The sequence below is a fragment of the Rhipicephalus sanguineus genome, chromosome 3 (genome assembly GCF_013339695.2).
Source record: "Rhipicephalus sanguineus isolate Rsan-2018 chromosome 3, BIME_Rsan_1.4, whole genome shotgun sequence".
Lineage (NCBI taxonomy): Eukaryota > Metazoa > Arthropoda > Arachnida > Ixodida > Ixodidae > Rhipicephalus > Rhipicephalus sanguineus.
In genome coordinates, this window is record NC_051178.1 from 88,204,867 (window position 1) to 88,276,955 (window position 72,089).

The 72,089-nt window shown below is 47.2% G+C and overlaps 1 protein-coding gene across 1 annotated transcript; it reads left to right on the forward strand.

Annotated features, from left to right (window-relative positions):
* Window positions 1–25,021: 25,021 nt before the first annotated feature.
* On the forward strand, window positions 25,022–54,547 carry LOC119385647 (cholinesterase 1). Its single transcript, XM_049414051.1, has 3 exons — window positions 25,022–25,038; window positions 49,545–49,787; window positions 54,025–54,547. Exons 1-3 carry the CDS (start codon window positions 25,022–25,024, stop codon window positions 54,545–54,547), a joined length of 783 nt encoding a protein of 260 aa, XP_049270008.1.
* The last annotated feature ends 17,542 nt before the right edge of the window (window positions 54,548–72,089 follow it).

Genomic DNA, 72,089 nt, shown 5'->3' on the forward strand with positions numbered 1-72,089 from the left:
CTCCCCTCAGGCGAGTCCGGCCCAAGCGCCAGCAAACGAAGTTTGCTGCGCGCGCAGGACGAACCTGTCATTTCCTCCCCTCAGGCAGAGTCGGCCAAGCGCCAGCAACGAAGTTTGCTGCGCGCGCAGGACGAACTGTCATTTCCTCCTCCCCCTCAGGCAGAGTCGGCCAAGCGCCAGCAAACGAAGTTTGCTGCGCGCGCAGACGAACCTGTCATTTCCTCCCCTCAGGCAGAGTCGGCCAAGCGCCAGCAAACGAAGTTTGCTGCGCGCAGCAGGACGAACCTGTCATTTCCTCCCCTCAGGCAGAGTCGGCCAAGCGCCAGCAAACGAAGTTTGCTGCGCGCGCAGGACGAACCTGTCATTTCCTCCCCTCAGGCAGAGTCGGCCAAGCTCCAGCAAACGAAGTTTGCTGCGCGCGCAGGACGAACCTGTCATTTCCTCCCCTCAGGCAGAAGTCGGCCAAGCGCCAGCAAACGAAGTTTTGCTGCGCGCGCAGGACGAACCTGTCATTTCCTCCTCCTCAGGCAGAGTCGGCCAAGCGCCAGCAAACGAAGTTTGCTGCGCGCGCAGGACGAACCTGTCATTTCCTCCCCTCAGGCAGAGTCGGCCAAGCGCCAGCAAACGAAGTTTGCTGCGCGCGCAGGACGAACCTGTCATTTCCTCCCTCAGGCAGAGTCGGCCAAGCGCCAGCAAAACGAAGTTTGCTGCGCGCGCAGGACGAACCTGTCATTTCCTCCCTCAGGCAGAGTCGGCCAAGCGCCAGCAAACGAAGTTTGCTGCGCGCGCAGGACGAACCTGTCATTTCCTCCCCTCAGGCAGAGTCGGCCAAGCGCCAGCAAACGAAGTTTGCTGCGCGCGCAGGACGAACCTGTCATTTCCTCCCCTCAGGCAGAGTCGGCCAAGCGCCAGCAAACGAAGTTTGCTGCGCGCGCAGGACGAACCTGTCATTTCCTCCCCTCAGGCAGAGTCGGCCAAGCGCCAGCAAACGAAGTTTGCTGCGCGCGCAGGACGAACCTGTCATTTCCTCCCCTCAGGCAGAGCCGGCCAAGCGCCAGCAAACGAAGTTTGCTGCGCGCGCAGGACGAACCTGTCATTTGTTGTTGTTGTTGTTCCATCCATCCATCCATCCATGCGGTGACCTACAACCAATTCGTTCAGAAGTTCCCATTACGCCAACCTGTTCTGGCTGAGCCTAGAAGAACGACAGTGACGCAACAACAACCGCACGCACCTTTTATTAACTTTTCTGTAATATTATGCACGGAAATATGGCACGTTAGCCAGTGTTCTAGCCGGCTGACCCATCCTTGAACATGGTCGTAGTATTAAACAAACAATAACAATGCCACCTAAATAGAATATCGCAATAGAAAATAACCCGAAATAATCACGACACATATGTACATATGCGACGTCCAGCGTGTAAATATTGCGCAGAGTCTAAGGGCATATCCAATGCATACAGGGTGGTCACGCATTCTTTCGCGTAAGCACTCGCTCACGTCGCCGCTGCCTTTAATCGACGCTTCTTCCCCGATCTGAGCGAGTTCTTCGAAGCAGACGCACACCGCAGGAGCCTCTCACGCAATCAACTTGACTTTCGCCGACCTCCAGCCTTCTCCTCTTCACCCTGATTAAGTGCAAAACAAAAACCACACGACCGATTAGTAAACAGACATGCTCAGGTGTGACAAATCTAAGCTTAGTTGAACTTAACGTCCTTGAAAATGTGATTAAAGAATTGAAACCAGCGTTTCTCGTCCACTACCTTCGTCTTTCCTGCTCGGAATATTCACGCAGCACTACTACGTAAGACAAGCTTGCACTGGTATGCGTTCAGAGCTCACACAACGAACGGCTATCATTACGTCCGGCTGCAATTCTGCCGTCGTATGCTCCTAAATGGTCTACTTTGACGCTACGAACCCACGCGTTCTTCGACTTAAAACCCTGTAGTACTATTTTATTTGAACGAATAGTAAAGGTCACGTTGTGATGAATTAGGCGCGAAATACTAATGCAGTCAGACTGGAGTAAGAAGACAGTTCTTTTCGTTGGTATTGTGTTGCCAATTCACCACGACATGGAGCTACACCAACTCACCCTAACGTCTACGCTACTTCCGCACACGTCAAATTCAAGCTGCATATGGTTGGTAACTGCCCAAGCAACGACATTAGTGCTTAAGATATTACGGAACTGAAGGTATAATTTTTGCGCCCAGTATTCTCCTAAGGTGGAAATAGATTGTAGACGGCAGGAATTTTATTCAGTATGCATCATTGATTAAGAGTTTCAATGTGCAAACTAATGAGCACACGCTTTCGCAATTGAACAATTCAAAAGCCGTAACCACACGCAAGCAAATATTGGTCCTCAATAGATAACATACACCTCGGAGAATGTGTTTACGCACCAGCATTTGATAGTCGAACTCAGCTGCTCTTGATCCACCAGTACTGCAATGGTTGAACATCTCGATTGCGGTGAGAACGCAACTCGCTGACATGCACGCTTGGCCGTGAAGAACACTTGATCGACAGAACCCCAAAGTACCAGAAGGAGAAGACGCCAAGTACGCTGGTATCGGTCACCGAGCCGCTGCGAAGCATTGTCGAAACAGCTGAAGGCCTGGGCATCGCAGGACACGACGCGAATTCTGCTACTCTCCGGATCCTGCGAAGGAGACGAGCGCTCATATTTCTACAGAAAAAAGATAAAACCACACCATTGCTTCTGTTAGGAGAAATCATGCTATATGGTGGCCTAATAAAACTTCTTGGAATTGCAAGCCAAAATCCTTGCATTACAGGAGTATTCTTGCGATAACAGAGTCATGTTGAAAATCACTACATTGAGCTCTTTTACAGCACGAAATTCCTAATCGGGAATGGCTAAGTGAACAGGTAACGGAGCTTGAGATGTGTTTGAGCAACACATACTCCTCATACAGGAAACGGTTATGTCAGCAAATGCTCGTAATTGTCATGGGATCTTCCATTCTATGACTACCTGCAATTTGGGAACGGATGTCATTAAACAGAAGGCCCTCGCTTCCTTTACACCCACACCAAATATTTTCGTCCGTTACGTAGACGACTGCTTCAGCATTATACAAGTGTAAGACGCAACACGTCTCCTGAATCTTCTCAACACCACAGAAACAGCCATGCAGTTTACTGCAGAATGCAAGTTGGATAACATCCTTTCCTTGCTCCACGTCTGCGTGAGTGAACAGGAACCGACTCTTGTTCGGCGCCGGAAGGGCTCATACCGGCTATTCATGCCATCGGGCTTGCCAGAAGCCTTCCGCTGTTTTATCTCTCGTTTTATCGAAAGCCATCTCAAAGCAGGCTTTCTAAAGGCGCGCCGGTGTTCCGTCCGTTCCAGGTGTCAGCGAAGCTCAAAACCGCATGTTTACATAAGACATTCGCAATCCACACATCCGTCCAAGAAACGAAAAAGTAAGCTTGCTAACGTCGGGGATCCGATAAACAGCGAGAATTCCCCCTTTTCGACAAATTAGCATGTGCAGACTGCAGCTACATCGGCGAAACTGGCAAGTACACGAGGAGATTGAAGGAGCTTCAGAGAGATATGTGCAACAAGAAAGCATGGAACGTCCTGGCTGAGCATGCAGACATTCATGGTCACCGCATCGATTGGGTTGACTCCAATACAATAGTTAAGGAGAAGAATCTGGCGACTAGAATACTTGTAAATTTTTTTATTCAGTCGACAACACCGCCAACAGGAACAATGGAAATCTACACGCTAACGACACCTCGTTCGCTAAGTCATGTTTTAGTATAAGAGACTTAGGTCTTCTGCCTGCTTTAGCATGATCAAGGAACCCGTACAAGCCCGTAAACGTCCCTCGTGTGCTTTTGCCTTCACTTGGTTAGTGACCGCAACTTCATCATAATGTTACTTGACCAATCCAACTTTCGTCGAACTCTCCACTACATATTCCATCTGTCAGGATTTCGCATAAATAACAATGAATGGAAAAAGTCCATTAGGTCATTCGGAGCGCGCTTTATCAGATGTCGCAGATGTCGTGAAAATAATACGGGGCTTCAACTGGACTCACCGGGGGAATGGATTGCATGTCAACGCAACAAGCAGTGCACGGTTTAGCAATGTCCCTGCAGGATAAGATTGACAATGCATGGTTTGGTATATTGGGCATGTTTAGGCCCACCCAAAAATGACTGGACGAATTTGAATGTTGATAAGTCTAGTTGGAATCGGGTCATAATTGGCTTCGCCCCTGCCTACAATTCAGTGAGGACCTTCTCGACACTACCTTGTACCACTTTCAAAATGGACGTGGCTAACGCCAAACTGACCTTGCACAATTCCAGCATTGAGTAGAACCAATGTACGAAAGTGACTACCCAATTCAAAGGTTGAGTTCACTCATGTTCAAAACAAACTTGGCCCACTCCAGACGTTTCAGTAATGGAATTGTTGGGGTTTTACGTCCCAAAGCCAGCATTTATGAAGGACGCCACAGTGGAGGGCTGCGAAAATTTCGACCTCCTGGGGTTGTTTACCATGCACCTAAATCTAAGTAAGGCGTTAAGAAAAACTGACAGCGGCCGCGATGACCAGACGAATGCAAATGAAAATTAACGTCCAAGCAGGAAGCGGACGCCAGAATTCTGCGTGGTAATCGGGTATTCTACCACAGAGCCACGCCAGATCTAGAAACGGCTTTGGAAAAAGACCCTATGCAGGCGGTGTTGAATTAACTTTATTCTAATTCAGAGAACACGCAGGCGTAATGTCGGTGCAACGTCAATTGTGGTTGTAGTGTTGGTTATCTAATTTTATAACAAAACAACAAACATTACATATGCACTCCTATGATGCAGGCATCATGTCGGGTTAACGTAAGTTGAGGTTCCAGGGATGGCTTCGCTTTTATAGCAGCCTAATAAACATTACATTTGTATCTATGATTCAGCAAGCTACATTCAATCGTTGCCCGACCACAGAGGAATACGCTAAGGAGAGTTACGTATGGCACTGTAATGTGCACTTCGTTTCTATAATACTGACGTATGTGCTACACCGCGAGTGCTGACGTTACGCGCGACTATAAGCTACCCTGTGAACGCCAGTGTACTCGACGTGCGTGGTAAGCCCACGATATGCACACAACTACTGCACTTAAAACGACACATCGGTCCACCTCGTAACACTTGGCTCAAAGCCAAAAAATGCAGCAGACAACTACTCGCTGACTGCTTTGCATGAAACCGATTCCCACAATGCGTGGGATCTGCCGAATTTTTATTAACAATACAGCTAAAGCAGTATTTTTCCTCCTCGAAACAATATTGCTGAAATCGTGCTAATTGACACACAAGTAGAGCGGGTACAATTAACCAAAGCAGTGGAAATATACTCTAGAAACGCGTGGCACGTTCCTAATTAGCCACATCAATTACGTCGCCTCTGCCCACAACTGGGCAAAGGTGGAAAAGACGACACTCCATACATTCATGCGCAAACGCATTAAACAAGTCCTCAGCCTACCCCAAAACACGAGTATCTCCCGTCTCGACCAACTACGCACGCACGACATCGACGAAGCCATCGAAGCCGAAACTACGACCCAAGTGGTCCGCCTCTCCTCCTCCAAGGCAGGCCGTAGACTTAAACGAAGCCGACATGTCCCCCACACCCCTACCTTGAACGCTCAGTAACCCTCCCGAGAGATGTCTGAGATACCTACATGGTAACCCCATTCCCACGAAACGTCCACCAACAACCCAACACTGGCAGACGCCTGGCCCCGGGCTCGCGCGATCCTCGACCGCACCGCCGCGAATCGCGACTCTACCGTACTCGTCGATACGGCGCAAAATGGTAACTCCTCCACCTTTGCACTCGCGGTAGTAGATGGCGACGGAGCCCTACGCTCACCCGCGTCGGTTAGACTAGCAACGAGCGCCATAGCCGAGCATGTCGCCATAGATTTAGTGGTGATCGATCCCTCACACACCAGCGTCTTCACAGACTCCAGAGCCGCCATTCGGGCTTACGAAACCGCAGTATCGCGCGTGAAGCAGCCCACATTTTACAAACACGCAAGCACATGGGCTGGCACTACCTCTCTTGGTTCCCTGCCCACATGAGCAAAGATGTCCACTCATGACCGCGCGCGAGAACTCACCCGCCGTGACGATCAATCAGCCACCGAACAGCTGGGCCCAGACATACAGTTTAGTTTAACGACCCCTTACTCACCTTTCTCGAAATCACCTCTCACTATCGTAACAGAAGCCAATACCCCCTAGGACACACAAAGCTTGAACGCGCGCAAGCGGTAGCCTTTCGCATGCTACAAACGAGATCGTACGCATCACGTTGCCGACTCGGCCATTACAACTCAGACATCACCCCACAATGCCCAGATTGCACAGAAATTTTATTCACACTCGCACATACTCTGGCAATGTCTATCGTTAACTCGGGGACCTCTCACCAGTTAGTCCGACTGGGAAGAGGCACTCAGGAGCTCCGAGCTCGACCATCAACTCAAGGCAGTCCACAGGGCCCAAGAACTGGCGGAACGCCACCACGTTCCCGCCCCGACTCAGACGTCGCCTAAGGTAGCGGCTGCTAGGGTGTCCCTCGGGGATGCCCCGGCGGCTTAAACTCCTCAGGACCTGTCAAAGTTCTTGATGGCTGACGAAATGACCACGAAAATCATAAGATTATTCTGAACTCTAAAAATGCGTCATATTTATTGCAATCGTCCTAAATTATCAGCATGTTTCTTTAAAGATACACTTTTTGCCAGCTAACAGGCTGGCACTATTACGAAAGCACGGCTTTTGTGCAATATACAAAGTGCCATACCTTTTCCATTCCATTGATCTTTTTGTAGAACACAATACTACGCAAGTTAGCCTAATGTGAACATGTAGGACATGACGGAACTACAAGCATGGCCTATATTATAACACTGAATAGCGACAAGCACTAGCCGGACTAAACGCTAACAAGACAAATACTACACGCATAGCTGAAGACTCAATTAAAGGGTGTAACTTTATGTAAAACAAGTGCTACAATTTTCGCTACGGAAGAAAGGAGGGGGAATTTTGCAGGGCTCGTTTTTCTTTGTTAGACACAACGTTGTGTTCAACAAGAAATACGAGCCCTTAAAAATTCCCTTTCTTTCGTTCATTCGTAGCGGATTCTCGTTATGGCAGACTTGATGCCACGTTGTGTCTAACAAACAAAAACGAGCCCTTAAAAAGTCCCCTTCTTTTAGAGGTGCGCGAATACTGAATATTGAAACCAAATCGAATATGAATCGAGTAGTGATGACACCGAATCGAATACTAATCGAATACTCTTGGAATAGTTTTCGAATAGTAAGAACCATTTTCGAAACAGTCCTACACACCACAACATTTTAATTTAAACAAATGTTCACAAATTTTTACCAAAGAACATTACGGTTACTTTTAACCGACTCAAAATACCTCTGTTATGAATACTTAGGTAAGCTCGTATACAGCAGCGACCAGAGCCTTCGAAACATTTCGCAACTGTAGGTTTAAATACAGCAGTGACTACCATAATCATGGTGATACTTAGTCGCTTGCTTCTAAATAAAATTGACATAAAAACTAAAATTTTAACCGAACACCACGCGTACAGCTAAATCTCATAAAACTGATAAATCTGACATTACAACATGAGCCTCTGCACCGAAAGCATCAGTGTTGAAAGCGGCATTTGCAAGAACAATTTACGCAAATAATTTACGCGTCTGTTGTCTATAATGAAGCTGAACGCAGCCGTAGTCCCCAACGTCAGTTATTACAAGACGAAGACAGGAACTGATTAATGCGATGCAGCATAGTAAAAATTGAGTAGGAGTGGAGTTTTAAGAAAAAAAAACAGCCTTTATACGGTAATCAATTTAGCATAGGTAAGTCTCGTAAAATGTTGGGCTGCGTGCATATTGGTCATTCAGTTATTAAAGAAAAAATAACCTTCGGCTGTTCCAGAGTTTTATTGTGTTCGGGTTTTCCCCGTCGGTGCTGATTATTCGAAAACTATGAGAAAAAACAAAATTCGCGAACCTTGCACCAAACCGCGCCAAGCTTGAAACAGCGCAACTGGACATTTCTGAAGACTTGTGGGAAGACGTGAGGCGTTCGCTTTCCCGCATATTTCATTGATGCTTGCTCTCCGATGGGCAATCACAGATGCTTCTTCTTGCGGGCCTCCTCTTCTCTCGCGCTAGGCTCGAACATGCGGAGCAGCTGAGGCGCGCTACTTCGTCGTTTTCTCCGAGACGCTGATGGCTCGCCATAGACTAATCTGGTTGCTTCAGGTTGTTTCTGGGCCTTAGCTAGGTGATGCAGATTGTTTCAAGGTCGTTGCTAGGCTTTGGTTAGGTGATGCTAGGTTATTTCTACGCCGAGTCTCAGCGCAGAGAGTTTCGAGTTAAACCACAGACAGTTACGGACGACATGGATGTCCGATCTCCAGAGACAAACTCGTGCCGAAACCAAGCGTTCGCCCCATTTCACATATATACGGGCACGTCATCGTTGGTGTAAGCCTTCCATCGCTTCGGGTGTCTTCCCGCAGCCGCCGCTGCCTTTCCCGTTATCTAGTATTCTCTCGTACGTACTCAGGATATCGGCTCGCCGCCTTCGCTTCGCAGCCATTTGTTGTTGGGCTAACTGTTGCCTTCTTCATTTTTAGTAGACCAGTGGTGAGTAGTGGAATTTGCCCAATTTCTGCGGCACATACCCGTTCATGGTGACGATAGTTTTTTGGTTCGTCGGACAGAGAACGATTTGCTAAACAGCTTCGCTGTTAAAACATGTGGTATTTCGAGTGTCTGCTATTCGATTCGAGTACCGAATCGAATAGAATGCTATTCAAAATTTTCGGATATTCGCACACCTCTACCTTCTTTCGTTCATTCGTAGCGGGGGTCTCGTTCTGGCAGACTTGATGCCTGCGTGCAGTATACGAGTGATTACTGTCCAGCTGCCAGCTCGTAAAAAGTTCACGCCCTACGTGACGTCAGCAGGTAAAAGATCTCATTCATTATTATACCAACATTTCTACATTAATTGTATTAACATACGAAGTGCCGTGTGCGTATACTGCTTACGTGTATAATACGTACATGTATGTGTCGAAATGTTTGCTACGTAAAATGCACTGTAGTACTTTGTTGTATTCCGGAACATGTTAACCGCAGAGTGCCGTTTCATGCGTATACAGGGTGTTTCAGAAAAAAGCAACAAGTATTAAAAAAAATTCACCATTTCCCACTAAAGGGAACCAGGTGGAGATGCGAAGGAGCGCATGGGTGGACTTAAAGTTCCGTTCATCGCGGGCCCCTTGCCTGGTGTTAACGCGTCCTTGCATGTGGAGCACACCATGAATTAACTGTAGTTGCTGTTGCTGTGACTCGTCCCGAACTCTTGTTGGAGCACGCCACGCGGGTTCATCGCGCGTCTGCAGAATCTCGTTCGCCGACGCCATCACGTGACTGCTGAGAGAGTGTAAGGGGGAGAGGCCACAGCGTCTAACCCAGACGCTTACACAGGCCCGAACGCGCTAGCGCGTGCCAGCACACGTGGTTTTGTCTGAGTTACGCCAAGCTAGGACAGCAGACGCCAGCCCGGGCCCCTAAAGTGATCTGCACGTATCATCATCAAGGCGGTCGAAGAACAAGACGAAGAAGACTTCTCCTTCGCGCGAGCGCGCGCTCAATAGACCCTTTTCGAAAACTGGCGCCCCTAGCGCCGCGCACGCATACTACAGTCTGCCGCCATTGTGAGGGCACCGCAGCAGACGACGCAGGCTTCGGCAACGTGCCAGTGCGGGACATTTCAGCACCGCCGAATCCTGAACTGTCATCAACGTTTTTCGTAGAAACTGCGTGCTGCAATGGTGCAGACGTGCCGCGTTCTCATGTGCCACCATCAAGGATATCGCGAAGAGAACAGCGATAAGGTACGCGATAAAACTTGAACAACAAACGCACGTGCTCTCTCTCCGTACGTGATGTCAAACGGACATGCGGAAGGGCGCCGTTTTGTAAATGCGCTACAGAAACGGACGTGCTTATTTCACAGCGCCATGTGTAGCCTTGGTTTTACGAATGAATAGTCTTCTCCCGAGTGCCTGCCTGCGGTGAATTGCGATAGATTGTGCAGAAATACTGCGAGGGTTCGTAAGGCCAGCCAGAAAAATAAAAATAAAGTTGCGTACCGTTCATTTACTGGCGACAGTACTCGCATATTGTAAGCCACGTGTCAACATTTTTTAGTACAGGCAAACAGGGACGTAGGCAGAAATTTTTTTCGGGGGGGGGGGCACCACCTTGATCTGAAGTGGGGGCCGGGCAGGCAGATGTGGTCGAGTGTCATTTTGTGCTCTGTGTGCCATGGCAAAAAATTTCGGGGGGGGGGGGGGGTGGAAGGCACGGGCCCGGGTGCCCCCCGCCCCCTCCCTTCCGGCTACGCCACTGTGTACAAATACACCCAACGCGTGGAGTCCAGAAAATAGTTGCGTGGTGTGGCTTTAGACAGACAGGATTTTCAACGGTTGCGCTCTCGTAGTTCCGCCACAGTGACGTCCTTCCTTTCCTTCGGTGAGAACTTTGTAGCTTCGGCGAGCCTTTTTTTTTTCCCGGTCCGGGCGCGCACGTGAGTTGGCTGTGGTCACGGTCCCGCAACCGCGGCAGTCGAGCCAAACTGATCGTCCAACCCGTTGAAGGGTACAAAATGTTGCTCATTGTGCAGCGGAAGCACCTCAGAAAGACCAACGGAGAGTACTAAGAGCTCGTTCAAGCACGCAGTGAGATTTCAGCGGATGACACGGAGAACTAGCCGCCAACACAAACATCACAGCACTCACGCATTTGACGGCTCGCTTTCCATGCCCTTACGATGGCGCTGGCTATCCCACGCTCCTTTGCGAAGCGAAACTGATGAAAAGCCCACCGTCAGGTGGCGTATTTATGAAAAGGGTCTATATGTCACAGATGGCTATGGTAGGTTTTGGAAAGCGGACGGTCGCCAATGGTACTACGGACAAAGCCCAGCGCAAAAGCTGCTTCGCATCTAATAAGCTTAGGTGCTACGCGTCTCCAATTAGAGCAGTATTGTTCTGAGCCATGTCCAGGAATTCGGGACAAAGATAACTATCGCCATCTTAACAAGGTGTGGGTTCGAGCTAGTTGGTACTCCATGATCAAGACTTTTTGCGCAAAATTTTCTCAGACAACGGACGAAACAGACACGGACGGGCGCAAACTTCCAACTGATTTTATTATCAACAAGTGACATATATATATACACATAACTGATAATAAAATCAGTTGGAAGTTTGCGCCCGTCCGTGTCTGTTTCGTCCGTTGTCTGAGAAAATTTTGCGCAAAAAGTGTTGATTATCGCCATCTGTTGCGTTGGCTGCTGAGTGGCAGCGTCACTGAATGGGAAATGACCTTTAAACATTTATTGTAGTGCAACGCTTCAATGTACGCTTAAATCACTTCGTCCATATAATCTGGAAGTCATTATCTCACAGGGCGAGAAATTTTTCTTTATTCCCATAAACTTCCTGGGTTCGAGAACCACTTTAATGTGCTATGTGAAACTCCATAGGGGAGAATTTTTAAATTAAAAAAAAAACAATGCGCCCTCACCTGCTTAAATCACTGAAGTGACCCAATCTCGATTATTCAATCTTCGATCCTCTGAAGTTTGGCTGATGTTGCCGAAGTTTGTGAGGTTCGACGGGAAGTTTTCTGAAAAGGTGCATTGCAGCGAAACCACCTTATAGGGGTGCATGCGCTTCATAGTGTCTTCGGTGGCCGCAAAACACGTGAAAATGTCAGTGCTTTTATACAAGTTTGTTTTTCTTGAAGCTGCTCAAGATATTTAGGATATGAATACAGTGGAGGTCTTCAGTTGATAATTAGCAATGAGAAATTGTAAGTTAATTAGAGCAGATCAAAACGAGAATAGCTCCTCGTAATTCAAAGCAAGTAAGAATTAACAAGATACATTGATACGCATGCGAATCTTCCTCTATTGAGTATATGTAATCAAAGGTAGTAATGAATTTAACAACTTATTTAAAACTTATTGGCGAAAGCGGTCAGTATAGAAGGACATGTATATTATATACATTTACAGATAGTGCTGCAATGTGCAAAACTGATACTAGATGGCTATCGCATGTAGCTAGCAGTAGCTACTGTTATAGCTAATTTCGAATAAAAGGTATAAAAGATATGATAATCGTACTCTGGAAATATTAATACTTACACTTAGTGTTAAATAGGAAAGGGGTAATTAAGAATCAACTAATCGGAGGATCGCGCTGTAATGTGTCACATGGAGTGGAGACGAAGAGGATGAAAGATATAAGAATCTTAAGTTGCTAGTTAATGATTAGGGGTCTTTTTAGCTTAATTAGATATAAGAATCTTACGTTGCTAATTCGTAATCGGAGGTCTTTTAGCTTAATTATTACGGATAATCAACAATTCGGCAATTACCCACAAGAAGTCACAATGACTGATGACTCAGCAACATTATGCACGTTTGCACCCTGACGACCCCCGCAGGGGCGTCTGCGCAAGCAGAAGCAAGCGTTTGGTGTGTAGCGACACCACGGACCCGAGCTACCGGGGGGTTTCGACCCCTCCCACGCCTCGCCGTGCGTGGCTTTGCCGTGTTCGTGGAAAAGTGGATCCTGGGGGTTGAGCCGATGCCGAGTGTTTGGACCTTTAAGGCCCGCCGGAAGAGGCAGCACACCCCTTTGGCCTCGGCTTCACGTAGACGGAACCCCTGGGCTGACCCATCCAGGGGAAATCGGCAGTCGCCTTTTCCCGTCTCTCTCTACCCACATCTTCGTCTTCATTTCTCACTTTTAATCATTCCTGTCCTCTCCTCTCTTCCATTTACTTCCACTCTTCCTGGCGGCAAGGGTTAACCTTGTGTGGCTACCCTACCTAGGGTAAACCATATTTGGTTATAATAACGGCGTACTGCTGGCGTAGTGCAGACTTCTCACATGTTCTGCCACGTCCCCTTGTTGGGCTCCGTGGTGGGTGGTAGGCGCGTTCCCGAACAAATCACTTTTTTATAGGGACCTCCGAACCTTTCTCCAACCGATCGTGCCCCGAAAAGGGTACGCACCGACGCAGCCTCTCTCTTTTCGCCTATAAACAAAGAATCTTTCCAGAAATACCATGTCCTTCACTGTGAACATTCTGCGACGAAAGCAAGAGCTATTTCACCTTTCCTTGTGGCCAAGTGCCTAAAAGAGACCATCATGTTACTGCGCTGTTAAGCTAAGAAAACAAAAGAACAGCGCCTTGTGTTGTTTGTTGATTACCCTTCGTCCCGTTTTCGCGCTGTTTTCAACGCAGGCACCAACTGGCCCTTCAAGACAGCCTTCCGCAATCTAAAGGAGTAATTCATTGCGCTGATAGTTATAGGCAAATAATTAAGTGCAGATATATAATAAAAATTATTTGAAGGATATTATTCCAAAGCATCAGATGATATCCTAAAGAGAGAGGGTGAATGCATTCGGAGATTCTTGCTAATAACTCCTTTCAAGCAATCCCAGAACGCCCCACGGGAGCGTGAGGCACTATGGGAAAAGTATGTACATCGATCGAGCCAGCCGTTCGGTCGCCCGCTGCTCGTTGGCGCCGTGGGAGCACGAAACAAACAAACAGAAAAAAACACGTAGCCGCTTGAATATTCTTACATCGTACAAAACACTTCACATATCCGAACGCATCTGCCTGTATCTCTATGCACGAAATGTGAAAGGAATAACGCAGTCGGTGTAGGTATTGCCGAGCGTATGTACGTATATCGGACGTAGCACTTAAACGGCATGTGTGTTATCGCGTGCCGATGCCGTCAAGACGTTCTGTTGTCATCAATATGAGGCAAACACGGAATTAATGTTTAGTGTACGAATACTTGTAATGTACTAATGTAAATGTGACGTACTGAATTGCCACACACACCTTTCCGTTTGAGGATTTGGAGTCATGAACACTTTTGCGCTTGCTCGCTGTGTTTAGTCGCTATAGCCTATTATAAGGGTAATATCAGAGTTGCAGCTCATCTTGCTCACGACTATACATATCTGCGGTATACATTCACCTGCTAGCCAACCCGCGAAAGCAAAACTAGCGTTTCTAAAATGCAACAACTGCAGTTAGTATCAATGAAGGGCGATAAAAGCTTACTGTTTGTTACATATAGGGTGCGAATGACGCGCACGCGGTCTAATCAATGTATACTTTATTTTAGCAAACGCCTACTATACTCTCTCGAGTTCTCTTTAAATATCAGAGCCTTACCTACAGCTCGTCGACAGTGTCGACGGACGTTGATTCCAAATGGATCCGCGAATGGCATAGACCGCTCCTGAACTTCATCTAGGAAGCCGAGTTGTATTGTTTTATTTAATTTATGCTGTAGGGGGCAGGGGACCCGGCCCTATTCGCACGTGACTGACTTCGTGCCATGTTTTTATTAGTCATCTCTAGAACAGACGAAGCCTCATAGCGGTGAAGAGAAAACTGGGCACAGGCAAAAACCAGATGTATGTACTAAGGGACAAGGAAGGCAAAGTCAAAAACAATATGGTTAGTAGCTTAAGTAGCTGAGGAGTTTTGCAGAGATCTGTACAGTAGCCGGGGCAACCAGGACGATAATGTAAGAAGCAATAGTAGCCCAGAGGAATCAGACATCCCGCCAGTAACGACAGAGGAAATAAAGAAAGCCTTGGGGGGAAAAGAGGCAAAGCCGCTGGTGAGGATCAGGTAACATCAGATCTGTTGAAAGACAGTGGACAGAATCTGTTATAAAAACTGGCCATCCTGTATACGAAGTGCCTCTTGACGGTGAGGTACCGGAACCTTAAAAGAATGATAACGCAATCTTAATCATAAGAAAGGGGACGTCAAGGACATGAAAAAATGCAGGCCGATCAGCTTACTGTCCGTTGTCCACAAGCAATTTACAAACACAATAGCTAACAGAATTAGAACAACATTAGAATTCAATTAACCGAAGGACCAAGCAGGATTTCGTACAGGATACTCGACAACAGACCACATTGACACTATCAATCATGTGGTAGAGAAATGCGTGGAATATAACCAACCCCCTTATATATAACATTCATAGATTACGAGAAGGCATTTGATTCGGTCGAGTATCAGCAGTTACGCAGGAACTACGGAATCAGGGCGTCGACGAACCATGTATAAAAATACTGGAATAAATCTTAGATTTAGGTGCACGTTAAAGAACCCCAGGTGGTCAATAATTGCGGAGACCTCCCCCCCCCCTCACCTACGGCGTCCCTCATAATCATATCGTGGTTTCGGGACGTTAAACCTCAACAATTATTATTATTATTATTATTATTATTATTATTATTATTATTATTATATTCTTCATTCTATATCGAAGTTGACGAGGAAACACTACAACGCCTGAATGACCCTTCGATGTGTCCCCTCGGATGCCTCTTCAAGCCATTTCGTGGGGAGCTGCGCGATGACATGCTTCATCCCTCTGAGCTAGTGACTGGAATCGAAAGTGCCGTGTAACGTAGACATAATCTACCAAAATGCTCGGGGTCTACGTACCAAGACACGCGTGTTTTTCTATAATGTTCTTTCCTCTTCTTTTCCTATTATTGCTATTTCTGAAACCGGGCTCGGCACTGAAATTCCCTCATCGGACTTTTTTCCCCCGACCTACACCACCTTTCGCAGTGACCGAGATTTCAGTGAAACCAAACAGAAAAGCGGTGGCGTGCTGATTGCCATTGACAATTCACTGAAATCCGTTAGACGGAAAGACCTAGACACTACCGAAGAATCGATCTGGCTAGAAATCAACCTTGAGCGCCGTGAAAATTTGTTGATTGCCTGTTTCTATTTACCACCCAGCATTTCCCCTGCCTCGTTTCATGATGTCATGTCTTCTATTGAAGATGTGATATCTTCTCATTGTGGGCACAGAATTATTGTTCTTGGGGATTTCAATGCACCTAGAATTGACTGGAGCACGCTTACCTTTTCTCATTACAATCATTTTATAGAGAAAAAGTGCAGCCTGCTCTTGGACTTTCTGGCGTTTATTTCCCTACTGCAACATAACCCAGTCGTCAATTCCAGTAGCAACGTCTTAGACCTGTGTGTGTCAAACGATCAACCCTTGAAGTTTCCCGCTCCAACATCTCTCTTGTACGTCTGCATATTGTAAAAAAGTCAGCGCAAACAAGACGGAACACAAGAAAGGAAGGACACAGTACAAGCGCTGTGTGCTTCGCCAGCACAACAATACTTTAAAAGGAACGCCGACGTCACACCTTTCGGCCCAATTGCAGATCATGCGAATGCAAACAGTTTTTCAGTAACACTGTTATTATGCTGAAACATAAAGACAAAAGGGCGCGTGAGCTCGCTGAAGCGTTCTTTATCAGAAATGAGGGCAATGATTGTATATCTGAACCGTCTGTTTGTCTACTAGATTGCGAGGTACGCAAGCTCAACCATTTCTTTGACGTCACCTAAATTTTCTGCGCAGGCTTGCGTTGGTTTTCGTTGTGTTCTCTTTTTGTTTCATTAAAACTTCAGTTGTTAGACAGCGCTTGTACTGTGTCCTTCCTTACTTGTGTTCCGTCTTGTTTGCGCTGACTTTTTTACAATATGCATCAGTTCCAACTCGCCCACCTCTTTACCTTACTGCAACATCTCTCTTGTACATCCTGACAAATTCCACCCACCGCTTAACGTAAGATTATCTGCATCAGCCGAAACAACGAGCTACAGCAGTTACGTAAACAAATCTCCAAGATTTGCTTTCAAGCGAGGTGATTACACGGGCCTGTATCATTACTTGTCCACCGTTGAGTGGTCACAGGTTACTGACAAACCAAATGTTGATGACCAGGTTGATCGGTTTACGGAGCTTGTACTGAGCGACATGCGTAATTTTATTCCCTAATATACACCTAAACAACGTAAATATCCCCACTGGTTCTCACCTGAACTTATCAGTGCACTGAAGCATAAAGATCGCGCACACAGGAAATCTAAATGTTCTCCATCCAGCGAGTGGAAGGAAGAGTTCAGTTTTTTTCGAACTCTGTCTAGACGCCTATATAAACGGGATCATAGTTCGTATACTGAATTCTTAGAAAAAAGCGCCTCTGACAGGCCGGCTGAGTTTTGGAAGTATGTACGTAAACGGTCTAGCAAAAGCGGAGAGTCCTTCAGACTACTGGACTCAAATGGGGTAGAAGTGCATGCCGTCGCTGACTGTTTGCCACGCATTTCTCATCCGTTTATAAGGCCTCAGACTCTAGCACTGATATCAGGCAACAGCCGAAGGCAGTTAGCTCATCCAGTGCTTTGGCGCTGGATGAAAATCTTATCTGCGAATGCATTATGCGCTTAAAACCATCCTTATCATCCTCTTTGTATCATCTTCTTTCAACCTCTTCTTTGTATAAAGTGGCTAGTGGGGTCCGTCAAGGGTCGGTATTAGGCCGACTCCTATTTTTAATTTACGTTAATGATGTTTCTTTTGCCATTCGTAATTCTTTCCTCTTGTATGCCGATGACATCAAGATATTTAGGGAAATATCTTGTTCAGTTAATCATTCAGTTAATGACTGTCGCTTGCTACAGTCATATTTGTGTTCTTTTTCCGAATGGTGCAACGGCAATAACCTTTCTTTGAATACCTCTAAGACAAAATTCATGTCTATCACTCGCAAAACATCTAGCGTGTCATTTCAATACTCTGTCAATTCTGTGTCGTTATGCAAGGTTTATGAAATCAGTGATCTTGGTGTTGATAGCATGTTAAACTTTTCTGCTCACGTTAAGCGTGCTGCTATGGGCGGCCTTCGTTCTCTCGGATGTCTTTGCAGAATATCTCGAGAATTCAGTTCTCCTATAGCCCTCCACAAATTGTACGCCGCAATATGTCTTCCACAACTTGAGTATGCGTCCGTGATTTGAAATGGCATTGCTCAATCCAGCGGTAACACCATTGAACGGGTCCAGAAAAAATTCCTCAGCATATATAACCATCGCTTTGCAGGAAATCACTCTGGATCTCGTTCAAATACTGCTGGATTATTCTCATTGCCGTCACTTCACTGCCGACGAAATCGTTCTGATCTGTTATTTCTTTACAAGCTAGTTCATGGTATCATATTCCCTGTACTTCTCAATTGTGTTAATTTTCGAATTCCGCGTAAGTTAACACAGAGAACAAACCGTTTCATGTACCCGCCTGCTTCTTCCAACACTCTACCGTTCACGCAATACAAAGTCTCTATAATGTTAATTTTCTTGATCTTGACGTTTTTCATAGTCCACAGTCATTGTTTTTATGCGAGATTTGCACTGTTTTGACATAGTATGGCACAATGTACAAAGTCTTCCCTTCTCCGTATTTACGCATAGTTGTACATATGCAATCAAAGTTTTCATTCCCCTTCAATATTTATCGCGTTGTCTTATTTTACTCCTCCCCTTTTGTGTTCATTTCTCTTTGTCTACGCGGTTTTGCTCTTGTTATTTCTGAGGACTGTATGTATTGTATATTTGTAGTGTTTTATTTTTGCGTGCGCCTGCACAAAGACCTTACGCTTGTTCCTGGGCACATTAAATAAATGATTGATCATGATTATTATTATTATCATTATTAATATTATCATTATTACACTCACTTGATACTGGTAGAGCGTTGGTTTATCTAAATTGAATTACCAAAAATGAAAGGTCGAAGCTTTTATATTCAACCTTGTTGAACGTTTTCTCCGCAGTGCATTGGTTTAAACCGCACTCATCTTAAGGGTCTAGTCGTGTTTTGGATTTCTCAACTTGCTATATGACCGAAAAAAAAAAAGTAAAGACCAGGAGAAGCCATTTCTTGACTTGTACCCCGCGAAAATACACACTGCGGTGTAGCTTTTTGCATGCGATAGCAGCGCCAGAAGACGGCCTAGCAAGCAGAGCTAGAGGAATATCATAACCTTTTCCCTTATATATATATATATATATATATATATATATAATTTTATTTTTGTCCTGCGGCAAGAGCATCCGTAATTCCGAAGTGTCCACATGCGCATACACGTGGATACTTGCGAATTATTAATAAGCAGATGACAGAACATGCCCAACAATAATTTAGGCAAAACTCGGTGCGTGACACTCTCGCGTTAATGATGAAGCGTGTGTACGGGGTTGTTTTTCCCGTATTACTTCTGTTGTCCCTGAGCGTCCTACGTAAATAATAACTTAAGAGATTTTACGTGCCATAACCATATTGTCACTATGGGGCAAGTCGCAGTGGGGAATTATGTAATAGGTTTAAACACCCGGGGTTCTTTAACGTGCACCTAGATCTAAGTGAGCGGATGTTCTTGCATTTCTTCTCCACTGGAATACGGCCGCCATGACATGGAATCGAACCCGCGACCTCGCGCTTAGCAGCGCCACACTTTAACATTCGCTCCCACGGCGGGTATATACATTATCTCGGCGGCGCTGGAATAAAATTTAACCCCTTTAGCTCACGCTAAAGGAGACCACAGTAGCCTATGCTCTGGAGAGACATTCATTAATTAAACTACTTTAACGTTATTAGTCAATTGCATTAATAATAATATATCTGGGGTTTAACGTCCCAAAACCACGATATGATTATGAGAGAAGCCGTAGTGGAGGGCTCCGGAAATTTCGACCACCTGGGGATCTTTAACGTGCAACTAAATCTAAGCACACTGGCATCAAACATTTTCGCCTCCATCGAAAATGCAGCCGCCGCGGCCGGGATTCGATCCCGCGACCTTCGGGTCAGCAGTCGAGCGCCATAACCACTAGACCACCGTGGCGGGGCTAGTCAATTGCATTGTTCGTCCCAGCCACACCCTGAAGCATTTTCCATCTCACCCGTGGTTGCACAGCCTGCGGTATCGGCCCACTGGAGTTTTGGTACCAATGGTATTCGCGCCGCCGAACGCCGGATTTTTAAAATCACGAGCCATACAACGAACGCTCTCTCCTTAATGAATGATAGTTACTTAGCACCCTCTGATGGTGCGATGTGTTTATTGACATTACTGTATAATTGAGACGATGGCAATGAGTGATATGGTAGTCGAGGAAACCGAAGAATTTCATCATCCGAGATTTCCGACAAATTAGGTCTGTAGATTAGTAGGTGAACACCGTGACTGCCAAGCGTGAAAATAATAAAGAGTAGCCCGCGCGTCTCAGACGTGGCCACACTTCTTGCGAGACGTGAGTCGCACACTGCTTTCAGCGTCAGTGATTACAGCACGTGACTTCAGTTAACCTCTCATTGCGAGACGCTCAATGCAGTCACTCTAAACGCGCCGCGAAGAAAAACCGAAAGAAGGTGGGGCTCGTCACGTAAGCAAAACAGGGTACATTGCCTACGATAGCAAGGGAAGGCAGGGAAAGAACTCCGCTTGCAGGCCATCACCTTGGCAAAGGTAAAGGCAGCGTTAATAATACTATCTGGAGTTTTACGTCCCAAAACCCCGATATGTTTATGAGAGACGCCGTAGTGCAGGGCTCCGGAAATTTCGACCATCTGGTGTTCTTCAACGTGCACTGATATCGCACAGTACAGGGGCCTCTAACATTTCGCCTCCATCGAAATGCGACGGCTGGGATCGAACCCGCGACCTTCGGGCCAGCGGCCGAGCACCATAATCACTGCTCCACCGCGGCGGACAAGGCCTGCGCTGGCAGCAATGTTTTATCTTCTGGCGGCACGGTAACAGGGCAATTCTATGCCTTCCAAAAAAAAAAGACATTTCTGAAAGGTTGCTCAGCTTGCGCCAAACATCGCCTCAGCTTGCCCCAAACATCGACCGTTGTCTTACGGTAAACAAACACACGAAACAGCGAATAAAAGTAAACGGCTTTTCGAGAACATTCCAGGTGTCCTTGCTCACATTAATGAAATATTGCAGCTCGTAATCAATATATTAAACGGGTCCTGACGATGGGTATTTTAGCGAACTTTACCATGTAAAAATAGAACGCGCTATTGTGTCCCGAATAAAGCTGGCCGCAAGAGCGGGGTTCCAAGCCGCGACCTCCAACATTTCTTCAGACCAGCATAGGCAGTCAAACAAGAAGGCGGGTTTCTCGATACGTTATAGGAATCTAATCTGTCTCATTACTCCTTGACCAACACTTAACAGAGAGGAAAACGCAATTTAAGAACATCATCCAACACTATTCTGCTTGCAAAGGTATTCTTCCTTTCCTTCTGCTTCTTATTCAGCTTTAAAGAAAAAAGTCTGTGGCAGCGAATATAACACGGCCAGGCGTCTTCACGTAATAGTGCGAAATATCGATTTTATAAATTGACGCCAACAGAAATTAGGGACGTCAAGACTCTCTGCACATTCGGAAACCCGCGATCGTCGTCACCACCTCCCAAGCTTGCATTATTTTCTGGAAGTTAGCTTTTCCACATTTACAAAAAGAGCAGCGCAAAAGGACGTTCTTGCTTTCTTTTAAAAAACCCGTTGGAGCCACCAACATCATCGGACGAAATATTTTGAAGAGGCAGGGGATGAGAGGAAGGGCAGCGCTCTTTCGAGAGTTCGTCGTCACCAAGCGCAGCCAAGCGACTTGTATACGTGTGCACCCTTTCATTGCAACAGAACTGCTGATTCACAGTCGAGCAGCCCAACCGGCCGCTCGTTGCAAGCGTTGCGGTTATCTGTCGGCGACTGAGGTTCGCGCTCGCTGGTTGTAGCGGATTTCGTCGTCATGTTTTCTTTATGCATTGTGGTGTTATCAATTCGTGCAATTGCGGCAAGCGTCATCGTGCGAATTTTGAACGTTGAAGGTCCGTACGCCACGTGGTGTGAAAAACGGTGAACTAGAAGCCATGTCCCAAATTCCTGGGTATGCATATAGAGCACGTCAGAATATTTTTCAAATCCTCCAAGCTCGGTAATTAACAAAGATTGCGTAATGAACTTTTTAAATAGTAGCTCTAGAGAAAAATTTTCAATACAAAAGTTGTAGCGCTTGTTTAATCTATGCTAACTCCCCTTGCCTAATTTTTTTTTCTGGCCTTTCTTTAAAGCGCGCGAATGTTAAAAAATACCACGTGACTGCAGCCTAACGCGCGGCGCTTTTAGTGCCCTCCAATGTAAGTTCAACGAATTATCAAAGGCTACTCCGCGTACGAAGTTCGATGGAGCAGGTTACCGGTGACTGCGATGGACGCTAAATGATGATAGGGGCGTACCGTCTAAAGAAAAATCACACCATCTCCCGCTAAAGGGAACCATGAGGCGATGCGAAGCAGCGTTTCGGCATGTCGAGCCCGCGTTTCAGAGGGGGAGTGGAGAGGGAGAAAGGTGGAGTGGGAGTGGAGAGAAGGTGTGTGGAGAGCTTGCACATGCGCAGTAAGAGTGGTCACGCCGCACACCACCACCACCGGTTTGAACTCCGCCATAAGACGCTTCGCATCTAAAAGTCTAGGAAAGAGCGGCCGCCGCGTGTGAGTGAATCTTATCTCGGTCCTTCATCGCGCTGTCACCCTCGCCCCTTCCAATGCGTTTCTTCACTGGTGCGAAAAGAAAACAAAAAATGCCTACGCTGCATCAAATGCCGCCTACACTCTCATGTGGCATTTGCTCCGTGGCTGCCGCTTTTTCGTTGAAGAATTTTTTCGTTGTTGAAACGGTATGCTCATTTTGTCGCTTAACGTCCATCGCAGTCACCGATAGCCTGTTCCATCGATCTGCGTACGCGAAGCAGCCTTTGATAATTCGTTTAACTTACATTTGAGGGCACAAAGCGCCGCGCGTTTGGCGGCAGTCACGTGGTATTTTTTTTAATTCGCGCGCTTTAAAGAAAGGCCGGAAAAAATTAAGCAGGGGAGTTATCTTAACATAGAATGAAAAATTCGATTATCCTGAACAAGCGCTACAACTTCGATATTGAAAACGTTTCTCTAGAGTTACTATTTAAAAATTTCATTAAGCAATCTTTGTTAATTGCCGAGCTTGGCGGATTGGAAAAAATGTTCTGACGCGCTCTATATGGCTCAAAACAATACTGCGCTAAATGGAGACGCGTAGCGCCTATGCTTAATTATTTATTACTTGGTGCTGTTTAGCTGAAACACCCTGTATAGCACGGCCTTTGAGGCTGGTCGTGCAGCTATTTGCTTGGTCTCGCGCAACACGTATTGTATCTGCGAAGCAAGTGATTGGGTCTGTTGCTCCCTACGTCACTGTTTCTGAAACTATGGAAGCGATTATGCAGTACTACACGCGATAGCACTGACGCGACTTTGTAGTTATTTTTTTATAAATTTAAATATGAAAAAAATATGGGAAAGTAGGCTACGTTAAAGCCGGCTATCCCATCATCATGATAGTAGTGTTGAAGAAATACACCAAGACAAGAAAATTAGGAGGAATAAAAGAATAAGAAAATAAAAAATAATCAGAGGCATTTTGTGCATGTACAATATGTGGCGTATAAAGCATCTTTGTATGTCCCAGCTATCCCATGTCCCAGCTATCTTTAGCCAAGGGTTCAAAAATACAATATTAGAGCCAGGCGAGTGAAATCAGTTGCAAATTGCTGACAGTCATTTTGCGCACTACAGACAAATTTTTGTTTGGTAATTTAACTAATTTGTTCATTAGAATTATTTTACTAAATCGCTAAACATTGACTTTAGGCAAGACCTGAGACTTGCCAAGGTCGAGAGCGTCTTCAGAAAGCCCAATTGCATTATTTGCTATAAAGAAAGTCTCACGTATACCATTTTTTCCAAGCTGCAAAGAAAGCCCGCGAAATACAAAAGAACCACGTGAATAGCGCATGCGCGCAGCGAACATGCTGGTCTCAGCCGTGGTTTGAGCGAGCGAAATGAGCTGCGGCCGCGACACGCCGGCTCCGTTGCAGCGGTAGGCCGATAGGTTAACGGTGGTTTCTTGGCCCGCGTGACGGTGCAAGTTGTACCGAGCGCGGGCCAAGAAACCACCGTTAACTTATCGGAAAGAATACAATCGGGCACGCATCTACGAAGCTTAGTTCTGGGTGACCATCTAGTCTTTTTTCTTTGCGTGCAAGAGATCATTTCAACTTCGTGAAGTGTTCAGTACCTTCCTGCATGACGAAAAACACCAGAGGGGCACTAACGTACCTTATCGTACCTGATTTGTAGAGCACTACATGCACTTCAATCTATTGCCAGTGTATTCCACAGAATAGAAAATTTTCATTACATTAAAGGGTTAGTTGATTCGGCGCAAAATGCTTATGCTCTGCCAGAACAAACAAACTAGCGTGACTAAGACGACTGGTCGACGGCACTGAACCTGCGGTTAGATTGTTTCAATGTTTTCCAACGGTGCGGCTACATTTATCGGACGCGACTACCTTCGACCAAAACTGAAGTGAACACATCACGGTATCGCACTCAAGTTACCTTACTCGGTAGGCTTTGTGATGTATAGGACGGCAACATGCTAGGTGTAGACGGAAGCCGATCGAGCTGAAAGAGGCGTCCGAAATTCTTCGCAGGAGCGCATAAATGAAAGAATAACAGGACTACTGTGCATTATTAAAGCACTGCTCCCATCATCAGATTTCTTTCTCTGCGAGAGTAACTATCTGCTGCTTTTTTTGTAGGCCCGTTCTCCGTTACTATACTGAAGCGCGTTCCTCATATTCATAGTGTGGTACTGGCACGTAAAACCCGACGAATTGTTATTACTCTTGAAGGCTTTTTGTGCTTATGTCAAATTTCAGTATTACCACTCTACTCTAAACAAATGAAATTTCGTTGCCACCTAAACACGAATGCTCCAACAAAAATATTGTAACGCATAACTCACCTTCACTTAGAGCGCTGTTGGTAGAACCATGAGGCCTGGCTCCTGGTACGCAGACACCAAGCCATGCTGATACGCAGATGCTCGATCGGTGAATCGGTCGCCCAAGAACATCTGCAGGAAGACGCGGAGTGCCCACCGCGGGAAGAAGCCGCACGAATCGTTGCCAACACAGAGTTAAACCGTTGTTACTTGTCGACCATGCGGCTTTGCCTTTTATACCAATGTCGCTCCCACACGCATGCGCAAAGTGCTTCAAGAATGGAACATTTGTGACGCTTTTTTATTTGGCTGCTGCACGCAAAGTCTGGTCTGACATGAACGCTATCAGAATCCAGTCGTAATTTAGTTTTTATTTAAATTTTCGTTTTTATTTGTCCAGCAAGCGTCACGATTTCTTTGGGCTTGCCGATGCTTCCTGTACGCGGGAGTGAAGAACAACGCGCGCGCTTTTACGTGGCCGTATTATAACTACGTGCAGTTTGCATGTCTTAAAGAAGGGGTGACAAAAAATTTGTGAACCTTTTTTTTTTCCCCAATCAGTGGCGACAGTCTCGTTAATAACGGCAACGAAACTCATTTGCCCCAGCGCGAGACGAATGTTTATTTATATGCTCCTATGTTAGGACCTGAGGCAGTTTCGATTTCGAAGAGCACTCCAGAGTCCCGTGACGTAGTCGGCCTACTCGTTAAAGAAGTACTGACATGAATTTTAAACATTTTCGGATTGTTGCTGGAAATAAAAATTCGGCAGATCCCATGCTTTCTGGGAATCGGTTTCATGCGAAGCAGTCAGCGAGTACTTCTATGCTGTATTTTATGGCTTTGAGCCAAGCGTTACGAGGTTGATCAAGGTGATTTTGTAAGTGTAGTAGCTGTGTGCACATATTGGGTTTACCAGACACGTCGACAACGCTGGCGTTTACAGTGTAACTTATGGTGCGACGTAACGTCAGCCCTCACGTTAGAGTACATACGTCACTATTATCGAAACTAAATGCACTTTACGGTGCAATCATGGGAATATCATACGTAGCTTTCGTTAATGTATTCTTCCGGGGTCGAGCAATGCTTCATTATAGTTTGCTGAACCGTGGGAATACAAATGCAATATTTGTTAGACTGCTATAAAAGCGGAGCCAACACTGGAACCAGAGACGTTAACCTGACATGACGCCTTTATCGTAGGAGTACATGTTTGTTGCATTGTTACACAATTATATACCCAGTACCACAACCACAATTGATAATGCACCGACATTACGCCTGCATTGGGTGTTTTTCCGAAGCAGTTTCTAGACCTGCCGTGGCTCTGTGGTAGAATACCTGATTGTCACGCAGAATCCTTAGGTTCTATTGCCGCTGAGATCCTAGTTTTTATTCTTTCCATTCGAGCTCATCGCTGCCGATATCACTTTTTCTTAATACTCTGGCATTTTAATTACCAATGTGTGTTCTCGCCGTTCCTGGGTAGATATAAACTGGCAATCATCTGTGGCGCATACCCGTACACCGCGGCCCGTGGTAAAGGGTGTGTGCCACGCGTGTCTGGAGGAAAGGGTTTGCCGAGGTACGCGACAGGATTTTCACGTCGTTCATGTCATGACACGACAGTCATATTCGTCAAATCCTCTTACCTTCCCATGCAAATTTTGGTCTACACCAAGTTAAAGAGGCGATCATGAGAGCACCCAGAGGTAGGCAGCTAGATAGATAGATAGATAGATAGATAGATAGATAGATAGATAGATAGATAGATAGATAGATAGATAGATAGATAGATAGATAGATAGATAGATAGATAGATAGATAGATAGATAGATAGATAGATAGATAGATAGATAGATAGATAGAAACGCTCATAGTGCCAAAGGTTCGCTAAGAAATGCAGCAAATAAGGGAATTACTAAGCAGTAATCCGAATAAAAGTGACCTATCAGTTGTGAGCATGACTCAGCCGGAGTGACATTCAAATTCGTCAATTGAGCGAATTGGTTAAGCATCATGTCATGATTCCTGCGTAGGTGGCGGTTCAAAATTCCGTGATAGAGCGTTTGATTCTTCGACGCAGACGGGAAGTGGCACGCAGCGTTCACACTACCGCACAAGCATTCTTCGTTGTCAAATTCTTCGGTAGCTCTTTTGCGCACTCCTTGAAATGGGTAGCGTTCCGTATGTGTCAGTCTTGCGACAGTAAATGAAGCTGTTCATTGCCGCTTGATGACCCTCTACAGATCCTACCACGAACGTGTGCTATGAACTCGCGGCTTCTTTAATGTATGTTGTCACTAACAGTTACACAACGTGTGTACGGGCTCCACGACGTTGCTCCGTGTACTGCTTCGAAGACGGTTATTTCTGTGCGAGGCACGGGCGCAACATTTTCATCGCTAGTGCAGGTTTTCATAAGAAAAAAAATGACCTTTTAAGGCAGAGATATCTAGTCGCGTACTTCACTTGGTCGTCGTCCATGCAGAGAGGAATGCAGTGGTATAGTCGTTAGAGTATACTCTGATGGGGTGGTGAATACGTCACGCCATCTATCTATGCAGCCATGTGCAAATAAGACATCAGGTCTCTGTTGAACATTTAAACGAGGCCACTTACTTTTTGTTGGCAAACAGAAGAGAAAAAAGCCGCAGTTTCGCATCAAGTTTGAAGCAATGATGCAATAGCAACAATTTTGAGTGTTATGTGAAGTAAGGCTAAAAGTTATATACTTTAGCAACCAGCCCGGCGTAACTGAAGAATACGCCGCGTAAGGAAACGCAGCCGCTGCAACGTGCGCAGCGCCCTTTGTCGCAAACCAACGCCGAGAACAGCGCTTAGAAGGGTATGAGCCGTCTCCTGATCTCTGTGAAAACAAAGCGTGCGTGATCGCGCCCGACCGGGCAAAGCACGAAGTTTCAGCAAGAGCCATGCAGACCCCCCGCTTACTCCAAGTTTTTGTCTCGGGGCTTTTGACTGGCACAGACAATTCAGCGAACACACACACACACACACACACACACACACACACACACACACACACACACGCGCACACACACACACACACACACACACACACACACACACTCACACACACACACACACACACACACACACACACACACACACACACACACACACACACATATACAGGGTGTCCCAGCTATCGCGCAGCACGATTTAAAAAAGAGGAACGGCGTTACGCGAAGCAAACGTACAGCATATTGCTCCTAGTACAGTGCTGTAGCCTCTGATATTTTTTTCGTTAATGAGGTTTAATTAATTAGTCATAACTATATTTTTAACTCGACAAGTACTCACCTAATTGTCAAAATGTCAATGAGGCGTATGTAGGCACGTTCAAAGGACATCTAACTGCGCAATTTTTAACAACGTACTAATTACGTGCTCATTTTTACCGGCTGATAAAGTAAGCCCGCGAAATATGAAAAATAACACGTGACTACGCTCCCACCCGCAAAGGAAACCAGCGCCCTCAAATAAGCGTACTGCAAACAACCGTCCGTTGCGAGAGACAGCGTTCCGCATTTTGGCAAGGGTACAGGTCGGGCGCCAACGACATGCGTGCAATTTCACTGGGATTCATTCCGTTCGATAGTACGCCGCAATCATCCATATCTCACGGCCGACTGTTCTCATTGATAACGCGGCAGATGTTCTGATTACGGCCTGACTCTGTAAAACCAAGCGGTGCGTTGCTTAGGCCGGGGAGTGGCAGATAGGGCGATGCGTTTTTTTTTTTCTGCCTTTTTTCCTTGATACTGTCTACTTCATAGGGAGCCTGTTTGGGGGCGCTGGTTCCCGACGCCCGCAACAGTCTAGTCACGTGTCACTTTTCATATTTCGCGGGCTTTCTTGATCAAGCGGAATAAATGAGCGCGCAATTAGCACGTCGTTGAAAGTAGCGCAGTTAGATGCCATTTGAACATGCCTACACACGCCTTATTGACATTTTGACAGTTAGGTGAGTACTTGTCGAGTTACAAATATAATTATTACTAATTAATTAAACCTCATTAACGAAAAAAATAGCAGTGGCTACTCCAGTGTACTAGGAACAATATTCAGTAGGTTTCCTTCGCGTAACGCCGGTCCTCTTTCTTTCAATCGCGCTGCGTGATAGCTGGGACACCCTGTATATATATATATCGCCATAAATGTACAGATTTCCTTCAAAGTGCTGTAAAACGCTCCTGCGTGAAACTGGGACTCTGTAAGTATTTTTTCGAGGAGTTACATACTGCTGCCTGTAGTGAGCCCGCAATGAAAAAAAAAACGATGTGTCGAATCACCTTACCCCGAAGAAGCACAAGTGGAGGAGCAGTGATAATAAAAATATTTTTTCCTGTATCTGCAAATTTAACCGTGTTGCGTGCTCGGCTGTTTTGAGTCCTTAGAAGAACTCAAAATTAGCAACCAGTGTTCACAACCTGCGCGAGAGCATGTACATCGAAACCAATAATTAAAAGGGTAACCTACTCATGAAACAAAAATTCGCCGATGGTGGGCTGGGGTGCTTGAGATTGACATTCCTAAGTCATCACAGGCAAATCACCGCTATTCGTAAAGCGGGATCTATACAACAATTGCGCATAGGTCGGCAAAAAAATTGGAGCTCACTCAGACTCACTGAAGAAATACATTTTGCTCCGAAGGCTCACTCGGACTCAGACTCAACAATTTTCGTCAATCGGACTCACTCAGACTCACTAAATGTTTTCTCAACCGGACTAACTCGGACTCAAACTCACCAACATATTGCTCAGCCGGACTCACTCAGACTCAGACTCACGGATTGACCTGTATCTGAGTGAGTCTGAGTGAGTCGATTCATGAGTCTGTTAGCGTTAAATTAGCTTTTTCGGTCATGGTGCCAATGCTCTTTAGCGCCAATATCTCACGTAATCGGTGCTCTACGAAGTGCCTTTTGATCTTGCACCATCAAACACGTATTATAAGTGGCTTAAATTATGCAAGGACATATTTATGAAATACGCGACTCACATGAGATATATTATCAAGAACTTCCCGTGAAAGAGTTTGCACGGGGAGGTCACCCCCCGCCCCCGTCCACACACACACACACCTCACACCTCTGATCAATAAATATTGAGGTGGCGCATGAACGCTCGTGCGTTGCCATATGTGTGAATAGACTTGGGTATAATGGTAAGCGGATATAAGACTGATGGAAATGCTCAATCATGAGTAGATATGACCATAGGTCGGCAATAGACGGTGTAGCCCACTCAGACTCACTCAAGAAATATATTTTGTGCTTAGGGCTCACTCGTATTCAGACTCACCAATATGTTTCTCAACCGGACGCACCTGGACTCAGGCTGACTAAAATTTTCCTCAGTCGGACTCACTCCGGCTCTAACACACCAAAACATTACATACCCGGACTCGCTCAGAGTCGGACTCATGGCCCGATCTGAGTCTGAATGAGTTTGAGTGAGTCGACTCATGAGCGAGTTTGCCGACATGTGCAATTTCGTATTACCGGTACTAACATACGGGGCTGAAAACTTGGAGGATAACAAGGAAACTCGAGAAAAAAGTGAAGTACCGCGCAATGTATGACGGAAGAAAAAAATGGCCCGCATTAAGACACCGAATGATACGTAGAGGAAATAAGGGAACAAACAGGCGTTGTCGACGTCCGAGTTAACATCATCAGAAAAAAGTGCACTTGCGCAGGTCACTAATACGAAGGACCGATACTTGATGTGCCGTTATTACGGCGTAACGGATACCAAGAGAACAGAAACGAAGTCAATGACAGCAGAGTGTTAGGTCGAGGTGATGAAATTGAGAGTGTCGCAGGAATAAAGTGCAATCAGCTGTCGCAGGATAGAGGGAATGGGAGATCGTTAGAGAAAACTCCAGTTCTGAAGTGGTCACTGAATAGGTTGAAGATGATGATAATTATGTTTATGGTGCTCACAGAGGCGTTTCTTGGATTGACCGAAAGAGGGCTTAATCACAGCTGAATGAACAGTGTGCCCTAGCTGTTGAATATACAGAGTTAAGTGGATTTAACGTAACCTAGCGTTCTAAGCTATAAGCCCTGATGAAAAACGTCAAATCAGTTAAAACGGTAGTTTTTTATTGTCAACTCATAAAACTGCTAATGTGATCGTTTACACTTAATTGTATTGCAAAAATGAAAGCTCAGAAGCTTTCCATTGAGGCTGGTTCAACATTGTCTGCTCGGTGCACCGGTGTACGAACAATGAGCTACACAAGTATTAAGCCTCTAATCGTGCTGCGGATTTCCCAACCTACACTCTAAAAAATCCCATGCTTACCTAAGCGTGAATTTTCGAAATTTTTATACGCTTGAGCTACTCGTGACATTTCTCCCCGCTTACGGACAACGCCTATAGGCGTTGACCGGCAACGTCCTCTTCACGCATGCCAGGCGTGACATGACCCCCTTTTCCCACGTTTATATTGGCGTGACCGTTTTTCACGCTTAAAGACGGCGCCGAGGATCTGCGCCAGAGGAGAAAAGAGACGGAGTGGGGCGAGCCCCACTCCCTCTCCTGTCTCTCCTTGGGCGCAGACACTAGCGAGCTTGAAGCAGCGTTCGCTGTCGTCTTCGGTCGCTTCCCCGAAGCGAGCTTTGCTCACAAACCTGTCCTTTCCTCTTGACCTTGGCAGCAGGCAGGCGAAGTAGGTGCTGAATGTTCTGCATAGAGATTGCGCAAGACACTCCCGCCGTTGACACTGAAACTAATCCATTAACAAGCGCTTTGGGTAAGCCCTGGTCGACAATTTCATCGGTATGCAAGCCCTTCCCTATTTCTTTGCACAAAGGGGTAATGCCCTTTCAAAAACGCTGTGCCGCGCCTTGTGTTGGAAGATAGTGAACCATGACCACCATATATGAAACTATAGGACAGCATTCCCAGAATTTAGCTTTCCACGTTGTCCAAAATACATTTTCATATTATTTTTCCGTGGCGTTCTATCAAGCCAACACGAAGATTGTAAGCAGCAAAAGAAATACGACCCATATATTTTTCCTTTTATTTGTGAAATATAAACTCCCTCAATATGCGATGGAACGAAGCAGTGGCTCAAAGAAGTTGCAGAGCTGACACCTGAAATATTTTCATAATTCTTAAGACGTCGTTTCTTTAAATCCGCAACGCGGTAAGTAAGTTCTTCAATCTTTTTGTAGGCCCCTGACACTTCCTTGCTCGAGCCCGGCTTGACGACTGATTGGACAAAGCCAAGCAATTGGCCATACGCTGCCCGATACGTTAGGTCTTTCATGTAGTACATGCATAAACACATCACTAGTGCTTTCTCTGGAGAGGTCTCTGCCCTCATTTGAATGGTCTCCTGTTCGCTGCCGCAGATAAGGAGCTTTCTTTCGCCCCAAACAATGCACGGTCCAATGTAATCACTTGGGGGCGTCTGTAAAAAAAAAATCATTTCCTTAACCAAACATCAATGCTACAGGTGAAAAAGACATTTCAACTACACTGTTAAGGTAACCAATTATCGCTTGCTTTTACAGCAGTTCTTACCTATATATTCCAGTGGCCCATGAATGGCAGGTGCGTAGGTGCGTGGCCACAGTAAATACACCATCCGAGTGGAAAAGCCACTCCTGAGCCGTCGGACCTCGGTGGTTTTCTCTCATAAACTCGGAACACTCAAAGTCGGTGTGCTTGCACCGCCCGCGTTGCACGCCGAGAATATCTTCTGAAGTGAACATGGCGATACAGACGCTCTTCGGCAGTGTGGCTGGCGCGGCAGCCTCCCGAAATAAAGTTCCGTATTCCTCGCAAAAGAAGCGGGGACCACGGGGAGAACCCGCATGCGCATGCGCATGAACCACGGCATGCAGCCTTGCTTCCACGCTGACCTGAAGGGACGTCACGCTTATTTTTGGTCACGTGGTGCTTGAAACAATATCCACAGCTCATTTACATGCGCATCACGCTTAAATTAACAGTTTAGCGTGATATGAAGCGCAGGATTTTTTTAGAGTGTATGGCGCGAGGAAGCAAAAGAAACGCGGATACCATGAGAATAAATTGCTTGACTCGTATCCCACGAAGTAAAATACACTGCACTGAAACATTTCACGTGCAACAGCAGCGCCAGAAGACAGCCTAGGGAGCAGAAGCAAGATCGGAGGGGCGGAATAAACTTCCGCCGTGGTAACTGGAATACCTCATCGCAAAGCAATAGCGTCCGTAATCAGGAAAAGTTCACACGCGCATAGCATGCGCATGTGAACTTTTCCAGATTACGTAAGGACTAACTTATGCTTGCAATAGAACATTCTCAAGCTTAATTTCGGCGAACATTAGTGCGTGACACTCCCGCGTTAACGACGAAGCATAAATGTGTGGTTGTGTTCAACGGGTCGTATCTTTTTGCCCTCCAGTGACGCATGTTCGCGACTTTGGACTAATAAATGTTAGTACTGCCCTCTAAATTCTGTGAAGTGCTTATTGGTAGTATCGCATGACTGAATTTGTGGCGATGAGGGACAACGTAGCCAAAGGCACCGAATAGGTGTGCTATAGAGGTTGTCTGAACAGGAAAAACTCAGAGGGTCCCTTATGCAATCGCCTAAGACGACTCGAAGACGAAAGCCATTTTCTTGTTCTTTTTCTTCTCGGTCGACGTGCAGATCCTCCCCTCCCCCGCCATATTCAAAAGCTTTGCGAGTTCAACGTGCTTTTGCACTGCCTCCTGGATCGCAGGCATTACAAGTTTTCTGCTCCTGATATGGTTTTGCAGAGCCTCCGTGATCGGCCCGCCTTTAATCAAGTGACGATGCCCTTGGATGTGGCCACTACGATGTGTCAAATTCTGGCGATCTGTGACGTCATGATGACGTCATGTTACACTAAGGTCATGTGAGTTTTGGTACGCCGACTGCACACACACACATATATTCACTTGAGTACCACGTGACTCTGAACCCACTTTTATTACTTTTTTTGCATCCTTCAACGCAAACGCCGGTCTCGCGAAGTATCGAGAAATATTGCCAAATCTCGAAGACGCCGACGGTCACTTTTCGCATTTGATGAGGCATCTAAGGCTTTCGCCATAATAGGGGCCTCATACCGGTTAGTTGATGTTTCGATGGGTGGTATATTCGTCAAAGGCGCCATATGTTTGAGAGGGTTGGTCATTGACGCCTTTGAACAAGATAGGCTCACCTACGAAAACATCGGCTAGCCTGCCTTATGCCCTTAATCTTCCCCTGCACTTCGGATTTTCTCACTATGATTGCGCACTACAAATAAATGGGCAGTACACATCATTCTGTGGTGATCGTGTCTACGAAACATGAATGGCTGCTTCGCAGAAGGGCGGCCAAAATTTGATACAGAAGGTGATGCCTTTCTGAGGGAGCCGGGCTTTCTGCGAATGTGAGCCACGGACTGCAGCTCTGTGATCGAGTCACTGACTATGACACGCAACTTTAGTTAACCCTCTAATCTGAGACGCTCAGTGACGCCACTAGAATAGTGCCGCAATGAAAAATAGCGATAAAAACAGGCGGGACCCATCACGTGAATATTACAACGTACTGAGGCTACAGTGTCCACAAGAAAGCGGAAAAAAAACTAACTTCGCTTGTGGACTCTTGCCGAGGTAAAGACACAGAGTGCCTGAGTTGGCAGTGGTGCTGATCTTCTGGAAATGCGGTAACAGGACAGTTCAACATCTTTCGACTCTTCTTATTATTAACTGATTTACAAAAAAATCATTCTTAAAACCTTAGCTAGATGGCACCTACAACTTTAGGTGTAATCGAAACAATGTTTTGCAAAGAACACGCACTTTTTTCACGGTAAAGAAGCATTGATCACAGAGAACAAGAAGACATGCGTTTCGAGACTCTTGCAGATGCCTTGTTTACATAAGCAACAGAAAATTTTCAAAATGTAACAAAAGTTTTCAATGGATTTCGTGAAGGGCCTGTTAACGTACGTTGTCTAGTGATGCAGAACTATCGATGGTACTATCGACACTATCGATAGCTGAGTCACTATCGAACTATCGATGGTAACAGATACTATCGATAGCGCTATCGATAGTAAGTACTATCGATAGTTTAAAATCAACAGCGTGAACTCATTGCAGAATAAACTTGGTTCCCCGCGCGCGTGGTACATAGTGGAGCCGGAGAAGCAGGCTAAAGGGCAAGGAAGTTGACATGCTTGTGTTCTTCACCAGAGTGCTTCGCTAACACATGGTCATAAAGTCAAACTATTAAGCTGCAGCGGAAAGGAAGCCGTTTAATGGGGTGCAACTGCGCGGCTTCAGATTTATATTGCATTTTATGATTTCATAATAAAAAATATCAAAAACTAAGTTTGTTAAATAGACAATTTGAGAATTGGGGACCCAAGACGCAGGGTCCCCATGCTGCGTTGGGCAGTCTGCGCTTGCGTTCGGGTGATCAGCAGAGTTTGAGAATTGGGCCAACGCAGGCAGCGCGTTGGGTCAAGCGCACGGAGCGCCACACGTGACGAAGTTAAAATCATGCGAGATGCGGGCCATACTGCGCCGTGGCGCGCGCTGCGTCGGTGTCTTCTCGCTGGTGACCCAAGACGTGTTGGGGATCAACGCTAGTTTTCAATTTTAGCGTCTTCATTCAACGCGAGAGCAAGAGCCCAAGAGTGGCTTGGGTTCTGCGCGTGCGTCCTGGCTGCTCGCAAGCCCCTTGGGTCCCCAAGCTCCTTGGGGCCCCCATTCTCAAACTCTCTATTATCAGATGTAACTGGTTGCTTTTAAATATTAATTTATTGATGGACATATGCCGCCATTTTCACTGCGCAAATAATTTCTCTTGCCAAAAATTTGCTAATAAATTAAGCGAAGCTCATAGTAGGCTATCGCGAATATTCTGGCAATTTGGCCGGCCAGCAACGGCATCATTATTTGCATCACTATGGATAGTTTGTCACGTCGTCTTGACGGTGAATAATGCTGCAGCAACACTGGGACATACGAAGCTCTTTATTTTGTCGAACTTGTGCCCAGAAAATCAAAACTCAGAATACAAGCCATACACGCTGCGCACTGATAGAGGCGAGAACGGTCGCCGGCCATCGAGTGATATGATAATCGGTGGAAAGCTTCGTCTTTTATACATCAGTCATCAAACCTTCCAGCGTTATCGCTGGCTAAGCTCTCGAATAAACTTGACTGTTCGCGTCCGGCGCGTAATCTTAACAAAATGATCCCAAACAATCGCGATGCTTCTCAAACATTGCGGCGCGCTCTGCGTCAGACGCCGCGAACAGTCTTTGTTGGTGAAACCCGAATACATCAAAACGAAGCAATAAACATGCGTGGCAGTAATATCGCTAGTAATATTACCGATGGTACTACGTATTCGGCTATCGATAGTCTGTTTACATTATCGATAGTTTAAAAGAAACTATCGATGCTATCGATAGTTAATTTACCGATAGTTCTGCATCACTAACGTTGTCACGTAAAGAAACACGTTTTTGTTTTCGTTTCTTTTTTTCTGCTTTAAGCAGGCCGCAATAGCTTGGTTTCAATCCATGACTTCGCACAAATCTGCTGACTAGCAGATATTCATTGAGGCATTGAGGTGGGATTTGTCAGTGTATTCGATTTCATTTTATTTTCAGAAACACTGAGAAGAAAGGCGAGGGCGAGCTGTAAATTGTGTGCTGTGCTTAGTAACATAAGTTACTTAGGGCGTATTTTATTATGAGTTTGAGAAAGGAAAGCAACACGGTTGAAACTATGGCGCCTAACTAAAATACTTCAACGAAGGTTACTGAATAATAATCAGTATACAAATAAATTTGTGTCTTAGTTCAGTCGCTTATTGAACACGAAAAAGCGAAGTCTGTTAGCGACTGTAACACACGGCTTGGCGCTTTCACCCAGTTGTGCAATATAATGGGTTTGTAAACTGACGCCAACGAAAATGAGGGAAGTCAAGCCTGAGTATGCATAGTCCGAAACGCGCGACAATCATCATCATCAATTTAAGATGGTATTACCATCAATACCATCAATTTAAGATGGTATTATTTCTCAAAATTAGCTTCTATGATTCAAAACATGGCAGCGACAAAAGGCGTGCACGCCAACTTTAAAAGGAACCAGGGGAGGCCAACGGCAGTACGATCGGACGAAAAATATGGAAGAAACTCGGAAAATATTGAAAGAAAAGTGAGAGGAAGGGCAGAACACCCTTTCCAGATTCTGTCGTCTTGAAGAAGGACCGAGCCACTTTGCAACAAAACTATACTCGGGGACAACTTTCTGTGGCAATGAAGTGAAAGCTACGGGGGCGGAACTAACTGCTCAGTGTTACTGCGCCGAAGTAGTCCCCGATGAACTTGTTTGGGTTTCAGTTTCGGCGTACTGCTGATGTACTTTCCGGCGAAGAGCAGACAAGGTAAAACTATCGTACCGCTGCACTCTTGTCTTTCCAGTAACTTTTGCTGGTGATTCAGCCGCGAAACGAAGCCGAAACGAAACGTGTCGCTCGGGCGCTCGCACTCGCATGTGTATCCGAGTCTTTAAGGACAGATTACGTTTGTAAAACGCGCGGTAAATAAGCTCTCACGGCGTGCCTGTGACTGCCGATGGGTGCGCTTGGACGCCGGATATGCCGCGCAAAGCCGGGCTTACTCCGGAAGCAATTTGTGATTTTTCAGGAGTGCCTTCATTCGCGCATAGCCTGCGACTATTCCAAATCGAGGTTCCCGCTTTCTTTTTCGTTAAAATTTGTTTTCACTGACAAAATTGTTAAATGCAAAACACTCGTGCCATAGGTGCATATAGTTACGGCGCGTTGCATAAAGAGCGGTTTTAAATCCGAATCACTCACTTCTATATTCACACTCATCGGGGCTCCCGCACGCTCTTCTCATTTCCACTCGCAGTCGTCGATAGTCACATTCATACTCACATTCATCGGCACTCACTCAAGTTCATAAATATGCCCCACCTAAACTCATCGGCACTCACTTAAGTTCATACTTACATTTACTCACATTCATCGGCCCTCGTTCACGTTCATACTCACTCTACTCACACTCATCGATACTCACTCATTTACTCACTCCACTCACCCTCATTGATACTCACCCACTTTCATAATCACAAACTCACGCTCACAGGTACTCACTCACGTTCATTCTCACGTCCACTCACACTCGTCGATACTCACTCACATTCAACTCACGTCTGCTCACACTCTTCGGTACTCACTCACACTCATACTCACGTCCACTCACACTCGTCGATACTCACATTCATACTCACGTCTACTCCGGCTCATGAGTACTCACTCACGTTCATATTCACGCCTACTCACACTCATGAGCGCTCACTCACGTTCATACTCACTTCTACTCACACTCATGAATACTCACTCATGTTGATACTCATTTCTACTCACACTCGTGAGTACTCACGTTCACACTCATGTCTCTTCACACTAATGAGCACTCACTCACGTTCATACCCACGTCTAATCAAACTCATGACTACTCACTCCCGTTCATGCTCACTTCTATTCACACTCATGAGTACTCACTCACGTTCATACTCATTTCTAATCGCACTCATGGGTACTCACTCAAGTTCATACTCATTTCTACTCACACTCATAGGTACTCACTCACGTCTACTCACACACATGAGTACTCACGTTCATAGTCACGCCTACTCACATCATGAATGCCCACTCACGCTCACACTCACGTGTACTCACACTCATGAGTACTCACTCACGTTCATATTCACGCCTACTCACACTCATGAGCGCTCACTCACGTTGATACTCATTTCTACTCACTCATGAGTACTCACGTTCACACTCATGTCTCTTCACACTCATGAGCACTCACTCACGTTCATACTCACGTCTAATCAAACTCATGACTACTCACTCACGTTCATGCTCACTTCTACTCACACTCATGAGTACTCACTCACGTTCATACTCATTTCTACTCCCACTCATGGGTACTCACTCAAGTTCATACTCATTTCTACTCACACTCATAGGTACTCACTCACGTCTACTCACACACATGAGTACTCACGTTCATAGTCACGCCTACTCACATCATGAATGCCCACTCACGCTCACACTCACGTGTACTCACACTCATGAGTACTCACTCACGTTCATATTCACGCCTACTCACACTCATGAGCGCTCACTCACGTTGATACTCATTTCTACTCACTTATGAGTACTCACGTTCACACTCATGTCTCTTCACACTCATGAGCACTCACTCACGTTCATACTCACGTCTAATCAAACTCATGACTACTCACTCACGTTCATGCTCACTTCTACTCACACTCATGAGTACTCACTCACGTTCATACTCATTTCTACTCCCACTCATGGGTACTCATTCAAGTTCATACTCATTTCTACTCACACTCACGGGTACTCATTCACGTTCATACTCACTTCTACTCACACTCATCAGTACTCACTCACGTTCATACTCATTTCTACTCACACTCATGGGTACTCACTCACGTTCATACTCATTTCTACTCCCACTCATCAGTACTCACTCACGTTCATACTCATTTCTACTCACACTCATGGGTACTCACTCACGTTCATACTCACTTCTACTCACTCATGAGTACTCACTCACGTTTATACTCACCTCTACTCACACCCCTCATCACTCACTCATACTCACTCACAACGTTCAAATGAGTGTGAGTGAGTGTACTCATGAGTGAGTATGCCGAGCTATGCTCCAGAGGCATCGAATGGGAGCACGGCACTCTCCATCAATATGTTAAGCTGTTTATTAGAAAGCACTCGGTGACAATTCGCTATGGCGACAGTCAAGGCCAAAGCATGGGCTCCGAGAGCGAGCGACGTTTATAAGAGGACGACCCACTCGGAGCCGCTGTAAACGCAACCGTTAAACAGTACCAATTGCTTCACCACAACTGCAACATTGTGCTCTTCACAATTCAGCCATGTTTAAAAAACAATAACTGTTTTGTCCAACTGCAACTCGTATATGTGTGGCTGCTAACGGAAGCTGCATGCTCACCTTTATTTTTTCGGAACATGGAAGAATCTTGCGGAACTCGGCCTGTCATGAAGTATCCGTGCACCGTTGCATGATGTACGAATGGTGCGTGCCGTTAACCACCACGGCGGCAAGAGCGCACAACACGCAAACACAGCAAAAAATTGGAGGACCCTAAAGCTTCGCCTTGAAGAGTTGAACGCGTTAGCGAAATCCGGCCCCTGCTGCACACTTCAACCACTAAGTGCATACTTATTAGATGCGAAGCACCTTATATCGGAGTTCAAACCAGTGGTGGTTGTAGTGTGCGGCGTGACGACCCTTACTGCGCATGCGCATACCCTCTCCACTCCTCCTCTTCTCTTTCCCACTCACAACTCACCCTCACCCCGCCCCCTCTTCTCTTCCCATCTCCCCTACCCCTCTCCAATCTCCTTCTGAAACGCAGGCTAGACATGCCAAAATTTTCTCCTGCGCAACGCCGGGATAAGCACCAGCGCATGCGCCTACCCTCCCCCTCTCTCTCCTCTCCTACACTGCCGCCCTCTCGCGCGCCTGTCGACCGCGTTCCTCGCTCGCCCTGTGAGAATTAACGGCCAAGCTAGAGGGAAGACAAGACACGCGTAGCGTTCCTCTTCGCGTTCCACGACGCGAGGCCGGTAGCATTCCCAACGAACGCCAACGGAACGCGATCGTGCAAGTTCTCCGGCTTCGCATCGCCTCATGGTCTCCTTTAGCGGGAAAGGGTGTAATTTTTTATCTATGTTGTTACACACACACGCGCGCACACGCACACAGACACACACCCCCGCGCCCGCGCTATGTATCGATAGTAATGGTACATGTTTTCGATCTAAAGCACTTCCCTGTGCTAGAGTCGAGACATATTTCTCACAATACCTCACAGATGGCAGCACATTATCTAATGTTTGCTGTTTGCTTGATCAACGCCTCCTCTAGAAAGTAGGCATCGGCTTGATATGTTTTCCGCTGGATGGGCATAGTTGTCCATTTTTGGAGCTGTTTGAAAGTTCGTGTGTGTTTTTAGCGGCGATGACTGCACTATCCCGGCTTTTTTCAAAGCATGGCGTCGCGCAAAAAAACGCAGTTTCAGAGCCTCGCCAATGCGCTTACATATCGCCGAATGGGCTCATTTTCGTCGTGACACCTGCCGAACAAAATGCGTTAAGACGACTCCTTCCACTACATGGCATTTATGTAGTGTTTTTTTCCCGAAGCACCTGCAAGTAACATCGTGGCTTTGTAGTAGGACACCTGCTTGCCACACAAACGACCCGGGTTCGATCCTCAATGGGACCGAAGATTTTTATTGTTTATTTTATTTGCATCTTTCTCGATTTTTCGGTAACGGAGAATTTTTCGCTCACAAGCGACGTAATGACGCCGACACCCACGTAGCGACGTCGACACAAACGATCTCTCTAACGCTATCGCATTAAAACTGCACACACCGGTCAAAGCTCGCATCATGTAACGAAACATCACGAAACTTCATATCAAGGCCGGCGACTAGGACGAGCTCCTATACGGCGGCGGTGGAGCACGGCTGACATAACAACCACTCCGATAAGTTTCAAACGCGAACAATGACCCGCCAACCACAACGGGAGACTTGGAGGTGTTCCCCAAGCATTACCTGCCTGCACGGCCAGCCTGGTGCCCGCGCTCAACACTCGCTTCATGCTACAAGTACAACGGAACTTCTGAGGAACTCAAAACAAGCGTCGCGGCGAGCGCGCGCGCGGCCTCCGCGGCCGGCGCGGGGCTCACGGCTTTGTCGGCACGGGGGCGGGCCCGGCAGGCTGCCATTGGCTGCTTTAATTTTGAATCTCCATCGACCCTAGCGTCAACTTCGCCTTCAGTTACTGCCCCTTTTAAGCGGCCGCTGAAGTAGCAAATTATTCAAGATGGTGGCGATGACGTAATTCTGATGACGGACCCCGGAGCGGCAGTTTTCCGGGTATTGCTCGCACTCGCTAGCGCGTTCGGGTCCGTGTAAGGGGCTGGGTAAGGTAAGACGCTCTGGCCTCTCTAACTTACATTCTCTCAGCAATCATGGTATGGCGTCGGGGAACGAGATTCTGCAGACGTGCCATGAACCAACGCGTTCTATCCTAGTCGGAACACGCTGGCACGCGCTAGCACGTTCGGGCCTGTGTAAGGGGCTGGGTAAGACGCCGTCGCCTCTCCCCCTTACATTCTCTCAGCAATCACGGAACATTAGGTCGACCCATGCGCTGCTTCGCATCCCCACTTAGTTCTCTTTAGTGGGAGGTGGTATAATTTTTTTAGACAATACAGACTTCTAATAAAAATTATATGACAGTCACGCTCCAGTTGTTTTCGCACACGTGCTCTATGTTGAGGCGTAAACACTTTGCCGCAAATCAAATGACATTGACGACGCTAATTAACAAAAAATCGCTAATTATCTTATTTATTTTAGGGCAGTTGCTTATAGTAGGGAATTGTAGTGCATGCCACTTTAAGGCTTACCGATTTTTTTAATGCGATTGTTGCACTTAATTAGAGATATTCGTCAACGAATTTCAAGGCCGATGCGGAAACTGACCGGGCCCGGCGCGCAGGAAGCGCAACCACTCACTCTGTGAACTACCCACGACAAGGAAGTGACGAAATTCAAATCAAGGCACGCCAAAGCAGAATTTCTTAAAGAAAATCGGCAAGCATCCTAAAATACAGAAGTAAACAGCTTACTGTTTGCGCGCGATCTGTCGTGCTTGTCTGTTTCCTTCTTAAGCTCTAAACAGGCGCCAATATCTATTCCGCCTGTATGCAAGAAGAAGCGCCGCATCGGCTGCCCCTGAGTTTTATGGTTCGCAGGGAAAGAAAAGGTTGATATCGCGGTTTTTCTTCCGCACAGCTGGAAAGAAACAGATTTTCGCTACTTCCTTGTCACGAGGAATTTCGGGCTGACGTAACCGGATAGGAGGGTGGATGATTAGACTAGTTGGTATTCCATGATATAAGACGGTATAGCGCACTAATAACGCTTGTCGTCGTCCGTCTCCGTGTGTTTCTTGTGGTTATTAGTGCGCCATACCGTCTTATATCATGTAACCGGATAGCCTCGTTTCTTGCGCGCCGGTGCGATCAGAGTCAGTATCAGCATGAAAGGCAATGACGCATATCTCTAATTACGTGCAACTTTCGCAATTTCTAAAAAAATGGCATGCCATAAATTGGTATGCACTACAAGAACAGAGCATAAATTTCTTCACTTCCCTGTCACGTGGTATTTCGGGCTGACGTAACCGGATAGTCGCGTTTTTTGCGCGCCGGTGCGATCAGTTTTAGTATCAGCCTGAAAGGCAATGACGCATATCTCTAATTACGTGCAACTTTCGCAATTTCTAAAAAAATGGCATGCCATAAATTGGTATGCACTACAAGAACAGAACATAAATTTCTTCACTTCCCTGTCACGTGGTATTTCGGGCTGACGTAACCGGATAGTCGCGTTTTTTGCGCGCCGGTGCGATCAGTTTTAGTATCAGCCTGAAAGGCAATAACGAATATCTCTAATTACGTGCAACTTTCGCGATTTCCAAAAAAATTGGCATGCCATAAATTGGTATGCACTACAAGAACAGAACATAAATTTCTTCACTTCCCTGTCACGTGGTATTTCGGGCTGACGTAACCGGATAGTCGCGTTTTTTGCGCGCCGGTGCGATCAGTTTTAGTATCAGCCTGAAAGGCAATGACGCATATCTCTAATTACGTGCAACTTTCGCAATTTCTAAAAAAATGGCATGCCATAAATTGGTATGCACTACAAGAACAGAACATAAATTTCTTCACTTCCCTGTCACGTGGTATTTCGGGCTGACGTAACCGGATAGTCGCGTTTTTTGCGCGCCGGTGCGATCAGATTTAGTATCAGCCTGAAAGGCAATGACGCATATCTCTAATTACGTGCAACTTTCGCAATTTCTAAAAAAATGGCATGCCATAAATTGGTATGCACTACAAGAACAGAACATAAATTTCTTCACTTCCCTGTCACGTGGTATTTCGGGCTGACGTAACCGGATAGTCGCGTTTTTTGCGCGCCGGTGCGATCAGATTTAGTATCAGCCTGAAAGGCAATGACGCATATCTCTAATTACGTGCAACTTTCGCAATTTCTAAAAAAATGGCATGCCATAAATTGGTATGCACTACAAGAACAGAGCATAAATTTCTTCACTTCCCTGTCACGTGGTATTTCGGGCTGACGTAACCGGATAGTCGCGTTTTTTGCGCGCCGGTGCGATCAGATTTAGTATCAGCCTGAAAGGCAATGACGCATATCTCTAATTACGTGCAACTTTCGCAATTTCTAAAAAAATGGCATGCCATAAATTGGTATGCACTACAAGAACAGAACATAAATTTCTTCACTTCCCTGTCACGTGGTATTTCGGGCTGACGTAACCGGATAGTCGCGTTTTTTGCGCGCCGGTGCGATCAGTTTTAGTATCAGCCTGAAAGGCAATGACGCATATCTCTAATTACGTGCAACTTTCGCAATTTCTAAAAAAATGGCATGCCATAAATTGGTATGCACTACAAGAACAGAACATAAATTTCTTCACTTCCCTGTCACGTGGTATTTCGGGCTGACGTAACCGGATAGTCGCGTTTTTTGCGCGCCGGTACGATCAGTTTTAGTATCAGCCTGAAAGGCAATAACGAATATCTCTAATTACGTGCAACTTTCGCGATTTCCAAAAAAATTGGCATGCCATAAATTGGTATGCATTAAAAGATTATGTTACAAACACCTGCCTTCAAGGCATCCGTTAGAAAGTTAAGTGACGAAAATCTTATTATTCGCATCAGTTTCATTGCAACTGCAGCAAAGTATTTCCTCGTCGACGTGGAGGTCCTGTGCGAAAACGACAGCAGCTTACTGTCATAGGACTTTTATTAAAAAAATCTATTGTCTAAAAAACTCACAGGTATACACAGGACGAGCCTGAACTAACAACTGTCCCAGTTACTTATACGTGTTTGAGCGGCGCGCTACTACTCAACGCTCTTAGATATTTTTGTTTTCTTGAAAACTGCGGCGCGTGGAGTGGCCCCTTCGCGTCTGCTGCCGCGTGGTGGCGTTCGACGCATTGTTTAACCGGCGTTCCAGATCGCGTGTGGGTACATAAATGGGCCAAGTTTAGGGGCGAAGCTCCTCAGGGTGTGGACCTGTCCCTCCTTTGTAGTATGTAGTAGTAGGTAGCCACGCCTAGTGGGATGTATCCACTCCATGTGATGAAGATGACGATGAAGACTGATGACCATGAAGAATAAGTGCGTTCCATTATAGTGGAATATAACCACTGCACGTGATAACGATGACGATGACGCTGATGACCATGAAGTAAAAGCGCGTTCCATGACGATGACGACTGATGACCATGAAGAATAAGCGCGTTCCAGTATAGTGGGATGTACCCATTACACGTGATAACGATGACGATTACCCTGGTGACCATGAAGTATAAGCGCGTTCAAGACCACACATTCTCTTTCTGCCATGGATGTAAACGATCGTGAACGCGCTCTCGCCCTCGAAAGGCAAAACGGCAACGCCGACAACAAACGTTCCCCTGAGCTTAACGTCATATATGAGGACCCCCACGTTTGTGTGTCAGGTCTTTGTATGATGATCGAGTGGGCGAAATTTACGGGGATTGATGGTTTACCAGATTACCTCCGGAGCTTTGCCCACTAATCATCATTCGCTTCGTGGATATGGCGTGATATTTTAATGCTCGTCTCAAGGGCAGTTTTCAAACAGAAGCAAAATCTATCATTGCTTTAAAGCGCACCCTGCGGGCACTCCCGCGGGTGGTACTGCACACGCGGAAGCACCTCCGAGATCTGCGTACCGCCAGCGTTAAATGGTGTATATAAATAGCTCACCGTTATTATTCCACACAACCGGTGGCGCGTGGCCGATTTCATTAAAGCGGCACGCTAAGGAGCGAGGGGTCGCAGGCTCGAGGTGGCGCAGTTCGGAATTTTTTTAAATGCGAAGCATTTCTTTGCGAACCTCAGGCACTTTGGTCGTTTCTATCTACGTATCTATCTATCTATCTAGCCGCCTACCTCTGGGCGCTCTCCTGGTCGTCTCCATAACTCGTAATATACCAAAATTGGCATAGCAGAGGATCAGTGTATGACGAACACGATTCACTGGTCATGATATTAATAACGCATAATACCTGTCGCGTACGTCACGAAACCCTTTCTCTCAGTCACGTGGCACATACCCGCATACCAGAGTTCATGATAGGCGGGTATGTGCCACAGGTGATACAATGTCTTAACCAACACAGTAACTGTGAACACACACATTGACACGCAAGGAAAGTGATAATAATAAAAATTGTTGGAGCAGAACTGTAGAAGTGTGGGTCCTATGTCCCAAAACCACGATATAATTATGACAGACACCGTAGTAAAGGGCGCCGGAATTTTGACCATCGGGTATTCTTTAACGTGCCCCGAGATCGCACAGTACACGGGCATCTAGCCTCCATCGAAATGCGACCGCCGCGGCCGGGATCGAACCCGCGACCTTCGGGTCAGCAGCCAAGCACCATAACCGCTACACCACAGCGGCGAACGGAAGGAAAGTGAGGAAGCTGAAGACAGAACACCCCTGGAAGACGCTCAACTATAATGCACTCGTTCACTTCGTCCGCAACGTGGACCACGTTGATTAAGCAAAAACCGCGGTCTATGCTTCCTACAATAAATGTGCCGAAATCCAGGCCTCTCATCATTATCGGTCACTTTAAAATTGATTTATCAACTCAACAACGCCTGGTCTTTACCCTGCGTGAAAGGCGGCTTGAATGTGGACAGGGCATCAAAAGATCTCGCTGCCACGCCCAGGACAGGAGGCGTCACAGATCATTTCATCGTAAGAGGCATCCAGGATTTCCACCAGCTGTGCTATACGCCCTGCCACGGTGGTCCAGTTATGGCGCTCGACTGCTGACCCGAAGGTCGCGGGATCGAATCCCGGCAGCGGCGGCTGCATTTTCGATGGAGGCGAAAATGTTTGCGGCCCGTGTACTTAGATTTAGGTGCACGTTAAAGAACCCCAGGTGGTCGAAATTTCCGGAGCCCCCCCCCCCCCCTACAATGTCTGAAAAATTACAGGCCCATCAGCTTACTGTCCGTTGTCTACAAGCTATTCACAAAAGTAATTGCTAACAGAATTAATAGGACATTAGAGTTTAATCAACCAAGGGACCAGGCAGGATTTCGTACAGGCTTCTCAACAATAGACCATATTCATACTATCAATCAGGTGATAGAGAAATGCGCGGAATACAACCAACCCCTATACATAGCCTTCATAGATTACGAGAAGGCATTTGGTTCGGTGGAGACATCAGCAGTCATGCAAGCACTGCGGAATCAGGGCATCGACGAAGCCTATATAAACATAATGGAAGACATCTACAGCGCATCCACAGCCACTATAGTCCTTCATAAAGAAAGCGACAGAATCCCAATAAAGAAGGGCGTACGACAGGGAGACACGATCTCTCCAATGCTATTCACCGCGTGTTTACAGGAGGTTTTCAGGGCCCTAGATTGGGAAGAATTAGGGATAAGAATTAATGGAGAGTATCTCAGTAACATGCGATTCGCTGATGACATTGCATTGATGAGTAACGCGGGAGACGAATTACAGCTCATGATTACTAAAATGGATACGGAAAGTAGAAGAGTAGGTCTGAAAATTAATATGCATAAAACTAAAGTAATGTGGAACAATCTTGGCAGAGAACAGCGCTTTGCGATAGGTGGCGAGACGCTGGAAGTTGTAAAGGAGTACGTCTACTTAGGACAGGTAGTAACCGCGGAGCCGAACCATGAGAGTGAAATAACTAGAAGAATAAGGATGGGATGGGGCTCATTCGGCAAGCACTATCAAATCATGAATGGTAGTCTACCACTATCTCTCAAGAGGAAGGTATATAACAGCTGCATCTTACCGGTACTTACCTACGGAGCAGAAACCTGGAGACTTACAAAGAGGGTTCAACTTAAATTGAGGACGACGCAGCGAGCGATGGAAAGGAAAATGATAGGTGTAACCTTAAGAGACAGGAAGAGAGCAGAGTGGGTCAGGGAACAAACGGGGGTTAAGGATATCATAGTTGAAATTAAGAAGAAGAAATGGATATGGGCCGGCCACGTAGCACGTCGGCAGGATAACCGGTGGTCATTAAGGGTAACTGACTGGATTCCAAGAGATGGCAAACGCGTGAGGGGGAGACAAAAAATTAGGTGGGTAGATGAGATTAAGAAGTTTGCAGGTATAACGTGGCAGCGAAAGCACAGGACCGGGTTGATTGGCGGAACATGGGAGAGGCCTTTGCCCTGCAGTGGGCGTAGACAGGCTGATGATGATGATGATGATAATACATATGCGACTCTTCAACATATGAGTGTGTGTATACCACTTCCGCGTTTCTCTAGCGTCATTCCGTAACGTTTCGCTCAATGTGAAAAATTGCCCCCCAGTCACCATGCCGCGCATGCTTCGCATAACATCGATTCCCACGGTACGTGGGATCTGCCGAATTTTTTTCTTCTAAGTTATTTTTCTTTGTTGGTTTTATTTATATGCACATACATATACATATCCTGGGCATAACGGCGACGGCGCCCCGCCACGGTGGTCTAGTGGTTATGGCGCTCGACTGCTGACCCAAATGTCGCGGGATCGAATCCCGGCCGCGGCGGCTGCATTTTCGAAGCAGGCGAAAATGTTCGAGGCCCGTGTACTTAGATTTAGGTGCACGTTAAAGAACCCCAGGTGGTCGAAATTTCCGGTGCCCTCCACTACGGCGTCTCTCATAATCATATCGTGGTTTTGGGACGTTAAACCCCAGATGTTATATTATTATTATCATAACGGCGACGGCAAAAATCAGCCGAGAGTGTTCGTATAATTGCTATCGCAATAAAAAAAGAGCCCTGTGTAATAGTAAAACTAGTAAACCTGTATAATAGGCACGCCGTGTGTTCTACTGGTTCTACTCATGTTATCAGTGTTTAATAAACTCCTTCGTGTATACACACCTACATGTATGCTATTCTCGCCATTTCAGTTTCGAGACAGCTGACCGCGTAGTAAAGCACATAGCGCTGTAAATCATGTACATAAATTTTAAGCGAAGCTTTTATAATTCACAGATTTCGGTAGCAGCGTTGTACGCGAAAAACCCGTCACCTGCCAGCGCACAGAAATGCGGCCCTCGAAGGTGTGCCGGTCACATAGATAGATAGATAGATAGATAGATAGATAGATAGATAGATAGATATAGATAGATAGATAGATAGATAGATAGATAGATAGATAGATAGATAGATAGATAGATAGATAGATGTATCAATTCCATGGTCCGTCTGCGCAGCCAAAACCAGCCGTTGCGGCAGCTGCCGAACCCGACCCGTGGTGGTGGTGTTGCATGGAGGCCGCTTCCAGTTTGGCGGCGGGGGCACGTACGCCTTCTACGGGGGCCGTCAAGCAGCTGCACTATGGGACGCCGTCGTGGTCGTGCCTGCGTACAGGGTGGGCGCCTTCGGTTTCCTCAACATGCTCGTGCACGAAGCGCCCGGCAACGTCGGCCTGCTCGACCAGGCGCTTGCCATCCGATGGGTGCACAGGTGCGCGCACTGTAGCCTTTAAGTGTTCCTGCTTAAACACGAGAACGGCGTCGCCTTAGCGTGTCTTTTACGCATGACGCATATGTTCTCAAGAGCGACCAACGCCGGTCTCAAAATGGTGCCCTCTACTTGATAAGGAACCCCGTTGCTTCGAAGCTACAAAAATGACATGACGTTCGTTTCTTGTGCGAGTGATCTTCTCTTTGGAGCAGAATTATTGACGTCATTCTGCCTTGTCGGTGAAATCTCACACCTATATGTTTACTTTTACGCCACGTACACTTTTGCGACGCAAGAACACCGGATTAGTCGAGTGAATCGGTTAGCCGAAAACTGTTTTTTCTACGCGTCTTCCGTCGGCGTACGTGATCCGTCAGAACCTAGCCATGCACAGTTCCGCTGTAAAAATAAACTTTTCTCCTTATAGTGCCCGTAGCGATGACCTATGCCAGCCTATTTAATTGTCCGGCATAATCGCTATCGCCATCTCTGACTGAGAAGAAGCGCCACTGTATTCTGCTTCAAGGTGTGGGCGCGTTAAAGAAGCCCAGGCGGTCTGAATAAGTGCATTCACTACAAGCCGTATAACATTGCCTTAGGACGTTGCAACACGGCAGTCGATCAGTGGATAGAACTATAAAGTCGACAGTAAACCAATGTCTTCGCATATTCGAGGTGGTAGATCTCGATATTGCTTAAATGCAAGCAGCTTTTTAAGGCGAAAACCTTAGGTCTGTGTTTTGAGGTCGTGCCCTGAGGTACTGAAAATATCGTGTGAGCACGTGATGTGCGCGTGCACTTCGTCTGGGTGGCGTTCGCCTGAGTGAAAAATCACACCATCTCCATGAGGCGATGCGTAGCAGCGTTTCGGCATGTCGAACCCGCGTTTCAGAGGGAAGTGGAGAGAGGAAAGGGGAGAGGGGGAGGGGAAGTGGAGAGGGAGGAAGTGGGAGAGGGGGCAGGGGAAATAAGAAGTCGAAGAGGGAGAAAGTGGGGGAGGAGGTGTGTGGAGAGGGTTTGAGCATGCGCAGCAGGGGTGCTCACGCCGCACACCACCACCGGATTGAACTCTGCCATAAGATGCTTCGCATCTAAAAAATACCAAAGCTTGCATTCGGCCGCGCAAGGCTTGAGACATAGCGAAGCTTGCCGAGCACGGCGCCGCTCGCACTCGGCTTTCCCCCGGTAGGCTAGGTCTGTGTTTGAGGTCGTGCCCTGAGGTACTGAAAATATCGTGTGAGCACGTGATGTGCGCGTGCACTTCGTCTGGGTGGCGTTCGCCTGAGTGAAAAATCACACCATCTCCATGAGGCGATGCGTAGCAGCGTTTCGGCATGTCGAAGCCGCGTTTCAGAGGGAAGTGGAGAGAGGAAAGGGGAGAGGGGGAGGGGAAGTGAAGAGGGAGGAAGTGGGAGAGGGGGCAGGGGAAATAAGAAGTGGAAGAGGGAGAAAGTGGGGGAGGAGGTGTGTGGAGAGGGTTTGAGCATGCGCAGTAGGGGTGCTCACGCCGCCCACCACCACCGGATTGAACTCTGCCATAAGATGCTCCGAATCTAAAAAATACCAAAGCTTGCATTCGGCCGCGCAAGACTTGAGACATAGCGAAGCTTGCCGAGCACGGCGCCGCTCGCACTCGGCTTTCCCCCGGTAGGCTAGATCTTTTAGTAGAGCTCACGCGCAGCATTCCACTCACGGTGATCGGCAGTATCTTCTCGTCGTCTCTTGTTCTCTCTTTTCCTGGCCGCGTATTCTGGACCCGCCCCGCCTATCTACTAGTGATGCAGAGCTATCGATGCTACTACCGATATTATCGATAGCTGAGTCACTATCGAACTATCGATGGTGAAAAATACTATCGATAGCGCTATCGATAGTAAAAAATTCGATGGTACTATCGATTCTATAAAATCAACAGTGCGGACTCACTGCAGAATAAACTTGGTTCCCCGCGCGCGTGGTACATTGTGGAGCCGGAGGAGCAGGCTGAAGGGCAAGAAAGTTGACGTGATTGTATTCTTCACCAGAGTGCTTTGCTGACATATGATAATTAGGTTAAACTGTTCAGCTGTAGCGGAAAGGAAGCCTTTACATGTGGTGGGACTGCGCGGCTTCAAAATGATATTGCATTTTATGATTTCAACATAAAAGAACATCAAGAAGGTAATTGTAAAGTGTAACTGGTTGCTTTTGGATACGAATTTATTGATGGATATATCCCGCAATTTTCACTGCGGAAATAATTAATTTCTCTGCCAAAAATTGCTCATCAATTAAGCGAAGCTATTAGTAGGCTATCGCAAATATTTTGGCAATATGGCCGGCCAGCAACCGCATCATTATTCACACCACTAACGATAGTATTGTCGCGTGGTTGTGACGGTGAAAAAATGCTACAGCAAGACTGGGAAATGCGGAGCTCTTTATTTGGGCGAACTTCTGCCCAGAAAATCAAAACTCAAAGTACAAGCGATACATGCTGCGCACTGATAGTGGCGGGAGCAGTCGTCCTCCGTTGAATAATCTGATCATCGATGGAACGCGTCGTCCTTTATACACCAGTCATCAAACCATCCAGCGTTATCGCTGGTGCTCGCGTAAGCTCTCGAATAAACTTGACTATTCGCGTCCGGCGCGTAATCGTAACAGAATGATCTCAAACAGTTATGAAGCTTCTCAAACATTACGGCGCGGTCTGCACCAAACGTTGCTAACAGTCTTTGTAGGTGAAACCCGAATACATCAAAAGAAAGCAACAAACACGCGTGGCAGTAATATTGCTATAGTAATAATAACGATGGTACTACTGATTGCATTATCGATAGTTTGTCGATAGTAGCACTATCGATAGTTTGTTTACACTATCGATAGTTTCAAAAAACTATCCATACTATCGATAGTCAATTTACCGATAGTTCTGCATCACTACTATCTACACCGCCAACAGAGAGCACCGTGCGAGAGAGAATGCGTGAAAGATATGAGGCGCGTTCGTGAGGTGGCCAGCAGCTGCCAAGCTAGCTTAGTCGGTTTCGCGTCAGGCGCTTACCGTCGCGGTAGTCGCGGCCGCAGAGTCGTGGGTTCGATTCCCAGCGACGGATATTTTTCTTGGTTTTTTCTTTCTCACCCGTTGGCGTCCATTTTATGAACGTCATATCCGGTAATGGAAGTACTTGGGGGACCCCGGCATAAAACACTTTCGTGTTCAAATTTTCGGGGTGGGGGGGAGGGGTTGAACCCCCCCCCCCGCCCTTGGCTACGCCCCTGGCCCTCGTTGCCGTTCTCGCACAGCGGCAAGCCTCGTTCACGATGCGCTGCTGCTTCTTCGGGAGTGCCCATAATTTCTTTGCGCGTCCCATGGCTGTATCTGATCGAGCGGTGGAACTCGGTTGTCGCTACTGCGCATGCGTGGCTTGGCATGACGTCACGAGGCTATGCCAGGCGTTCTAGCAGCTGCTGCATCGCTACTTGCCATGGCTACGGCGTGGCTGGCTTTTCGTGAAACGCGCACGTTTTAACGGCGGCTTCAACAGCTTCGCTCTCTAAAAAAAGCGCAGATGTCACGTGAATAGGCCCTATAGTTGTGGGTGGCGAAGACAGAGAAAGTACTCTACGGCGGAAAAGCTAAAGCACCTTGAAGAGCCGCTCGTCGCACCCGCCGTCGGCGGGAAGCCGCTAAGAATGAAGCTGCGGTATCGGCACCGCGAGAGCAACATGCGGCCTTAATGCGACCGCAGGCGTTCTGGGAATAGAGAGGTCGTGTAGAGAAAGGCCGCTGCCGCCAGTGTAGGGGGCCAGAAAGTTCAACCGAAAATAGTGAATAGTTTCTGGTAGCGTATGTGCACTTGTTCAAAATTATAAGACAACAAATCAGCAGTAACTGATAACGTCATGAAAGTGCACAGAATCTCGCTAAACTAGAATCATCCAAGATGTGCGCGGCGTTATGTTCCTTCGTCGTGCTTCTGATCTTGGGAGGATTTTGTAACGTGTTGAGGGAACAATGATGTTTGTGTATGATAACGTCACCAATGACTCGGGGGCGTTGTTGGCGTAAGTTTAATACCTATGGAAGTGCATACAAGGACACAAATGTCGAAATGCACATGTGCAACAGTGACAGCTCCCAGTGCTGTCACTTCGGACTTTTAGGGTAATTTACAAGAGTCTCGAAGTTGGAATAGTGAAATCGTATCTAAAGCTTGTCATTATCCTAACAACTACCACGGTAACAACTCAGGTATATCCACCATTTCGGCGGCGACAACCAACGCATCACATTGCTGGGCCAGGATGCTGGCGCCACGTCCATCGGCTACCACCTGGCACGCAACGACACGCCGCCTATACAACGCGCCATACTAATGAGCGGCTCGCCTTTCGTGCCGCAGCCCGACAATGCGGGTCAGCGTGCCCTGCTGAACGGCCACGCATTGGCCGACGTGCTCGGCTGCGGCAGCAGGCGAAGCCTGCAGGACGCCTCGCAGCGACAACGGGTCGTGGAGTGCCTGAGGAAGCGCAGCGCATACGCCACGGTGTTGGCCGCCGACGAGCTGGCCACCAGCAGCGACACTGTCGTATTCGGTCCAAGCAAGAACCGCGACTTTCCGTGGAAGTTGGCGGGCGCAGTGCTCTCCAAGGCGATGCTGCAGCGCGTCGACTTCCTAGTGGGCGTCTCCAAGGACGAAGGCACGTCGCACGTGTCCGAATTGATGCAGGCGTTCGGCTTATCTGCCGACCAAACCCTGACACCCAGAAGGTAAGGTACTCCTGCGCTGGACTTGCGGGGGCACTGACAAATCCGCATATGCACTTTAAATAATAAGCCGTCCTCCTACCAACGCCTAACCGCACAGCGTAGTGATTCTGTTGGGTGTTTCCTACTCTTTCGTGCGAGGAGGACACTTGAGCTATATCGAAGCAGACGGAACGTCGTCGGTACTCGTCATTCTTTAGACGAATGCCTTCTGCACCCGGATGCTCTGTAATAATGTTATAATGCAATATGTCAACCATTATATGCTCTGTATCTGTATTGTTACGATTTGTGTTTTATGTCTGCAGCGATGGTTCATTTGCACCCTTTTTACATGCGAAGCATCTTATGGCGGATTTCGAACCTGTGGTGTGCGGCGTGACCACCGTAACTCCGCATGCGCAAACCCTCTCCACACACCTCATCTCTATTCCACCTTTCCATTCCTCTTTCCCCTCTCCACTACCCCTACCCCTCTCCACTTCCCCTCCCAGACTCCACTCCCCCTCTGAAACGCGGGCTCGACATGCCTAAACGCTGCTTCGCATCGCCTCATGGTCCCCTTTACCGGGAGATTGCATGATATTTTTTCACTTGTGCACTGCTCCTTTAATCTACTAAATCCACTCCTGTAATAGCCCGAAGAGGCTTTAAAGTATCCATAAATAAATAAATAAATAAATAAATAAATAAATAAGTAAATAAATAAATAAATAAATAAATAAATATTCGCATTCGCAAGGAGTTAGCGAGGCAAATACTGCCTAGCTTCGGAAATTTGATCAAAACTGGTATATTCAGATTGGTATGGCCGACGGCACAACGTTGAATCCTGCCCGACGTATGTCGAGCAGCGCTTACGCGCTACTTGCGTCCGAGTCACCGGCGTCTGTGCTGTCCCCTATTAACTTCGCGCACCTTAACTTGGCCCCATTTAAACTTCCTCTTCAGGGCGCTTTTCATTTCTATTCCGAGCACTCGTATAGCCAGACCAAATGACATGAGGTTATCGGCTGCGTGATACATTTGAGTCTCTCAACCGGACATAAGACTCAAGATAAGTTATTACGGCGACAGCGAAAATGACCATCGGTGTTGGCGTCAACAACGCCAACGGCCCAAAAAGTATTACTTGATCACAACGGACGTCATCTAGTGATCTGTGGAGTCATGATGGCGCCACTGATCGCTGCAATATGCGACGTCATCATGGCGGCACCATGACATCAAGTGATGACGTCATCACCTGCGGTTGTTCAAAGGTGGGGCGATCCTGGAGCTTGTCCAACACCACGTGGGACGCAGAAAGGCGTTCACGTGCAAGTGCTACAGAGTGTGTAATATACCGCCAACTTTCTAGACCTTTCTTTTACAGAGTTCCCAGTAATGATATTATTTAAAGGACACGCGAAGAGGGGAGAATTGTTTGCCACTGTTTTCTCGTTGTGTGACTAAGCAATTACCTAACATGTAATAAAGAGAAGATTCGCACGTCTGGTCGGGTTACCACTGAAGGTTATGTAAGTCGGTGTGCACGAAAGCGTGGTTCAGAGGCTTCGGCTCTATTGCAAATGTCACTAAATGCTTGGTAATGGTAACTGCTGCGACAAAGATATGTTTCAATCGGGACAGATGTACCAGAGAACACTCGGCGCTCCGCATTATTCTCCATTTGTTCGAAACACGTGGTAAAAAGCTCATTCACAAGCTGCGACTGCCCCCGGTCGCGCGACCAAATTAGTCGCCAAGCGACTGGTCACAGGTGGCCGCCATTGCGTGCGCGGGGTAAACCAGGTCTTCAGTCTTCCAAGGACTTCTTCACCAAGGATTTTTTTAGATGTTAAACATCTTTTAGCAGAGTTCAATCCGGCGGTGGTGTGCGGCGTGACCACCCTTATTGCGCATGCGCAAGCCCTCTCCACACACCTCCTCTCCACTCCCCCTCTCCACTTCCTATTTCACCTCCCCTGCCGCCCTCACTCTCTCCGCTTCCCCTCTCCCTCCCTCTCTCCCCTTTCCCTCTACCACTTCCCCTATCCTATTTCCCTCTACCCCTTCCCCTATCCTATTTCCCTCTCTCCCCTCCCCTTCTCCACTCCCCCTCAGAAACGCGGGCTCTACATGCAGAAACGCTGCTTCGCATCGCCTCGTGGTCCCCTTTAGCGGGAGATGGTGTGATTTTTACAGCGAAAGCTCCTATGAGATCATTTCACCGGCCGTTTCTGGCGCCGTAGTTGCCCGCCGCCGCCGCCACCGGTGTCCGTAACCAGTATCTCTCGAAATAAGAAAAAAAACGAAATAAGAAAAAAATTCCAGGATGGAACGAGGTTCGAACCTGGGCCCTCTGCGTGGGAGCCCAGTATTCAACCTCTGAGCCATGCCGGTGCTTGAAACTGCTTTGCACAAAGGTCCTATACAGGCTTCATTTCGGGAAGGAACCACATTAGCATATGCAACATAGCGTGGTAGAATAGTAAAATAAGCACCAAGCGTCGCACAACGCGAATTATGTAACCAGGCGTCACAAAATGCGAATTGCGCAGCGAGTAGGTTGTTGAATGCTTCCAAGCCATTACAAAGGGCTCTGCCATAATTCTTCATCGTCATCAGGCACAGCATCAACAAAGTGCGCATAATGCCTTACATGCGTTTAGCAGGTACCACGGCTCTCCGTAGAATGACGAAAAATGGCACAGTGCCCGCTGCCCTACTTCTCAAAAATTACAATCATTTATAGCTTAGTGGGTTCCTCGCAAGTGCACTTGTATTAGTTGCCAAGGAAGCCCATAAGCGCATGATTCATTTCCTCGGGGTCTCCTCCATGGCCAGGTGGGAGGCGGCCATCCACAGCCCGCTCCTTGCCGACCAGCTTTGGGCTGTCCAGAGGGCCCGCGAAACGGCCGAGAGGCTTGGCCTGACGGTCCCGACGTGGGAGTCGCCCACTACGCGCTAGGGTGCGTCCCGCAGGACCTCATTAAAGTTATTTCAATCAATCAATCAGTAAAATCACAACGATTTATATCGTAGTGGGTTCCTCACAAGTGCACTTGTATTGGTTGCCAAGGAAGCCTATAAGCGCATGATCCATTTCCTCGGGGTCTCAGTAAAGTTCTTCGCCCCCCCCCCCCCCGTCTCTCTCCCACGTCAACGTATGTTATACAGCATGACGGGAGAGGGAAATAGCGACCGGGTGTCACCCATTGCAAATTACATAACTGGTGGGCCGTTTAAAGCTTCCAACCCATTACAAAGGGCTGAGCCATAATTCTTCAGCGTCATCAGTCGTCGCGTCAACAAAGTGCACATAATGCCTTACAGACGTGTAGCTTGTGCCTCGCTTCTCCGCAGAACGACGAATAATGGCTTAGTAGGTGCTTCCCAACTTCACAAAAATTGTGATTTATGGCGTAGTGGGTACCTTTCTAGTGTACTTGTATTGTAGCCACAAGAGAGCTTACAATGGGCTCTAGAAACGCCGCTCTTCCAGCTTTCGCTGTGACTGTGCTGCGGTTTCAGCGCAGGCCTGGCGTTTTTCTTTTTCTTTTATTGTTGGGGACTGTCACACACACATATCCCATAGTGGAGTACACAGCCTTCCTAATTTCTACAGCGAAGATGTACGTGACGCCGATTCCGGTGTTTATTCCTGTCCACCACTGTCGACAGAAAAACATTCGATTAATTGAAGTGAAATGTATCTATCGCTATAGAAATGACGCATACGCAAAGTGATTTCGCTCAGTTCCCTTAAATGCTTGGCTAATTACAGAATAAAAGCTGCTTATTCCCGCCGAAAGTGCGCACCTCGGCCCACAGTAATCTTGACGTCAACTACACATAAATCAGCCATGATATTCAAGGTTTCATCCTAAAGCCAGGAACACGAAGACGCGCGTCCGCTACTACCTCTGCACTCGTCCCAAGTGCATTCGGCAAGGGCGGCGTACGCCGCACGCAGCACACAGCGGTGTTAACCGTTTCCATTTTCTCCATAAACACAACGCATCCTACTAATCCTATGTTTTGTAACGTGCTGGGGCTACACATAGTTATAAACGAGACCGAAGGTACATCGTAGACATGATAGTATACAGTGCACATAATTTTCTCCCTGTCAGTCTTTCATGTAGCGCATTGTTCAATCGCTCAAGGTTCCATCACATTGGTCTATAGGATCAGGTGACACCACAGCTTCGCTGGACAGAAACAGCGTCCATTGGAACACATCCTTCTTGTACAAACATGAATATGTTTTAACAGCGGAACTTTTTAAGTTCTAGCTTGGTCCTATGGTGTTCGCAAAATTCGTCGATCGATGACGTCACCATGCGTTGCCTAGCAAGACGGTGGAGAAAGGAAAGGAGGAGAAGAAATAAATAACAAAATTTCTTGGTGAGGTGGTACTCGAAGCCGGGTACTCACGGCCCGAGCGCCAGCGTCGTAACCACTCGGCTATCCAGACGAGCGCACTCTAGAATTGTTATTTTTCTGGGTGGCGCTGTCCAGACACGCTATATAGCAGGACAAGCGTTTATGCATGGGAAACGTATGATTTTGTTGCTATGGGCGAGAGAACAAGAAAAAAACTAGAAATAAAATAAAATTTCTTGGCGGGGCGTGACTCGAACCTGGGTACCCACGGTCTGAAGGCGAGTTTCGTAACCATTCTGCTATCCAGGCACGATAGCAGAACAAGCGTTTATGGGAACCATATGATTGCGTGGCTATGGGCGAGAGGAGAAAAGGATAGCGAAAAAGGGAGAAGGAAAAAAGAAAGAGAAAGAAATAGACAAAGAAAGAAAGCGATAGAAAGAAAGAGAACGAGTGAGAAATAGATTGGGAGAGAGAGAAAGAGCCACAACTTGGCTTTCTCGGGCCTAACTGCCCCTCTCTATGCTCATGTGGCTATGTCTAGGATTAGCTAGCAATCTCTAGGCTAGGCTTGGCTGGTACGCTAAGGAAGGTCGTCCAGCTCCGCAGTTCCTTCAGGCTTGGCACCACCAGTGTGAAGTTGCCCTAATGTTTTTCGTTCTCTTTCTTTTTTTCCGATGTCTACTCTCTTGCAACTGCGTCTTTAGGAACAGCTTATTAGCCTCTCATTGTAGAGTGCATGAGCCGTTCACGCTTTCAGTGGCACGAGCGCCGGGTGACACTCTTGTTTCTCTGCCAAGCACTTCCGGTTGAGCGCTTATTTCCGGTTCTCTGAATATTCGGAAGTCTTCTAAAGAATAAGACTGGTGCGAAATCGATGGTTCTCGTTCAAGTATGAGTTACAATAGGCGCATATGATACCGGAGCATAATTTTACCTCAGGGCGAATTAACAGTGAGGATAATTCATGAAAATTAATTGAATGAGTTCATTGAAAGAGCAGGCGGTTTTCTTGTGAGAGCGCGGAATCGTCGCGGCACGCCGACGCGCGAACGCTGACGTGCGAGTGCCACAACTTGACACTTCAGTCAAGAATTAGGCTCGCCTCCAGATTTTAAATGCAAAGAATTTCTTAGCGAAACCAACGCACTTAGAGCGTTTCTATCTATCTATCTATCTATCTATCTATCTATCTATCTATCTATCTATCTATCTATCTATCTATCTATCTATCTATCTATCTATCTATCTATCTATCTATCTATCTATATATCTATCTATCTATCTATCTATCTATCTATCTATCTATCTATCTATCTATCTATATAACCGCCTACGTCTGGGTGCTCTCGTGATCGCCTCCTTAACTTGGTGTAGACCACAATTGGTAGGGGAGGGTAAGAGGCTTTCACGAACACGTCTGTCTGGTCATGACATGGATATCGTGAAAATCTTGTCGCACACGTCGTCAAACCCTTTCCTACAGACACGTGTGGCACATACCCGTTTACCAAGGACCGCGGTATGCGGGTATGCACCACAGGCGATTGAGATATCTACCCAGGAACGGCGAAAACAGACATTGGTAATTTAAATGCGAGAGCTTTAAGAAAAAAGTCACAGTTTCGCCGCAAAGGCGAAGCAATGAATGCGATAGCAACAAATTGGAATGTAACGCGAAGAACGGAAAGCAGCTCGAAATTGCCAGCGCGTCGCTCGAGCCCAAAGGACGCACGTCGCTCGAGCCCAAAGGACGCACACAGGACGAGCGCGAACTATCATGCGTCAAAGCTCGATATTTTAAGCGCACTGCTGAAACATAAAGCAGGACGCACGAAACGAGCGAACAGGTACACACAGGACGAGCGCGAACTAAATGTCGCAGTTGTTACTTATTTCTGTTTCAACAGCGCACTCCTTTCGCAAACGCGGCCGCCGCAGCGAGCGACATGACCTTCATACGCTCTGTGACTTCACCGCGGAGAAAACACAAGACATACAACCCCCCGCTCCACCCTCCCCCGCCCGCCCCCTTCTTTCCTTGAAATAAGCGCACGAAGGCGACCTCGCCCTGTAGGGCCAAGAGCCTCGGCGTTCGCAGGAGCGGGGCGACGACCTTTAAAGCGCGCCCAGCGCGCACATCGCGCCATCTCGCTGGTGAGTAAGAAAGCACGCTGAAGTAAATGGTGTATATAAATAGCTCTTCGTTAGCATGTTGAAAGACGCTGCTCTCCGTGGCTTAGCCGTCTAACGCCGCGCGTTTCGGAGCGAGAGGTCGGCCGGTCGGATTCCGCGCGTCGGAAGGTAGTTCTGAATTATTTGTGGCTTTTCTATATATATATATATATATATATATATATATATATATATATATATATATATATATATATATATATATATATGTGTGTACATACACGGTGCATGACGGCGGCGACGGCGACGGCAAAAATTAGCCGAAACTGTCCATATAATTGCTATCGCAATAGAACCGACAAATGCAGCGTTGACCCGACGAATGCAACGAATACAAATTTGGATCCCAGCAGGCACCGAACCCATGGATTCTGCGTGGCGGTCAGGTATTCTACCAAACAGCCGCGCCAGGTCTATGCCTGGCGACAACTTTCGGTGGCAGCACAGCCAAAGCTACGCAACCGAATCACGCACTTTTTTACTCCGCTTCTGCATGTAGTCCGCGAACGCTAGCTTTTGTAGACTACGTAGCACAAAAGAAGACATAAAAAGAAAAGAAATAGGCATTACGTTCAAGATTGCTTGCATTGAAAGTAAGAATAATTATCTCGTAAAGGATTTGCGATTTTTGCTCTTTCGAGTTCTCGGTCTCCATTTCGCGTTTTTTGACCCCACTAAACAACAATGGCGTCGCTCGGTTGCGACAGGTGCACATCGAAGCTTGTAAGTCACCATAAACGCCTGTTCGTTAGGTGATCTGTGGTCATCGACCAGAAAGAAACAAAGACAGCGGTACGTTGTGAATTATTTTGTTGATTTATCCATACTATCACGGAGAAAGAAGTGTGCAAGTGATACCACCAGCGCAAGTGGGTCTCTGATCGCAATAGCTACCTTGACGATGACGACGGCAACCTGCAAGTCCAGCAAGAACAGCCGCTTGAACGCAAAACTGCGATTGGAAACAGTGCGTAAAATAAGTGGCCCATTTCATAAATTGCTTTGCATACATGGCCGATATTTCGGCTACCTGCTATTGCTGATACAATATCGCTGTATATTGCGTACTGTAACACCTTGCCCGTCGGCGTCTACGGCGGGAGGTGTTTTTGGCGCTTTGCGATGAGAGCAATTTACGGGGATCAAATCACCCGTGCACAGCTTCACCTCGACAACAGAAGCTTTCGTGTCTAATATGCGATTGACAGCGTGATTTCCAATGTGCAAAAAAAAGCATTCTTGACCATGGGAGCAAGGAGCACGTTTCACCCGCGAGACGCCCGCTCCTGACCGGTCGTGGCCAAGATATCTGCTGCCTCTCGATGCCTTCGCGTCCCCTGACAAAATAACGTGAGCAGCTCCAAAAGTTATTGCGTCTCCAAATGTAGGAAAACGACGATGTCGACCCTGTATGCACCGAAATTCAGGAAATGGCTTGTTGCCTTTACGTAAGGTTTCCGATTGCGCAGTTACTACTGGGCCATGCGCTTTTTCTTTCTTTGAAAAGTAAAACCGACCGGATCAATAAAGCTGATTCCTGCGTTCCTTCGCAATACAAAATATTTTATCGCTTTCCCAAAAAAGAAGTGTAAAGAATACTAAATGGCATACTGGCTTAACACGCGGACTTGAACCGCTAGCACATTAGCGATATATAATTTGATTTGCAGAAGCGCTCAGCAATGATTCCAGGTATTTGTGCTGCATCCATAAGTATATCAAGGCTTGTGGTAGATTTCGAATACATCTTTGTGTAAACTAGCGGCATAAATTCCCAAATAACGTCATAAGCCGTGAATATTCGTATGAAAACGCGCATGTTGCATGCGGTTGCGAAACCAAAACCGAAATCGCCGGCGAACGAACTACTTGGCGTAGTAACACATGTGCAGAAACTCCGCCCACGTAGCCTTGGCTGTGCTGCCACAGAAAGTTGTCCCCAGGTAGAGAAAGTGCTTTGGAAAAACACCCTATTCAGGCGTCATGCCGGTGTAATGTCAATGGTGGTTGGGGTGCTGGCTATCTAATTTTAAAACAAAGCAAGGAACATTACTCTACACATGTACAGTACTCCTATGAACAGGCGTCATACCAGATTAACGTCTCTGGTTCCAGTGTTGGCTCCACTTTTATAGCAGTCTAATAAACATTAGATTTGTATTCCTATGATTCAGCAAGCTATATTAAAGCGTTCCTCTACCCCGGAAGAATACGCTAAAGAAAGTTACGTATGATATTCACATCATCGCACCGTAAAGTGCTCTTCGTTTCGACCAAGGAGGTTTCGACCATACTGACGTCTGTGCCCTAAAGTAAGTGCTGAGTCTGCTGACGTTACGTCAGACCATAAGTTACCCTTTAAACGCCTGCCTTGTCGACGTGCCTGGTAAGGAAGGCCACGATGTGCGCCCAACTACTACACTTACAAAGATGCGTCGATCCACCTCGTAACGCTTGGCTAAAGGCCAATAAATGGAGCGTAGAACTACTCTCCGACTGCTCCGCATGAAACCAATTCCCACCAGGCGTTGGATCTGCCGAATTTTTTTTTTGCTGAAAATACAGGCACTGTCATAAGCTGCATGTGCTAATGTACACGTATACGCTTTTTTCGTGCCAAAATGATGATCGCCTAACCACGTCGCCGTGTGCGCGGATCTCATTATCGAGGTCCCTGGTATTACATTACGCAGCGTTTAAGCGCAGGCTGCTGTCGATGTTCCTGGCCTTCCTCGAGTCTTACGGCATCCAAGACGTGGAGTCGGTGTTGCACCACTACGGATTCGACGAGCCGAGCGTGCTGGACGAGACGCTGGGCCTACTGTTCCTGCTGGAGCTGGCACGTCCCGTGGGCGACTTTCTGATATATTGCCCCACGCTCTTCTTCCTGGAAGAAGCTGCCAGCGTTGGTGGGAGGGCGTTCTTCTACGAGTTGGCGTACAGCCCGAGCTACAGGACGTGGCCCGCTTGGCAGGGTGTGCCGCAGTTCGTCGATCTCGTCTTAGCCACGGGTCTCCTGGCCGAGCTGGACGCCTCGGCGCGGGACATGGCGATCGCCCGGGACTTTTCCAGGATGATCGCTGGATTTGTCAGGAGCGGGTACGTTCGAATCCAAATCTTCGCCACTCTTCACAAAAGGCTCCGATGCTGGAATATTTCGTGATATAAAATTACGCCAGTCCTGATTCTGGGCATATTCATTCATTTTTAACATGAAAGTGTTTTATGCCGGGGTCCACCAAGACTTCAGCGACGTATTTCCGTCACGGAAATGACGTCAAAAGATGCACATGGTCAGATGTCAAAGAAAAAGTTAAAGAAGAAAAGTTCCATCAACGGGGGTCGAGCCTACTACCTCTCGGTCCGCAACAACAGACGCCGGGCACGATATTCACTGTGCCACCATTACACATCCTCGAGGTGTTTACAAACGCGTCTCTTATATCTCTCACTTTCCTCTCGCAGTGCTCTTGTTCGGCGGGGTGGTGTCGTCGTCTGGGAGCGGTACAGTGAAGTAATGCATCATAACCGTGGCCTTCGAGATGAGCCGTCCCTTCGGCGCGTTTCCAATAGGAGAAATGCCATTTTGTGAACGCCTTACACACGGCGAGGTGGCGACCATATCCCAAGCCTCGGCCTCGCTCATAGCATTTATCCATATTAAAGATAGCTCTGCGACGCGCGCCTACCTCGCCTGGCTGTAACGCCGCGTATCCCGCTTACGCTCGCACCGAGGAAAATCGAGTCCGGGCTAGAGGGGAGACATGACGCGCTTTGCGTTTCCCTCTAGTCCGGCCATGGTGTTCTGTTTACTCTTTAACATGCCGCGGGACGGCGACCTTGGGCGACGCTCTTGTGGCTGTCGCGCCGCTTCTGGCTGTCACACATGGACGGTAGTCATCAGGATGGAGATGTGCCACCAATCGTCAACGTGGGTGCATCCACGTTAAACGGTGCTATATCTGCCAAACACCGATAGACATTGAGCAAGCTTTCTTATATCAATGTACAGTAAACATTCAAGTATTTCTACTAGAGAGCTCTAGATCGAGGTGAAGCTACTAGAAAGCTCTAGAACTGGGCCTATACCAACACCTTCAGCTCTTTGGTTGAGCGCGCTATTTTCGAAAAATAGTGTGACTACCCAGCAAGTTTACGTTTGACGCATGCGCGTTAGCGACAACCCAAAGCGATTGTGCACGTGAAGCTTTGTGCAATCTGTTCTAAACTCTCTATCGATAAAACCTGAGTCGTTATACAGGCATCGGTAGCAACAAATTACAGAAATAATAATAATAACAATAATATATTAATATATTATTTATAAAAAGTCACAGTTTCGCCGCAAGGGCGAAGTAATGAATGCGATAGCAAGAAACTAATGCTACACGAAGTGAGGCTCGCCAATGGATATTCTCAGTTTGAACAGCGCTCCTGTTGCAAAGGCGGCCGAAGCAGCGAAGGAAACTAGCGTGCTTCAAGTGTCGAGCTGTGACACTTTATAGTTCGCGCTCATCGTCTGTTTGTTCGTTTAGCGGCGTCCCTTGAGCTCGAGTGACTTTCGTACGCTCCGTAACATGAGCGCGGACACCACGGTGAAAGCTTGAAACAACCGTCTTCCCCTCACCACCAGAAAACCGCGCAAGCAGACAGCGGAAGGGCAAGGTTCTCCCTGCGCAATAAGAAGCGAGCGAGCTCGCCGACGACTTTTAAATGCGCCCGTCGTGCTCCTAGCGCCATCTCGCTGGTAATGAAGAAACGCTTATAAGCGCCGGCCGTCTCTGAGTCCGTCCAGCAGTAAAGGGTGTGTATATAACGCTCGCGGTTAGCTACGCGGAGGATCTGCGTTTCGTGGCGTAGCGGTTAGCGCCACTCGCTGCTGAGCAAGAGGTCCCTGGTTCGATTCCGCGCTTCGGAAGCATTTATCTGAATATTTTTCTTTGGGGCTTTTATATATATATATATATATATATATATATATATATATATATATATATATATACTTATACATATACGGTGCATGACGGCGACGGCAAAATTCAGCCGAGACTGTCCATATAATTGCTATCGCAATAATATTAGTAATAATAATAACAATAATAATATCTGGAGTTTAACGTCCCAAAACCACGATATGATAACAGGGACGCCGCAGTGGAGGGCTCCGGAAATTTCGACCACCTGGGGTTCTTTAACGTGCACCTAAATCTGAGTACACGGGCCTCAAACATTTTCACCTCCATCGAAAATGCAGCCGCCACGGCCAAAAATTACAGAGATAGAGGCTCGTATTAAGAGCGATAGTTAAATACATTAAAGAGAGAGAGCTAACATGCCTGACTGTGATCGATAAAATTACATCTGGTTACAACAGTCGCGTTAGATTTCTGCACGCCACCGTCCCGTTTCAAAGGAGATGCCACTAAGGGTCATCATGTGAAAGCAATGACTTTATCACAGACTGTTCGGTAACAATGTTACCCCGACTGCAGGAACCCCAACGCTCTTCCCAATATGATGTGGCACCGTTGGGAACCTTCGTCCGACGGTGCTCTTATCTTGGATTACGACGTGGACAGCGCGTACAAGCAAGCGCCGAGTTTCCCTGAAAAAGCCAACTGCGACTTCTGGAGAAGACACTTCACGTCAAAAAAATGACTGTCGCTGCGTCGTATACATATTGAGTAAAAGTGGTGGTTCTGTTTGTCGTTCCGATAGAACTATAACGAATAAACATATAGAACATGCCTGGTGTTTCTTCCACGAAGTTCGACATGTCCTCGTAGGAATGTCGTCCACCAGATACGCAGCTACGAGCCAAAATATAATAACTATGTCGTTTTTCGTCCAAAACAGACTTGTTTTTAACATGCGGGATTCCTTAACGTGCACGTACGTATAAATTCACGAGCATTTTTGCATTTCGCCCCCATCGAAACGCAGCCACCGCGGCCGCGAATCGAAGCCGCGCTCTCATGCTTAGCAGCGCAGTACCATCGCTGCTGAGTAACCACGGCAGGTGAACGCCAATTGCAGGTGAATGCCTGTATATACTTTGATCGCAACTTCTACGGTTGATGGAAATTTCCGGCGCTTTAAATGCTCCGGTGACTTTGAATGGCTCGTCCAGTCCGAATAGTCGATTACGTCTCGGCCGTATGCTAGCAGACGAGAATGTGTGGACAAACGCCGCTGTAGACCAAGCTGTAGATGTCCGCGTGTGGGTGGCCAGCTGATCCGAGGTAGTCGTGCACTCGCGTGATAGCCTAGCCCTGTTCACCAGCTGAAGCTGGTCCACGGGACTTGCGCTTGTTGGCTGTCCCTCCCACTGGTCTTCTGTTAACGATTGAATAGGCGCTGTCTCTGGGTCATCGCTGGATCCAGAGACCATTTGATAGAGTAGCTTCGGCGCATTGCAGAATTGGCGACCTTTTGTACATGCTGCGGGATACATTGCGTGTAGTAGGTGTAGGAGGAGAGCGCCCAGTTGAAGTCGACACAGTATTACGGCTTCTTCTAGATAATATGTCTTCATTACTGGTCTCAATATCTGCTGCCTGACTTCAAGTGTTTTAGAAGAATACGCTCATGGACTAGTTGGTCCACTTCTTCATGTACACTAAGTATGCGTAGTGCGGTGAAATCGAGACAAAAGGGAGGCACAGAAACGACACACTGGCACTGACATTCAACTACGTATACCAACTAGCGCCAGTCTACGTTGTTTCTGTGTCTCCTTAGAATGTCCGGTGTCGGCGTCGTTGACTGTGAGCGAAATATTAGCGCTGTCCGTGACTGAAAAATCGAGACAGATGAAAATAAAATTTAAATCTTCGGTTCGAGCGAGAATCGAACCCAGGCCTTCCACGTGGCAAGCAGGTGTTCTACCGCAGAGCCACGCCTTTGCTTGAAACTGCTTCGGAAAGAAACACTATATGAATGTCATATAGTGGGAGGAGTATCATTAACGCAATGTAATTCTGTGTGGGAGAAGCGTAGAATCGCGCCAGTCGCCAAAACATGTGACTTGTGCAACGAGTGGATGTTTTAAAGGCCCGCCCATTACCTTGCGCTCAGACATATTTAATCATCATCAGCAGCAAAAGCACCAACAAACTGAGCAGCTGCATAGGTTCTCGTGTTGCCTTACGGTTGCGTAGTGGGCCCTTCGCTGATTCGCAAAAGGAATAATTATGGCGTAGTGGGCGCTGTGCAGCTGTACTTGCAGTAGGCATTCCAGGATAGTTTGAAACGGCTAATGCCACGTGTACAGACGTTCCTTTCCTTGCGGCACGGTTGAAGCATGCATAGAGAACCGAAGCCAGGCTAGCAATTGAGAAAGCGATGCGCACGGGGCCCGGTTACGCTATCGCGTTCTACTCTTGAAGGCGAAGCTCAAGCGTCCTCTAAGTCTTTTTTTAACAGCTAAGCTGTTAAGGCTAGCCGTAATTTATGCGGCCGTGGACATGCGCCAGGCAGCTTACGCAAAACTATCATCATCATAAGAGGTATGTGCCACAGAAATTGGATAAATCTCACTGCTCGCCACTGGTCCACTCAAAATGGAGAGGAACACTATCGTCATCAAACGTGTATGCGGAAAGAAGCTACGCCAAGCTCGCCAAGGTAGAGCTTCACAAGCTGCCGAGTACTACCGACTTTACCGACAACCTAGCTACAACCAAGTTCTGCCTAGGTACAACTACAATAAGCAGCCTGTAGATCTATGAGAGGTGCGAACACTGGGTTTCAGTGCGAGGTTCTGTCTCTGGAATTTGGTCATCCATGTCCTGTCTTTGACTGTCTGTGGTTTAACTCGAACCTCTATGCGTTGAGAATCAACGCAGAAACAACCTAGCATCACCTAGCTAAAGCCTAGCAACGACCTATAAGCAACCTAGAAACAACCTTCTTCGCCTTGCTAAGGCCTAGAAACAACCTAGAAGCAACCAGATTAGTCTTCAGATTTCGTCCAGTTTCGTTGTTTCAAGCCTTGCGCGGCTTAGCGTAAGCTTCGCCAACGTTTTGTCACAGTTTCTTTGCGCTGCGCGTACTTCGTGTTTCAAGAGTTCACTGGATGAAATCAAATGTCATAACTGCGTTTGCGTGCGAGTGTGTGCGCATGCGTGTCAAGGCCGGCTGAGGCAATCAACCAATACCCCCCCCACGTGATCAAACATGACTGCGTCCAATGTAGCGTGGTATAAAGAATCTAGCAGTGTGCTTTTCTGGGCCTGTCTTTCGCTTCTGCGTTTATTCTCTTGCGCTCGCGTCGTAATCTGCTCTAACCTTCCACGCTCTTAAAAAAGGTCTATTTGTGCAGGAAGAAATCATGGAGGATGTAAAACTTCGGAGGGAGCACCTCGCTACACGACTGAAGCAAAATGAAAAAAAAAACGTCAGGTCTACGCGGAAGGCGCAGCGCAGTCACAGCGAAAGCTGGAACAGCAGCGACAACTACAAGCGCAGTTCCAAGGTGCCCACTACGTCATACATAATCATAATTTTGCCAAGTATCCGCCAGTGGCGAAGCCAGGGGGGGTGCACACCGGACCTGTCACGATAGGTGTAAACTTAATGAAAACAGGAGCGGTGTGAAGGCTGGCCCCCTGCAGGTCCCGTCGCACAGCATCGCGGGGAAGCAAGTGCCGACGCGACGATTTCCGCAGGGGTGCAACGACCCCGGTTGCGTCCGACAAGAGTTCAGACTACATCGATCGTTGCTGCAGTCGACACAAATGGCAGACACTACCGGCTCGAGTAGCTGGCATTCGAGCGAGCAGCCCTCGGGCAGGCACGGGATCGCTCCTCTGGCCCCGGGCCATCAACCGCCACTTCGCAGGTACGACGACACCGTATTCCCGGATTCGAACCCACAACGCCTTCCATACTCACCAACGAATTGATGCGTGCCACATAGGACGGTTCTGACCTCATCATCACTGGTCTGGTGATAGCATATAGATAAAAGTGACAAATATACCTGTACATACAGCGGGTAAATATGTTCGCTCGGAATGCAATTAAGGCCAGGGTAGCACAGCCAATCTAACGTACATACTTTTGTGGGATACGGGTCAAGATACAGTTCTGCTGCCGATGTACACTCGACGAACGGATGACTCGATGGTTCAGGTTGACTTCCCATTGGTCAGGGAGCAAAACGCGCAATAGGACTTTTGCGACTGCGCAGTTGCATAACTCCGCGTGTGGTAGTCGTCAAATGATGTAATTTTTCCTGCGTGGTATGGCCGTCTTTGCGCTTCTTGTCTAACGGATTGCAGTATATGCATAAGCTTCCAAGTCTGAGCTTAATTATAACTATTTATACGAATGGGCCTCATATAATTTGACGCACGAGTTTAGGCAACTACACAATTACTAATCTAATTCGATAAGTAATCTAAATTAATATTAGAAGTTACATTTAGTAGACTAAACAAGATTGGTTCCGTTGTCGAACCTCTTTCTCTTTATCTTCTTTCCAGAGTGTGTGTGTGTGTGTGTGTGTGTGTGTGTGTGTGTGTGTGTGTGTGTGTGTGTGTGTGTGTGTGTGTGTGTGTGTGTGTGTGTGTGTGTGTGTGTGTGTGTGTGTGTGTGTGTGTGTGTGTGTGTGTGTGTGTGTGTCACGTCACACTGAAGAGCACGTCACACTGAAGAAAACAATATACGGTGAGGGTGTCTGGATGTGGCAATGCTGTGGAGACGAACACAAGCACGAAACCGTTGTGTTGTTTCTCCTTCCTCATCTAAGATTTGAAACACAACGGAAGATAATATAATATATGGAGTGTAAAGGCGTTTACTGACGGCACAGGCGGCGGTGCACAACGGCGGCAGTCAAGACAGATCACGGACTCTCAGCACGAAGGGTGTCCTCTAAGGAGAGCCGATTAGGACGACCCATTACAGAGTTCGAACGCTTCGCTACAATTACCCCGGGTATGAAAAAGGAATCGCCTGGCGACCTAACAGCTTGACGCTATGAGCGGGTCATCGTAGGGCTTCAGGCGCTCCATGTTGACAATGTCGCGCCTTCAACGGCGCATGTCCAACAATGGTTCAATGGGTTCGATCAGGTAGTTGACCGCGGATGTGCGTTCGACGACATGTTAGAAGCTTTCGTATTTCGGCAGTTGTTTGGAAAAGAGGCCAGTTGCAGTGGTAGGGACCGAGAGCTATACGAGCGCTCCAGGAAGGAACGTGGGCGCAGAAGTGGTGGTGTCACCGCGGATGCTCTTCTGCCGCTCTTGGTCATGCGTAGTAAAGGTCTTGGCAAGCTCGCGACGCTCCTCAGCAAGTCTGGCTGTGGCGGAAATAGGCGCACACTCAGATCGATCCGGCTTGTAGGGAAGGATTGTGTCGTTTGCGTGCGATAGGTGCCTGCCGTACAATGAGAAAAAGGGTGAGAAACCAGTAGTGCTCTGAGGGGCGGCATTGTAGGCGTGTGCGACGAAGGGCACAATGGTATCCCAATATGTGTGATCGGCGGCGACGTACGAACGCTTTAACCGCACGCCGAGCGTGCGCTTGAAGCGTTCGGTGAGGACATTCGTCTGCGGGTGGTACGCAGTAGTTTTGCGGTGAACAACGTTGCGCTCTTTCAGAATGGCTGCGACGTCTTCCGACCAGGAGACACGGCCTCGATCGCTGATCAGCTCCTGGGGTGCACCGTGACGCAGAATGAGTCGGTGGAGCAGGCAACATCGTGCGCTGTAGCCAATGGTAGGGCGGCAGTTTCGGCGTATCGCGTAAGGTGGTCTACAGCGACGATGGCCCAGCAGTTACCAGCCAATGTCAGAGGAAGTGACCCGTACAAATTGATGCCAAAGCGCCCAAACGGCCGATCTGGGCAAGGTAAAGCTTGTAGACCTGCTGGTGACAAGTGCGTTGAAGGTTTGCGGCGCTGACAATCAATGCAGGTGCGAACAAACTTCTGCACGTAGCGGTACATCCCTCGCCAGAAGTACCGTTGGCGAATGCGG

Bases quoted from the DNA above. Each gene is read 5' to 3' on its own strand.
- LOC119385647 (XM_049414051.1), top strand. The intron at 49,788-54,024 runs GTGCGCGCACTG...GTAACAACTCAG, and splicing joins GCCATCCGATGGGTGCACAG to GTATATCCACCATTTCGGCG.